The 72,089-nt window shown below is 41.6% G+C and overlaps 1 protein-coding gene across 2 annotated transcripts; it reads right to left on the bottom strand.

The window, feature by feature from the left end:
* Positions 1 to 18,542: 18,542 nt before the first annotated feature.
* Positions 18,543 to 38,608, bottom strand: LOC108918641 (kit ligand-like). Of its 2 annotated transcripts, XM_018726099.1 has the most exons (10): positions 38,349 to 38,608; positions 30,567 to 30,674; positions 28,470 to 28,526; positions 28,163 to 28,315; positions 27,726 to 27,894; positions 27,408 to 27,470; positions 23,415 to 23,512; positions 23,168 to 23,271; positions 22,947 to 23,003; positions 18,543 to 21,630 (listed from the first exon to the last, which is right to left on the bottom strand). In XM_018726099.1, the coding sequence occupies exons 1-9, from the start codon at positions 38,361 to 38,363 to the stop codon at positions 22,973 to 22,975; spliced, it is 798 nt and encodes a 265-aa protein (XP_018581615.1). In that variant the 5' UTR covers positions 38,364 to 38,608; the 3' UTR covers positions 18,543 to 21,630; positions 22,947 to 22,972. The 2 variants fall into 2 exon arrangements, with proteins under 2 accessions (XP_018581615.1, XP_018581616.1); XM_018726100.1 differs by lacking the exon at positions 22,947 to 23,003.
* Between the last annotated feature and the right edge of the window lie 33,481 nt (positions 38,609 to 72,089).

The following is a 72,089-nucleotide window of genomic DNA, read 5'->3' as shown; positions in this document are numbered from 1 at the left end:
TATGAAACTGTTTTAGTGTTTTTGTGTGTGTGTGTGTTTGGCTGCCATTAGCACAACAGAGGCTTGATACTGAAAGTCAATGGAGGGAATAAACTCAAAGCTTTGCCAGTGGGTGGTATACAAAAGCAGCATGGCTTCATTTCCACAGGCGATATCTTTTAGTAACAGATTCCTACACTTATTGCTGCAGTGATCCAATGCATCTAGTTCAGAATAGAAAAAAAGAGATGACAGGCAGAGAAGCACAACCATGGGTATGACCAGGGCTTTGATTTCAATGGGTGCTCATGTGAAATTTCATAAGAGGTGGGTACAGTAGTAAAAACAATACAATAGCAAGAGGACACACACACTGTCTGAAACCGCTTGTCCCAAGCAGGGTCGTGGCAAACCGGAGCCTAACCCAGCGACACAGGGTGCAAGGCAGGAGGGGACACACCCAGGATGGGACACCAGTCTGTTACAAGGCACCCCAAGCAATACTTGAACCCCGGAGCCAGCAGAGAGCAGGCACAGGCCAAACCCGCTGTGCCACTGCACCCCCCATCATAGTAAGAGTATAGGTGCTTAATTTGCTGTTCAGATAAAATCAGATATTTTCAATCAGTTCAATGACATTACACACACATTGATTGAAACCGCTTGTCCCAAATGGGGTCACGGCAAACCAGAGCCTAACCCGGCAGCACAGGGTGCAGGGCTGGAGGGGGATGAGACACGGCCAGGATGGGTCACACCAAGGACAGGATGTCAGTCCACCGCAAGGCACCCAAAGTGGGACTCGAATCCCAGATGAGCCAGAGAGCAAGATCCGGTCAAACCCAGTCAAACTCAATCAAACCTGCTGTGCCACCGCATCCCCCTCCATGAGCTTAGTACAAAACACATAAAAGACCAGTGTCTGCTAACATTCAGCTAGTTAATCACATTTTATGAGCTTATTTCACTTAGTCAGTATAGCTCATTTGAAGTTTCAAGCTAGGCTAGATTAATTTAGGACACTAAAATCAGACAGCGGCGAGCATGGGCTTGAAAACAATTTATATACTTACTTAATAGCAACCAGCTTAATTTAATGTTGCCTATCAGTTACTTGATAGTCTATTGCTACTGCTTACATTGGAGTTGTAGTCAGATAGCAAGTAGAGCTTGTTAACTTCTTAGTGAATAGCTACTAAGTTAACTATGCAATAGCGGAGCAACAACTTACTGTCACATTTCTTTTACGTTCAAAAGTCGAATTCTTGGTTTTGGATCCGATGTCATGGAACGAGCTTCCCCCGTCTCTCAGAGCTGCTGATTGTCTTCAGACACTCCCTGATGACCCTTAGTTTTATGCGCAGCTGCTCAGAACTCATTTTGTTGCCAACAAAAATGGTAGCCTCATACAAACTGCGCTTTGTAAACACATCTGTATCTAAAAACTTTATCTGTAGTGAAATGCACTTTTATACACCCTGAATTCTGTGTCATCTGGCATTATCATAGTTTAACATTTGTCCTAACATTCTTGCTAAACAGAACATTCAGCAAAATGAAATAAATAACCTCAAAAAAAAAAAAAGAAAAAAAACCTTGTACTTTTACTGGCTACCTTCTCTGAGGAATGCTCAGATAGCATACTGACATACCTTTGTAAAATTTTTAAAACTTAGTTCTACAATGAGATGTAGACTGATTCGCAATGGTTCCAAAGGACAAGGAAGTTGGCCTGCTTTGACATTTCAGGTGGCGAAAGTAAGACAGCGAGAGGCATCATTTCTCAGACTGACATAATTTCTCACTGATGGAGTGAAAAAGGAAAGAGATAACTAGTTTTTGAATCCCGCTGTATATGCAAAATAAAGTAAACGTCTACAGTTACTTCCTACTTTTGAATTTTACAATTATGTAATAGAAAAAATAAAATAAATACCACAAAGAATTAAGACAGAATTTCTCTGAAGCGTCCAGAGTTGTACAAAGTAAACCGGAGGCATTAACGCTTCAAATAAATCTCTGGTTTCACAACATTGCAATAAGCCAATAATTGATTCCTGTGGGAGCAACATGGGCTGTATATTTAGTAACATGACCTACAACATAGTGCCATAAAAACTGGTGCAGGATTCTTGTTACTACAGTTGTGGGAAAAGAGGGGAAAGCCCTGTTGAGTTCCAGCAGCTGTGCTGGGGTTGTTCATGCTCTCTCTGAAGTCTCAGAAAAAGGAAACAATAGAAACGAAGATAAAAAATGACAACAGCTACCCTACTGCATATGAATTACATTTTTTGACTTTCTTTCCTTGTGTCTCCAGTGACCCGTGAGCAGTACTGTGCACTCATAGCCCTCCAAGCAAGGTCATGCCGTCAACACGGTCACTCCGTCAGTGAGAAATTAGTTCCTTCTGAGAGATGATCTTTCTCACTCTCTTACTTTCTCCGCCTGAAATGACAGACCACGTCTACATCCTTGTCCCAAAAAATACAAAGACAGCGTTTGTAAATATCTGTCATGTGTTCCATCCAGACGCAAACAATCTGTTTGGGGAAGACAGAAATTCTAGGATGTCTTGTTGAAAGAACACTCCAGATGGGCAAAACTGTATCAAATCAGCCCAAAGCCAGAAAATTCCAAACCAGTTCTACTCATCATACCATTCTACATTCAAATATTCTCATAAACTATTAGTCGTCAAATGGTCTCATTTTAAAAATTTTTGTGACTTTTAAAGTGTACTTTTTGTATTAGTTTCTGAAAACTTTGAGTATACTTATTTTTTAATCACATGTCTTGGCCAGTTGAAGCATGCTTCTTTAGCTACTGCTCAGCTTTACAGATACAATCTTTTACTTTGATTTACTTGACTGTAAACAATAGTTGCATTGATGAGCCAGTGGCAGTAGGTCTCACATCAGCACCTCCTGGGTACCTGTAGTGACAGGTGTATGCCAGTTGCTGGGGTCAGAGGATAGGTCACAGTGCTCCTCCAAAGGCAGCACTCCTGCATGGTGCCATATGATTCGTCACTTGAAAGAAACTGGCAGGGATATAAAGTAGAGGAAGAAGCATCTGCTACTTTTTGCAATAAATCAAGCAATTAGCAGGAAAGCTTTAGCAACAGTGTGTGGTTTTAGAAAGTTGTTCACAATATACTCTGAGTGCTCAGTGGATTCATGCTTGCTTTATTGCTCATCCTGCGGAAAACGGATTAATTAAAAACAAAAGAGTGTTACCCTGGAGCAGTAACCCTGGCCCAGAGTTTTCAGGGGTGAGAGAAAACTATAAGGTGGCACTAATAGGACAGTAATGCACTTTTGTATTGTTTTCTGAGATGTGCATACTATGGGAAAATGCATCTGCTAAATCGACAAATCAAAAAACAAATGTAAAAGTGTTACACTGAGATAAAATCATCGGTGGATTGTAATAGTATACATGTCTATATGGTTTCCGAAAGATTGAATGTATGATTATCTTACATTTCCATTCTAAGACTATTAGTAAACGTTGTGATAAGTAGTAATGCATTCAGTTAAAATATCTGAAAATTGGTAATTACCAGTTATTCACTAACTATTCACCGCTAACTATGAAAATTAAAGATGATCGAATTACATACCCTGATCTCTGTATTTATCTGGAATAATAAAAGGCTCAGAATTAAGCTGTCTTAACTTTGACAACTGAAAGACAAGAGTTGGGCTTCTGTAGCAAATGTGAGATTTTACTGTTGTGCGGCAGGCTAGAACAGATTCTCTGCGAGTTAGTATATAGTCTGCTTTATGCTACCCAAGACAGTTACATTCAGAAATTTCATAATATCACATCTTTATCCAAGATTTTTCTCATATTCTACATTATTCTGCTTTGGAGAGATTTTAAGACATACCTGGGGTCTTCAATGGTTATCATGATCTCCAGTTGCTCTCAACCCAAATCTCCCTCTAGTCATTTGCAAAAATATGTTCCAGAAATTGTTACCTGAAGTATCTTATTTTGGATAGCATGTGGAGCCACAGGTGCTGGGTTTTGGATGGCTTGGCTGCCGTTCCTGCTGGGTGAAACAGATGTAAGCTAGTACTCAACAGAACAATGCAATGCATGTAAACTAACTATTTTTAAATAATCAGCAAAGAATATGAAAGTAAAAGTAATGTTGTATCTACATTAGAAATTCCCTCTGTTAATATGTGGATGACTGAATTGCTTAAATCCCTCCCATATGAAAAACTAACCTTTGCTTTGCATGAAATTCTAATGAATTCTGGAATGTCTGGACCCCTTTCTGGAAGTTATTAGGAAGTAGAATTGAAACTGGGTGTGTTCCCTTTGTTTCTGTGGGTTATCACCAGATGCTCTGGTTCCTTTCACAGTCCAAAGACAGGTGATGTTCATTTCTGATTGTGCCCCGGAATCTGCAGAATGAGTCAAGCTACAAAACATTTTCCTTTCAGAGTTTACTGGAACCGGGAAAAAAGAAAGAAAACAATCCTTTACGTACCAGCCTAAATTTCACATGGGCTTCCCTAAGGATGTAAACAAAACAAAATGACATTCATTCAAACACTCAAATTGTATAAATTCTAAACACTATTTATGCAATAATATTAATTTATTGTTATCATGCTCAGGAGGTGCGGTGGCACGGTGGGTTGGACCAGGTCCTGCTCTCCAGTGGGTCTGGGGTTCAAGTCCCGCTTGGGGTGCCTTGGGAGGGACTGGCGTCCTGTCCTGGGTGTGACCCCCTCGGCCTTATGCCCTGTGTTGCCAGGTAGGCTCCGGTTCCCTGGGACCAGCGGTTCAGAAAATGTGTGTGTGTATGTGTGTTATCATGCTCCATAACACAACCATGCAGTGACATCAGCTAGCACGCTTCTCTCTATTATTTTCCCAAAGGTAAACATACCAACCGTTATAATTTCTTCCAGAACACTCAGACTTATTGTAAGAATATTGATACAACAGTATTAATACAGCAAAATATTTTTTTTCTTAAACATAAGTGCTTCACAAATGAATCAAGTTTTACCACAACTTATAAAACACAGCTAGGACCAGATGTCATTGGTAACTCTGAACTGTGCTTAAGACGTCTTAAATAGTCACTTTTTCAAAATCAATAAAAGTTTAATAATACAGATTAATCCTTCAATGTTTTCACTGATTTGGTAATGGTAAAATCATCAGATAATGCTAAAATAAACTGAAAATTCACAATAAAACATTTATTCTGTTTTCATGAGCAACTCATGCAGTGCAGGGTTTCAGGATTACACTATACTTCAAACACTGGGTGTGAGACAGAATGCAACATGGATATCAATGTATTTTATTATCTTTTATTAACATATGGCAACATTAAAGTATAATTTAAAATGACTGAAAATTAAAAAAAAAAAAAAAACATCTCTATAGCCCTCTGTTCAGTGTTGTGTCCAGGGTACCCAGAATTTGCATGTTTCTCCTTGTGTTTTCACCACACAGACATGCACAGAACAAAGCAATAGAAAACCATTTCCATTCCTCCCTTGCAATGAAAACCACACGGGTGGTTGCTATTAGTCTGGATTGGCACACACATACATATACCTACAGTGCATTCAGAAATTATTCAGATCCTTTCACTTTTTTCACATTTTTCATGTTGCAACCTTATCCTAAATTATTTAAATGCATTTTTTTCCCTCATCAATCTTCACTCAATATCCCATAATCACAAAGTGAAAACAGCATTTTCAAAATTTTTTTCTAGTTTATTCAAAATAAAAAAACTATAATATCACATTGACAAATGTTTTCAGACCCTTTACTTAGTACTTAGTCGAAGCATCTTTGGCAGTGATTACAGTCTTGAGTCTTCTTGGGTATGGCACTGCAAGCTTTGTACACATGGATTTGGGGATTTGCTACCATTATTCTCTGCAGATCCTCTCAAGATCTATCAGGTTGGATGGGGACCATTCATGGACAGCTATTTTCAGGTCTCTCCAGAGATGTTCAATTGGGTTCAAGTCTGGCCTCTGGCTGGGCCACTCAAGGACATTCAGAGATGTCTGTAAGCCATTCTTGTGTTGTCCTTACTTTGTGCTGAGGATCATTGTCCACTGGAAGGTGAACCTTCGACACAGTCTGAAATCCAGAGTGCTCTGGAGCAGGTTTTCATTAAGGATACCTCTGTACTTTGCTCCATTCAGCTTTCCCTTGACTAGTCTCCCAGTCCCCGAAAAAAACCCCACAGCATGATGCTGCCACCACCATGTTTCACCATTGGCATGGTATTGTGGAGGTGACGACCGGTGCCTGGTTTCCTCCAGACATGATGCTTGGAACTGAGGCCAAACAGTTCAGTCTTGGTTTCATCAGACCAGAGAATCTTTAGGTTCCTTTTTGTAACCTCCAGGTAGCCTTTCATGTATCTTACTGAGGAGAGGCTTCTGTCTGGCCACTCTATCACACATTTCAGATCAGTAGAGTGTTGCAGTAGTGGTTGTTCTTCTGAAACTTTGTCCATTTCCACACAGGATGCAAATCAGTCCAAAATAGTCACCTTTCTACCTCTGTGCTGGAGCACTCATGTCAGGTTCCTGTGGTGATATACTCTGTGTGGTTTTCACAAAATGTGGTTTTTGGAGAAAATATGTTTTTATTTTTATTTTCCTGCCTGGTCTTCCATAAAAGCTGTATTTTTTCAGTCTTCCTAATGATGGAGTCATGAATTATAGCATTTACTGTACTGATGGAGACATGTAGATCCATGGATGCATCTTTTATTTTCTTTGCATATTCCCTGATCATCAAAAATGCTCATCTTGGTGTGAATTTGTTAGATATTGACTCACTTTTCTCTCTCATTATTCACATGACTTTGTCTTCAATTTTGTTTAAACTTATCTAACAAGTAGTGGGTGGCTGTCACACCCACAAGCCAAGCAGTCACACCTGACGACAATCAACAAGGCCAGGGATAAAGGCAGTGCCATCCCGGCACAAGGTTTCAAAATCTTGCAACGCCTTGGCTTGCGAATTCAGCAGTTCATCCCTTGCACCCTGTTCCTCGTTCGTGTGTTTATCTGGCTTTTGACCTCTGCTTGCTTTCCCTGGTTCTGAGTACTGTCTTGCCCTCGAAGCGACATTTGCACCCTGATCGACTGACGTCTGTCCCTGACCACCAATTTCATCTGCCTCTGTGGGTTTGTTGCAGCTGGGATGACCTCACCCGCTCTTGGGTCCAAACCACCTACCTCCTGCCTCCTGTCCCCGACTGTAACAGTGGCATAGTGGTTAGCTCTCTTACCTTACTATCAGGAGACCCCATGGTTCATATCACTGGCCCTGGTACATTATCCTGTACTTGTCCTGAAATGCTCCAGTTAGAATTTCTAGCTACATAAAAAGGTAAATAATTGTATATAGCTTACTACAAAAACCTAGCTTTGAAACTTTCCTTGGACAAAGGTGTCAACTAAATAGCTGTAATAACTTTATGCTAACAATATTAAAATTGTATTTTATATAGAACTTTAAAATAAACTAAAAGTGAGTACATTATCTTCAGTTCTGCTCAGTGGCTAGAGCAAGCATAAAATGCTTAACACATTGAAACAGAAATGTTGTTAAATATATTATTTAACTCCATAAAGCTAAAAAATGCACAGTTACATGGTTTGTAAAGAATTTCTTGGACATTTCTGGAGAATGTTTTTCCTCATTGTTCATGGTACGTCTATCTTATCAGGCATGGAATGTTGAAGGGAAATATGGAGTAAAACCCAAAAGGAGTGATTTTCACAAGCAGAATGATTTACACTTGATTTATCCAGTGCTGGCATCGTTCTTTCAACAGGAAACTGGAAAAACTGTGGATGAGTGATATGGTAATTCTGTAAGGTCTTTAAATTATGATGTCTTTAATTTTTTTATTCAACCACTATGACTACAATTAGGCAGGTAACTGTGAAGTATAGATCTTTTTAATATAAAATGTCTTCAACATTGTCTTGATAACTTATTAATTATTTGTAACCTGACTTGAAAACCAACAGAATACTGACATAATGAAAGTCAAATTGTTTGCTTTGTCTCTCCATGACTGTCATGTTACTCTTTATAGAGCTTATGCTTTACCCGTTAAATTGTGTTGAACTATTTAATTATTTGATTAACTGTGATGGAAACAGTTCAGTGTCTGGATTTTTATACTGTATTTACATTAGTGCTAAAATTCTTTCCAATTAGTTTTTTAGTTTTTCTTATTATTTCCTTTTACCTGATATACCCTCAAACTGTGTATTCTCCATATACTCCCAAAAACCTGAAGTTATGATGCAAAAGATGTCTGATTGATTACTAAGGAGTCATTATAACCTTATACAAGGATATACTGTATGTCAGGATTTATTAAATTCCAGTGACAAAATAAAGACTCTCAGGCAGGGCTGGGTGAGATACAATGCAGCTGCTAGGGCAATGATTAAGCACGTGGTGTTGAAACCGAAGTTTGCTAGTTTTAACCCTTATTTTAGCCAGGGTGGTCCAGAGTGCTTTTCTGCAAAGTATGTGACCTGAATTGTTCTGGTGAAATAACTAGAAGTATAAATGTACAATATTTAAAGCTGCACTGGATAAATTTGAGTTGAAAAACAAAATGATAATTTTGAATGATGTGACCTGGGACCAATTACATCTGAGAAACAGAGAGTTTCAAATAATAGTAAAACAAGTTTTTGGAACTAGTGAACTACACCTCGCTTTTAAACGGGTCTTATAAAATCCTTCTGAGTGTGTGTCGAGGTAAATGTACTACAGAAGCATGTCTTTTTATGTGTAACTGTGAAATAGTGAAATTGACATTTCAAGGACTGTAATAGTGCATGGGAAATAGATAGATATTGTAGTCTCCAAATTATGCTCGGAGAAAGGCATGATTATTAATCGTTAATATTGCGCATAGCGCCACGAGTTTGTATGGGGCGAAGAAGGATGCAGAGGCAGCGTTCATTTAGAACAGTTTATTCAAACACCGGCACCAGGGAAATAGGGCTCTCGGTCCGTGGACCCCGTTTCCTTCAAGACCTACGCCTACAGCCAGCCTTCCCAGCCTGCTTAGCGCCCCCAGATTCTCTCCTCTTTCTCTCCTAGGCAGATGCAAACACACCCTTTTATTCCCCGTGCGTCACCAAACACTAACCAATAACAATAAAACACATTTCCCGCTAAAAACAGTAACACGGATCGTTACAATATGCTTTTTACATGAACATGCCACACATGTGTAACATACTCATGTGAAAAGCGTATTAAGCATACACGTAACAAACAGGTTGTCTGAGGCTTTTCTCCACCGTTTCAGGTTGGCGGGTTGATCTGAAACCCAATCTGAAAACTGTCTGAAGTGCCTCCTGGTTTTAATTACCAGCATACTACCTGTCAGCATTTGTAAAACATGCTGTAGTGGCCGGATTATATTCACCTTCACATCATTCATCTGCACTGTTTGCTTAACTTGCTTAATGTGAGAACAGGAATTCAGAAAATAAACATTTCAGTTATTTGTCACATTTGCTCACTGAATGACTGACTGACTGAAGGTAATAGAAGGGCGTGGAATCCAAAAAGACAAGTTCTATGTTCAAAAGAAAATGTTTCAAAAGTGTTCTGCTGCAACACCAGAAGAATATACCAAATATGTTAAATGTTTTCCACTGAACTGTCTCATATTTTCCTTTATTTGAAGTTGCTTTTTAACCCAGCACCTGGTGTTTCCAATCACCATTTGGATTTGAGCTGTCATTTCATTTTCCTGGTGTAGATATATACACACAGTGGTTATTACTGGCTCAGCATGTTGTTCTTGTGGCAGTGCTGTTATTCTCTTTTTCTTTTGTTCTTCTTATGACTTTAAACTTCTTAATTGCTGCATCTTCTGTATGTAGCCAAGAGCCTGTGAAGGGAAGCAGTGTTAAAATCTTCCATCTGCTTTGAGGTTTGTTAATGTTATTGTAATTTCAAGTGGCTATTCAAAAAGTTCTCTTCTGCATCTGGCAAATAAATTGTATTTGTGTACGCTATAATTGTTTCTATGGATTGTTCTTTTTTCTTTGCAACCTCTGTTTGCAATTAACAGAAATGAGTTGTCTGTCCTGAAGAGGGGTGTGGTGGCACAGTGGGTTGGGCCACAGTCCTGCTCTCCGGTGGGTCTGGGGTTCGAGTCCCGTTTGGGGTGTCTTGTGACGGACTGGTATCCCGTCCTGGGTGTGTCCCCTCCCCCTCCGGCCTTATGCCCTGTGTTACCGGGTTAGGCTCCGGTTCCCTGTGACCCCGTATAGGACAAGCAGTTCTGCAAATGTGTGTGTGAGTTGTCTGTCCTTTGTCTATTTAATGCCTAAACAGAAAAGCCAACAGTTTGCATGCTTTAATTTTACTCCTTTGTAAATTTAAAAATAAATTGAGAATTTATTAAACAAAATAGACACAGACTGCACTGACTGCAGCCACTTGTCCCGAGTAGGGTCGCGGCGAACTGGAGCCTAACCCGGCAAAACAGGACGTAGGGCTAGAGGGGGAGGGGACACACTGAGGACGGGACGCCAGTCTGTCACAAGACACCCTAAGTGGGACTTGAACCCCAGCCCCACCAGAGTGCAGGACCCAGCCAAACCTGCTGCGTCACCACACCCCCTTTCAACAAAATAGATCTACGTGTTAAATACTTAAAAATAAAAAATTCTTAATAACTGTGCACTGCAATATGTAAGAATGCACTTGTGGCTGACTTCTGTAGAACTTCCAACATCAAGATCCAACGGTGAAAACAAAAGGAAAACTACACACACACACACACACACACACACACACACACACACACACAGACACAGACACAGACATCATCTGAACCGCTTGTCCCATACGGTGTCACGGGGAGCCGGAGCCTAAACCGGCAACACAGGGCGCAAGGAAAAGGAAAACTAGCATAGTGAAATTAATTAACATTCTACAAGTAAGCACACACACAATGTCTACAACTGCTTGTCCCAAGTGGGGTCATGGCGAGCCGGAGCCTAACCCAGCAACACAGGGCACAGGGCCGGACGGGGAGGTGACACACCCAGGACAGGATGCCGGTCTGTGACAAGGCACCCCAAGCAGGACTCAAACCCCAGACCCACCACGGAGCAGGCGCTGTCCAAACCTGGTGCGCCACTGCACCCCCTACAAATAAGCAGTAAAAGCATTTTTATTCATTATTTTACTTAACATCTTCCTCTAGTTTTAACTTGTACTATGTTGTTCTGTCAGATAAGACAAGTGATGAAAAGCAAGATATTTATATAACGTTTTCCAAGACTAAGACACATTTGACTGCTGTGAGGAAATTTAATAATATACCTGCATTATCCCCAACTTCACATAATCCAAAATTTAATATTAAAAATTGAACTATCATTTAATTGTCTCAAAGAATAATCCACGTCCGATGTTGAAACACTGTCAAAACAAGTAGATCATTACTTGATAGCTCACTGCTCAAACAATATAATCTCTTTCAGTGATAACATGCACCAAATAAATGACAAAGTCCATTGGCTGGTTGCAGAGATACATATATTAAAATTGTCCATGCATCTACGGCACAACCTGGGCCACAGAACAGTTCTGCAAAAGCACCACATGACCCACACAAGTTGAAGGAACAGTGTTTTTTTTCTTGGAGCTCTACTGATCTATGGAACATTATAATGCTGCAATTTTCCAGCTGTTCTATTACCCATTCATCCAGCTCTCTTTGATTTAACCATAATGCAATTTTCATTTATGCTTTGTTAACATAAAGGCCACATAAACATAAGTACGATGTCCCTGTGGAATAGAATTGTGTGACTCAACCATGAAAAGGAAATTCCCCCCTTCTTGTAGAGAGCAGATTTTGGCCATTTGCTTATCCCTTTGGCTTGTGAGTGAAGGAGACAGTTTTTCTTGTTTTAAGAGCGCAGCCCAAATAAACCTGCGAACCCACCTGTAGCTATAAGCCAGATAAGAGAGCCAAACACATGTTAGAGGTTTAAGAGATCAAGGGTTCAAAATACTTCACCTTCCTATGATCTAAGGTAGAGTACATAAAGTACCCAGACACGTCTGTGGGGGTCTCAAATCCTGTCTATATTGCTATCATGAAATGTATTCTAAACTGGGCAGAAGTGACTGTGAAATAGTTAAACTGCTTGTGTTCACTTCCAGGGGGGTGCGGTGGTGCAGTGGTGCAGTGGGTTGGACCGCAGTCCTGCTCTTCGGTGGGTCTGGGGTTCAAGTCCCGCTTGGGGTGCCTTGTGGCGGACTGGCATCCTGTCCTGGGTGTGTCCCCTTCCCCTTACGCCCTGTGTTGCTGGGTAGGCTCCGGTTCCCTGTGACCCCGTATGGGACAAGCGGTTCTGAAAATGTGTGTGTGTGTGTGTGTGTGTGTGTGTGTTCACTTCCGGTGTTTCTGTTGCTCTGGCATGAAGGTACTCTGTTTTCCTTGGACAACAAACATGCCAACTCCCTTGTTGTGTAACTGTCACTTTTGATATAATCTATGTCTGTCACACTTCCACAGAAAACAAACCCAATCTAGACTAACTACACAAAGATGTGAACCAGACAGAAAAGTTGTTAAATATGTCTAGGACAGCAAGTGTTGGATGTTTAAGGTTACCGTCTTCTGAGCCGGACAGTTGCCAAGTTAAAACTCAGAGGGAGCTCTGCTGTTTCAGCTTGAAGCAAAGCTCTGAGCTGAAGTGTTTCTGAATGAATGTATATCTGTAAGTCACTTCTGATAACAACATTGTCTGAGTTTTACAGTATTAATAGATGAAGTCCAACAAAAGTTTCTGGCACCTTTTTTTTTTTTTTTGTTATATTGTACATACTTTTTTTTTTATAACGTTCAAAGCCTCTTTCTGAACTCTCCTACACTCTGAAATAAATGCCTTGAACATGATTTTTTTGACACACAACTTCTTTTTCTGGACAAAACATCTGAAACACCAATCAATAAATTAATATCAAGGATCTCATAAGGAGTAGAGCCACTGTTTGTCTTCAGAACACCTTCAAACCTTCTTAGAATGCTACGTACAAGACCTGAACTGTGTGTAGTGGCATTTTACACTACTCTTCAAGAAGAAAAGCATCGAGTTCCTTGAGGGATGAAAGAGGTGGACAACTACTTTGCACTCTGTGCTCTAGAACTGATTTATGAGGCCATGGTGTTTGACTTAAGGCTGTTGTTTGTGGGGTCATTATCATCCTGGAATATGGGAGCATCATGGAAGAACAATGTTTGCACCTCAGGGTGCACCGCATCCTGTAAAATGGCCTCAGATTCCTTGGCCATTATATGACCATGAAAGCAATCATCATCTCCAGTGAGACAACTGCCACATACCATTGAGGATCTTCCACCATGTTAAACATATGCTGACAGACATTGTGGGTTGAAGGCGTCCTTTGGCTTTCTCCAGACATAACGTCCATCTAGATGTAGTAAATTGGGTGAAAGATGATATCATCCCACTATATTATTTTTTTTCATTTTTCTGGGGCCCTAGTTTTATTATACCAACGTATGTGTATGTTGATTTCGCAATCCAAACTTGAGAGGTCAATCACTGTAGTTGTACTAAGAGTTGCATTCTGCTGCGAAAGTGAGCATTCCCAGTAACAATTTGCTTTTTTTTGCATATCACACAAAATCTCTTCCTCTTAGTACTAAAAGAATGTTGTTATTAGGTTGACTTGTGGCACTGTTTTTTAATGACATACATCTTTCTTCTTGCATAAGTCTGAATTATTGGAACATAATAAGACAGTAGGTTGTGTGGTTTTTAGCTCAATCAGCTTTCAATTCAAAGACACAGGTTCACATCCCACCTCCTGTTGTAGTAGCCTTAATTCTGGTACTTAGCCTCTGTTCCTCCGGTAAGACTATGCAATGTACATTGCTTTGAAGAAAAGCATCTGCTAAATGAGTAAGTGTAAATGTAAAACATACCCAGATATGTAAATGGATAAATAACTGCAAGCAGCTTAGTTTTCAGATATAACTTTCTCAGTTGCTCATATACAAGTAAAATTCAGCTAGATGGGGAAAAAAATGTTTCAGCATGTGTGAGATAAGTAATAATGACAGTATTGTGCTCAGTTTCAACTCTGTTCCATATATCATAACCCATGTGCAAGCAAGGAGAGCAATCATACTATCATTTATATGCAGGGACATTCCCATGAAACACACACACATTTTCAGAACCACTCGTCCCATACGGGGTCACGGGGAACCGGAGCCTACACGGTAACGCAGAGCGTAAGGCCAGAAGGGGAGGGGGACACACCCAGGACGGGACGCCAGTCCGCCGCAAGGCACCCCAAGCGGGACTCGAACCCCAGACCCACCAGAGAGCAGGACTACGGCCCAACCCACTGCGCCACCGCACCCCCCTTCTCCCATGAAACAGAAATGGTAAATTACATTACCCCCTGGCAAAATGTCTAAGTCACAGTTTATACTCTCTACAGAGAATTCTAGTTCCTTGTGCAGTGGTATGCTTCCCTCTAAAAGCGGGAAAAGGTGTATATTAATCTCTATTCATGCGTCTGCGTGCCTCTGCCGTGTGTATTCAGCAGTTGTTAGTGTGTGACACGTACAGCCTTTTAATTAAAATCCTGTTTGGTCTTCTGTCCCTCAAGAACGTGTGTTTGTTGGCTATGTTTAGATCTCCAGGCTGCCAAGTTAAAAAAAAACAAAAAACCTTTTTGCTGTTTAAATCAAAGCTATGAAGGCAGAATCAGTTTGTCTTGGCTACTGGTACGATAAGTTGTCTTTCAATATTTAAGCTGTACAAACAATTTTCTCAAACATTTTTATCACTTCTCCTGCATATCAAATATGATTACCCTCTCTTCCTGACTTCCAGTACTTCCTCTGACACTAAAGGAAAGAACCAGGGCATCATAGCTTCCTACAGTCTGTGGTGTATTTGCGTTTTCTTTTGTCTTCATAAAATTGCAAGCTTCTCTGGTAACCTTTCAGATCTTGCATAGTTTCAGATCTGGCTATTCCTAGGAAACTGTTATCAGTTATTTCTGTCATGGCACTACTCGTGACAGTTAGGAAAGATTCAGTTCAGCATGTTTAGATTTGCAAATGAAATAAAATGAAATATTTAGCAGTGTGCTCTCTGTATCTACTCATGATTTCCATGGGAATCAAAATGCAATTATTTATAATTGCAATTATATGTAATTATCTAGTTCTGTTGTTGCCTTCAGTGACAGGCATCTTCATAAAATTCATTTCTAATTAATTATTAAAGATGTTTAAAAAATCAGAGCAGAAACATCAGAATGAAATATACATTAACCAGTGAAAAAATGTTTTAAATATGACCACACGAAAATCAAATGAGTGAACTAATATGAAGAAGAAGAAAAAAAAACCCGCAACACATTTTAAAAGAAATCATTTTGTGGAGCTCTTTTTTGACTGCTTTCCATTCAGGAGCAAATTCAAAATTGTTCAGAATTTATGCCTCTTCGTAGGTTTTGGTTTTCTTTCAGCAATAAAGTCAAAAAGGAACTGATAAACTATTAAATATAGTGGTATTACCTCATTGGTTCACGGTGTTAATAGCCTATTTGAAAAATATAGCCCAGCTAAACTTCAACAATAACATGAGAATAGGAGTGTCTGAGACTGCAGATTTTTACAGGTTGAAACTTGCATTGTAACAGTGGCACTATCTTGAAACTCTCTACAGCATTTGTCATCTGCTAGATCTTATCTGGATAGGAAAGGTTATCTTAGCAGTCTAACTTTTACATTAATTTTTTTTTTTTTTTTGATTGTAACAAAATGGTTAAAAATAGTCAGATTAAAACTTCTTTTTAATTTGCGTACAGTGGAGGTTCAACAGACTGTTTCTAACTAACTGAATTTTCCTGGATTTGATTTTATCATCTTAAGTCATTGTCATCAAATATGTTATTAGGTCAATATTTTTAAGGCACTGATGGTTTCAAAGTTAAAGCTGTAAGAAATTTCTATGAGGTCTATGGAATAAGACATTTTTATGACGAAATGTGAGGAAAATTTGCCTTATATTTCGCCTGCACAAAATGCTCAGTAAAGTTGTGTATTGAAAACTGTACAGAATTTTGCAGCACCAAGACAGATAGCGATGTACTGAGAAGCTCCAATAATAAGGAGATGGGAGCGTGGGAAGAGCACGGGTGACCGGAAACGGTGTGACACCTCCTCAGTTGTGCAGTCTGGCCATAGTATGGGGGCAGACCCAACTCATCAGAGCACACCAGAGAGCCTGGACTCAGGGGACCCGCTTTCGCAGGACCTCGATGGTGGCATTTTCCATGTCAGTGCACGATATGGGAAGATGGTTCAAATGGTTTTTCACAGGAGTATTACAGAACAGGTAAGTGGCCTAGAGGGCCTCTGGTTACGGTCTCGCGGGACAACCTTCATTGAGTCTCCACTCGACAACCGGGGCTGCGGAGGGGGAGCTGCATTCTCTCTTTGCCACAGAAAAGCACTCTCCGACGGCAAGATGTTGAACAGGACTCCATCGGTCCCGGCTATTAGTAACTTTAAACCACATGACCTGTGACTAATGTCCTTTGCCGGTTCCCACCAAACAGTTTAAATCTGTAAAGAGCTTTGTCACATATTCAGGCAGATAATACCTTTTGTTAATGTGGTTGATCTTCACAGAAAGGGTACCATTGAAACGGAGCTTTCAGAGGCCTCTTGGTCTTCGCGCACGTCCTCCAGTGCCCCACACCCAATTCGCTGACCTGATAAAGCAGAGAGGGAAGACCCAGCACGCAGTGCTCTGCGGCCAGTGCTGCACGGCTCTACATCCTGGCTGCGCCCTGAATGCGAAAGGTAAGCATGGAGCGGGATGGGAACGTTGCAGCGACGGTGTTCTGAGGTGTCTTTGTTTTCCTGAATCTTTTGTGAATCGATATCGGCCCACCGCATCCGCGGGCACAAATGTTAGCCCACTATCCACGTTCAGCTCGGGATGCGAACAATGAAGGAAGGCCTTCTATGCACAACAAAAGTGGAGGGAGCTTTGGGAGGTGGGAAAACAGGGAAACAAAACCATCTGGCTCAAGATAACTGGTAGCGATCCCTCGCTCACATGTGTCCTTACACGGCCACCCAACATCCTTTCCCACAATTGCTCTCCTCATGATACATTTAAATTTATGCATTTGGCTGACGCTGTTGTCCAAAACAACTTAAGTTATTTACCCATACAGCTTGACAGTTATTATCTGAAATAAATATCAAGGCAAATACTTTGATCGAGGGTAGCGTAACAAAAGGTGGAATTGGAACCCGAGTCCTTTCAGACCCAAGGTAGCATATCCGTATTTAACATATCTGTATTCACTATATCATTTTATAACTTTTAGGTTAAAGCAGTGTTGTTTTCCACCATTTAACCTGTTGCATTGGATAAACTAAATTAAATAAAGCTAAATAAGTAAGAAGGAATTCATTTTAGTTTAAAAATTTTCCGTTCCAAAAAATTAAATTAAACCAAATATTTTTATGTTTAATTTCACTTTGTTCGAAGAATTCCCATCAGAGTAGTATTGTTTGCAAACTTCTATAGGCCGGGTGTCCTGAAGAAGTATTTATAGCTCTTAGGAAGGTATGTCTCAGAGGAATGTATCCTGTGTATTTCCGTCCCGTTTTCCACACAGCACAGGCAAACGAAACAATGGGTTCAGGTAGCTAAGCAGCTTTAAAAAATAACTTACTTACTTACTTTTCAGTATGAGTCCAGTGCTCGTTCAAAAACAAGTGATGACAGCATAATAAAAATATGCAGTGATGACCCATTCAGCAGTAAATCCATAAAGCTTCTACTAAACAAGTACTGTTCAGGAAACAGCCCAACCCCACATCCATCTATCTACATGACTATCTTCCTGCCTTGTGAACACTTAAAGATCCAAACAAAAGCAGCAACTGGATATAAATACTTTTATTTATGTATTTTTGCTTGTTTTCACAGCATATATTAATACAAAAATACAGAATGAGATGACACCAAAAAGTTCCACAATGTGACTGTTTTGTGACACCTAGCCCTGATGTTCTGACCACAAGCCTGTGGTGTGGTTCCACTCAAGAGTTTACAGCAGGTAATGCTGGCACAGCCGTGAGCCACTTTACCTTGCACATTGACTGCTTTTGTCTCTGTGAAGAGCAAGGGTCATGGATCCTACACCTGAAAATTAACCAAATTACCTGTGGGATTTCGCGAAACCAAACAGTAGGGATTCACAGGAGTATAAAAATGCATTATATATAATTTTCCTGATAATTAACAAATACCTTGCATCAATGAAAAAAAAAATGCTTTGTATCATCTGAAAATAGCAAAACAGTTTTTCCTACACCCAGCTTCTTTTGGCTTCAGTACTAGGATGAAAATAGTTCCTACATGTATATTAAGTCTTATTAATACAGTATTGAATTTATGGAAAAAGGCTCATTTAAATGACAAGAACAGTATTGAAAGAGATTGAGATAATGACGTCCTGTACAATCTGAAACAGACTTACAGTTAATATAGGCAGTAATATGGTTCTTCTAATAGTTAAACATTGTTTGTATTTGCACATTATGCACATAATTTTGTTTTAGGGCCATATCATGGGACACCAAGAGTCTGTTTAGGCTGAACTTGCAGCAGCTTTATTTACACAGTCACAAAAAAGAAATTTTACTGAAGTCCTTTTAATAATCTGTCTACCTCTCTCTCTGTCCCACACACACAGACACACACACACACACACACATACGCTCAGTCTACGCATTCAAGAAGCCCAAGTGACAAAAATGTGAAACAATGATAATTGATGGATATATGCAGATATTTGTAGGTAAATACTGGTAGTGTTGAATGTTTCACCTTCCACATCAGCACTCAACACTGTGAAATACAGTTTACTGATACAGATCCCACGTGCGACTTACAGAATGTTTTCGAAATCACAAAAACGTCCAATCATCTTGTCCGAGATGCCACTGTCATTTCTGTTTTTGAGACTTCAAAGTTGAACCAGCCGCAAATTGAGTCACGCCCATAAGCAGTCAATTCAAAGCAGGGTCTCAGTACAAAAGAGCCATTCATGTCATTAGATTTAGCCAGAGACCAAACAAAATTAGGCGGAGTGCAAATGCTTCCATGAATCAGGAGCTGAACCTTCCGAGGGTGAATCTCTCTTCACATGTCGGTGCATCTACAGTGGCATGCCTTTGAGGAATCCTTCACTGCTAGCTGGGAGCCGCCGGCTACATGCAGCACATTCCAGCCCACATATCTTAGTGCAATCCATACTCTTCTACAACTTCCTTCTGCAGTAGGTAATGGGTCACAGGATGGCTGAGGCACCTGCAGCCAAACAGCTTTTTCTCAACCTCAACGATGTAAAGACATGGCCTGTAAAGTGACCCCATGTCATAATGTAATGAAAAGCATTTATAAGGCACAGAATCAGTGGATTCACTTGGCAGGGCTGTAACACCATCCGCTGGACGCTATGGGGTGTTCAGTCCAGTTTGTTTCCCAAACAGTATATTATTTTCGTTGCCTTCTTTACACCTCAGCATCATGTGACAAAAAGATGCACATGGTTTAGGGTGATTATTCCAAGCCGAATAAGAAAATGTTGCGCATAACGGATGGGTTTCTGATGAGTTTTACCACCCAAGCAAATCGATGTCGAATTCATCAGCCAAGCAAAACGTGGCCAAAAACAAAGGGATTCGGCAGCTTACAGGAATATTTTCAGAGGTCTTACAGCAACATTTTAAGAATGCTTCGAATTTGATACAACTACTGAGGGAGTTGCTGCACTGTTGATCTCTGAAAAAGCTTCTTACGACCTCTCAGTATTGCCTCCTCCTGCGTGATTCATGTTACTCAGTTCAGAGTCAAACAGTTTAATGTGTTTGTCACTCCCTGTTTTCACTTTCAGCTGCAAAATTCAGACCAGCATGTAATCGGATTTTCCGGAAACGTTAATTTTTCTAGATATCTTACATATAACTTGGGAAACTGGCAAAACACAAGTATAGATTTAGACGGCAGATGGTACAGATTTTGGTACAGGTATTTTTAAAAATTATTCATGTCATTTTTGCTAATGTAGGATCGCAGGATGACCTAATGACAATCAGGTGATGCTGCAGTGTGGATCAGAACAATGGTTCCAGTGTACATGTATGTGTGAAACAGTTTTTCATGCTCTACATGCAATGCAGAACTGTGACAACACAACCAAAAACCAGGTGAAATTAATGGAATTGCTACAAGGTTAAACTTTTTCCATAGTCAAACAGTGAAATTAAGAACATCTTACTTCTGTTCTTTCAATACATTCACTGTGCACAGACTGTCAACTCGGTATGTTATACAGAGCAAACACAGACCTCAGTTGAAAAGCTGGTGTAATTTTAAATAATTAAAACTCTTTTATTCGTGACTTTCTGGAATTGAATATGTGTGCTGAATGCATATTTGCATCCAAACTGGGGTTTTTGCAAGTTCATGCAAATACAAAAGTTATATATCAAATAACAGATTTCTTAGATTCATTAAGAGATGTGGGCTTTGGGCTTAATTATACTGTACATCACATTAAAAACAGATTTTTTGTGATTTTACCTGGTCTGATGTTCAGAAAAATTAAAAACTTTCTGTAATATGGCAGGTTTACAGTAACAAAGCATATTTTCATTCGGAGAAATAAATACAGAAGCTACAGAAGGGTATAAAACGTCAGAAGGAAAATATGGTAGGGATTAGACAATATTTTACATTGCAGGGTGACTTTTCCTGAGACTGCATCAAAACTGTACTTCAGAATTGCCTATGATAAACCCCCTTGTAAGAATATTATTGTGTTTGTGTTATATGGTCAGAAAAAAAATGAAAGATCAGTGGAGGTAGTCAATAGCAACTATTATATATTCCATAAAATGAAGCCGTTACTGACCATTTAGTTCACTGCATTCTCCAAGAACTAAGATCCAAAACCATGTAAACCCTTGCAAGTTGTTATAATCACAGACCAAAAACTTGAACTTGACTGTCCCATGACAAGCTCCTCCAGATCCTTCCAGAGTGCTGACTCGGCTGCAATCCTCACTTTTAGCATTTTTCTCTGATATATGTGATGACCCTTAGGAAATCTTTGACTTTTGGTGCAAACTCCTTGGTGTAAATCCTCTCCTCAAATTGGCATCTCCTTGTCTGACGCAATTCTTCCAAGACTGCCCTCCTCGAATAATTCTTCAAAGATTCTTAGCGAGATTGCTATCTCTGACTCAGTTTGAGTGATTTTTTTGGCCAAAAGTCTGCCGGTGGCTAGAAGGAAACATCCATGCTTTCGTTCATGTTCATGAGTGGCAGCTCTGCGTCTCCATTTGGGGTTCAGTAACACTTGCGAGACACACGAATCAAACTTCAATGAACTGTCCTCCTAATCCATGCCAAAGCTGGAGAGTTGTTTTGAAGCCACAGTGAATGCTTGCGTTAAGACTTATTCCCCCAAAGGGATCTTTAGTACAGTCCCCTAAGAAATAATAAAAGTTAGAAAGTAATTTAATTTATCACAAACAGTTTACATGAAACTTCATCTGCTGTTTGGAAATTAACATCAAAGTCTACTGAAAGTGTGACACATTATCAAGTATCACACATTATCACAGAATCATACAAAAACATTTCTCTGGCAACTTCACTCTATATTATGAGGTTCACATAATACAGTTGTCTTCAACAGAAGTTTTTCAAGACCAGGGTTCTGAACACAAAATGAACACCTAGGTAGTTGAAATATCTCATTATGTAATTCTCGGCTCTGATACAATATTTGTTGGATAACTTTAGTCAATTAAGGTTTATTGGATTGTGAGAAATTACAAATTTATATCACAGCTATTGATGGATAGAAGTAAAAATTCATTTTTGAAAAGACCTGCATTCGTACTACAAAAAGTCAGCGCCATCATTTGATCTTGATTTGTTGAAAATTGTAAAAACAAATGGATACATTAAAATTTAGTTTCTTTAGAATTTCACTAGCATTTCATTAGTTTAAGAAACGAAAACCTTTTTTTATTTTTTTTTCTTTTCTGGGCAAAAACAAAAAAATTAAAGAGACATTTTACTTGTCTTTTCTCTATGACAGGTAATACTTGACTTTCGAACACATGTGGTTCACGTTTAAAACCCTCAATGGATATGCTTGGATTAACATGATATGAGTCATGTGATTTATTCATTTAAAAAGCTCAATAGACAAATTAAGCGTAAAAAAAAATTAACACTCGGCATTCACAAGCACCCAGGATCAGTGCTGAGAAGCACTGCTTCAGGCTATAATTTAAACACCTTGGTTTGCTGAAGTTATTAAAATCACTTTAAAGTCACACTCAGTCCACAGAGGGCCAGTGTGTTCAATCCAATTACTAGTAGTAGGAAAAGAGAGGAGCAGCACAAGAATTTCATTGTATTCGTTAAATACACGTGACAATAAAGCTTGAACATGAACAACATATTAGGCCATATAAATATTTATTATAGGCCACTTCTAAACATTTTAAGAAATATTCCCTCAATGAATTGTGCTTTTGCCAATCATTAACAAAATTTGTATTATTCTTCAGTAACAGTAGAGGAAATATCGTGATTAACTCTATAGACACTGGGGCGCGGTAATTTTGGCTTGGTCAACCGTTAAGACAAATGGGTTGACATAGGGTTCACAGGTTAGCATTACTTTCCTGGAATTTTGAGTTCTACACAATATCACAGTTTCAAACTATATTAACATGCATTTCCATTTATATATGAAGCTGTTTCTCTCTCCAGAAGCATTTTCCTTACCTATTTTTTGAAAAGAAGGGAAAAAGTTACACAATTTCGATGGTGTTCAGCTGACTCCTACAGTGAAAGAAAAAAATTAAAAATAAATGTATTAATAACAAATAAGTGTACAATGCTAAAATTTTCAATTTTCTGCAATAAGTTGATTTTTTTCAATTGCATGACCTATGAAAAATAGAAAAATATTCCATAAGTCAATGGAATATCAACTGCAAATTTACTTTTCCTCTGATCTTTCCATGTCTGTTGGTGGAGGGACCCCTTCTGTTCCAGTGAAGAGCTCAATATTGGTCTCTGGAGATTGCTGTCTTCTGCCACGTTTTATCTATCGCACCAAAGAATGAAACGAAAAGATAAGCTCACAACAGAAGAAAATTCAAAATACTCGGCATTCAAAATGGACTTTAACTTGAAAAAGGAAACGAGCTGACAGATCTCTTAGGATATAAATGTTTTAGCTGTCTGCACCTTCCAGTATAACAAGAACACAACTCCGACCATCAGGATGAGAAGCAAGGATATGAGGCTTTTCCCAACCACTTCAGGCAGGTACTTTACTGCTTCATCTATGGGTAAAGGGAACAAAACAAAAAAAAGATTTAACACATTAACTTCAGCTTTTTCACAGTCCATTCCCAGTCCAATTTCATGAGAAAAGTATGAACTGTTCATGGTTTTTAACTTAAAAAAAAAAAAAAAATCGCATAATATTTGCATGTTTGCATGTTCCCCTTGTGCCTGCGTGGGTTTCCTCCGGGTGCTCTGGTTTCCTCCCACAGTCCAACGACATGCTGTTCAGGTCCCCCCATAGTGTGTGAGTGACAGAGAGTGTGTTCCACTGATGTATGGATGAGTGACCCAGTGTAAGCAGTGTATCTAGCAGTGAATAAGGTGTGTGGGCTGATAACACTACACAGAGTTCACTGGAAGTTGTTTTGGGCAAAAGCGTCTGCTAAATAAATAAATGTAGATGTAAATTAGAACAAAATCAAGAGGTCTTTAAAAATCTTAACATCCACAAAGTGCCAAAACTTTTGTGCACTGGCTGTTAGTCATGCAATAGTGTCCTTAACAAAACAAAAAGTAAAAAGTTTTGCCATAATTATACAGTTTTGCAAAATTTCCTGAAAAAAAGCATGATGCTATGAAAACACGGCATTAACTAAGCCATATGTTTGACATTGATGGTGACTTGGCATCTGTACTTATTACTTAATACTATTTACTCAGTAAGCCGATGGTTTTCTCTGAAGTGACTTGCGGTGTTAAACTACCAAGTTTACACATGTATGCAGCAGTGTGGTTACATGCATACAATAGATACTGTAATTCAAAGCTATAATCAAAATGCTTTTTTAATTACCAGGCGACAGAATAACTGACAGCACGGTGATACATTTAACTCATCGGGATACCTTTAAACAGGTTAGTCAGATTCATTGGCCCTTAATTATAACAAATCTAAGAACAGGTTCTTTACACTGCATTAAGCCAATATCCATTCATTCAATATCAACGACTTGGGACAAATACAAGGGATTAGGCAGGGTACACTGGGGTGCACCATGTCATTATAGGGAACTCTCTCTCGCTTTCTCTCTCTCTCTCACACACACACACACACACACACACACACACACACACACACACACACACACCTCTTGTGACTATAGGAGGAAACTGGAGCACCCAGAGAAATCCCATGTGAACACAGGAAGAACAATCAGACAAAACTGGATTTGAGCCCATTCTTAAACTCACATCCGAGGCACTGACAGGCACCAGTGCTATCTAAATTAAGCCATCACTGCTTCCAGATTTAACACCTAAACATAACCGTGAAATAAACCTTATTAATTTTTAATTGTAGGTTCTTCACTGTTCAAGTTCTACAGTTTCTGTTTCTTGCACATGGAAAGCAATCTGTATCTCAATGGTGAGCTGGTCGTTTTCAGTACAATGTGCTCAAATAGAATGGAATGGTGGTTAATAAAAAGACATATGTATCTTTTATATCTATAAAACAATATATATATATATATATATACACACACACACACACACACATTTTCAGAACCGCTTGTCCCATACAGGGTCACGGGGAACCGGAGCCTACCCGGTAACACAGGGCGCAAGGCCGGAGGGGGAGGGGACACACCCAGGACGGGACGCCAGTCCATCGCAAGGCACCCCAAGCGGGACTCGAACCCCAGACCCACCGGACAGCAGGACCGTGGTCCAACCCACTGCGCCACCGCACCCCCTTATATATATATATATATATATCTGTGGAATGACTCAATTAACATCTGGCAATGAATACAAGCTTCTGAAGAGAATGAATTTTTAGTTTCCCTGATTTTAAATATTTTTTTTATGTAGCTTGAAGTAAAAAAAAAGTCAGTAAAATAATTTTTATTACAAGTAATAGCCAAGATTTTTTTTTTTTTTTTAACAAAACCTTACCTTTAAATAAAGTAATAGCTATAGTTTTGTTTCTTCTTGATTTGTAGATAATAAGGAAAGTGAAATGCTTGCAAAAATTTGACATGTTCATGTGATTTGGGATTGAGTAGAAAGCTGTGGAGATTATTTGCTTTTGTTTTAAATAAATGGTAATGTTGATGTAATTTGAAGTTATATAAATAAATAAATAATGGTACAGTAAAAGTATTACATTGCAAGGAACTCATCCTTTTCCTGCCTCATGCCCACATCTTGCAAGATAGGCTTTGGACCACAGTGTACTGGACAAGAAGTAGATGGATAATGTATAAATCTTTATGCAGCTACTCATGTGATGTATACTCGTTCATATGGCGGAATGTGATAAATTGACTGTATTTCAGAATCATGTGTCTGCATCCAAGTCAAGAGTTACAGGATATTTTTATTTATTATAGCTTTAGTTAGAGGGGAGGGCACGGTGGGTTTGGCCGGGTCCTGCTCTCTGGTGGGTCTGGGGTTCGAGTCCCGCTTGGGGTGCCTTGTGACGGACTGGTGTCCTGTTCCAGGTGTGCCCCCCTCCTCCAGCCCTGCGTCCTGGGTTACTGGGCTAGGCTCCGGTTTGCTGTGTCCCCACTTGGGACAAGTGGTTTCAGACTCTGTGTGTGTGTGTGTGTGGCTTTACCTGAGGTTTATATAGAATCCAGCCCATAAATTAACAGAAGGACTATGTATTATACAGCTTGTACTGAATTCAAATTTAGATTAATTTTGAATTAGATTTTCATGGAGTGGAAAAAGTGACTTTGGCATTACGAATGAATTAAGTTATAAACAGGTTTTCAGTCCCAACTGTGTTTGTATGATATGGAGCCATTGCACCCACAAAATATTACATTTATTCATTCAGCAGGCGCTTTTCTCTAAAGCAACATACATCTCATAGAAGATACAATTTGTGCATTACATTAGCAGAAAGAGACACTTAGATGCAGACGCGTGATTCTCAAGTACAGTTACTTTGTTACTTTCCGCCATATGAACCCACGTACATCACACAAGTAGCTATATAAAAATTAATCCAAAAATCGACAATTCCTAATCACATTCCTATTATTTTTTTTAAACATTTACATTACATTACACATGTAGCTGCATGAAGGTTTATCCGTTGTTCAATACTTATGACCTCAAAGTTATAGAGCATGAACATTTATACATTGCATGAACTTGACAGATTGTGGGAGAAGTGAGACCCGAAGAGGTGAGTTTTAAGACCGTCTTTAAATGTAGACAGAGATTCAGAAGTTCTGAGTGAGAAGGGGAGGTTGTTCCACCACATCGGAGCCAGAACCGAGAACCTTGTGCTTTTGCTTTTGGACCTTTTGTACGTGGGATCACCAAGCGGCAGAGGTAGAGGAGCATATTCATTTAGCTGAAGCTTTTCTCCAAAGTGACTTACACTGTTAAGGTACTTATAACTATTTACCCATTTATACAGCTGGGCACCTTTACTGGAGCAATGTTGGGTGAGTACCTTGCTCAAGGGTACTAGAGCAGTAGGAGATTCAAACCAGCAACCTTCAGATCCAAATGCAGCAGCTCTATGCTATCAGCAAAAACCTCCAATCCTCAGATTATTTATTTATTTGGTTATTTAATTACATTTTGCTTTAATGATCCCTCTGTCAATGTAGCAAATACACACATTATAAGAAAACAAGAATGAAAACAATCTCAAACTTTCCCTGAATTTTCTTAATATGCTTAAACTGACATCCACTGTGGCATCTATGCACTTTAAATGCTATATATTGTTGGCAGAACAAACTATACAGATAGAAACAGAAACACCCGGACCTGCAACCTTTCGACTAAATGGTCAACCACTGTTCCAGTTATCTGCTGGACAACCATTGTTTGATAGATCCTGTGCATATTTCTTGGATTTTGGAAGCTTGGCACCTTGAAATTTGTAAATTTCTAGAAACTTTCATTCTCAATCCGTTAACTTACATGTACTGCAGTCGGGCAAGGAAGTATTACAGTCTGCCATCCTTGGGGTTTTACTGGGTGACACTGAAGAGAAAAAGGTTGTGTATTAATGGGTAACTGCAATGATATTAAGAGAGAGACCAGATATTAATTTGAACATTTCCACGGGTGGTATCTGGGCTCCACTGCTGCTGGTGAGAAACCAGGATCATAATGTGACTAAGTTCAGGTTTTTCACACTTTTACTCTGCTTGCGTATCTTGTTATATTTAATTGCTGCATTTTGTATTTTTAACAGTTTACCGGATAATAAAAAAGATCTTGTGTCATCTGTCCTACCTGCTGTGGTGAATGAAGTTGCTGACGTGGGGCACGAAGGGGGGAGACATTTCTCATTTCCATTTAAGGAAGGTTCTGATTTTAATAGGTCATAAATGTAGTCAAAATAATCCCCTGTCTGCAATTTTTCTTCTGTGTAATGGCATTCAAAAACTTGCATCATCAGCTCCTTGAGAAAGAGAAATGCAGATCAAGAACATGAATCTTTAAAATATTTAATATGTCTTACTTTGATGTGTCACTTGTACCTTTTTTGTCAAAACACATTTTGTTTTTTCTTGGTGAGCTTTGAAAAATGTACTTTATCTTAACTGCTATATAGATTATGACGTCTATGCAATCTTTGTGGGACTGTTCCAGCTGAATAAAGGCTAAATAAATGAAAATAAATTAATACATTTTAAAACAAATCATTTTATAAAACAACATCCACATACCAGGTCATCAATCTTAACCCGCACATCTCGCATCTTTTCAATAAAGATGTTAATATTATCCTTGTTGGTGGAAACATTTCCAAATTTTTTTGCAAGAGCATTTAAGCTTTCTTCCAAATGAAAAACATTAAGATGAACCCAACACGAGCCCCCCTGAAAAAAAAAAAAAAGAGAAAAACAGAAGATTAGACATTTAATTGAAATTAATTCTAATGGCAACTCATTTTTCTTATGTATTTACAGAGCTACATTTGTAAAAGTTTGGTTGTGATCTTCATGCCTTGTTAGAAGAATAAAAACATTTTACCGTTTTTTTAGGGATGTGACGTATGGCAATCTTGTAATCTTTTGGAATGTTCTGTTTCTGGGGGGAAAAACAATCTGGTTAATAAATTTAAAATAATGTGTAATATAATTGCAACTGGTTGCTGTTCTAACATCCACATGTAGCCACACAGTCATCCAGTGAGATGCACTGATTTGAGTTACAAGGATTTGTCTTTATGAGGCATTTCATTTAATACCCCAATTTAGATTTGCGAGGAATTTTTACACGTCTTTACACATTTACAAGGAGTTTACATTTTGCACACCTCCAGACACCTGAGCAATGCACAACATTTACATGCATTCATTTAGCAGAAATTTTTCTTCAAATTGAATTATAGTAATCAAATAATATTTAGTGATAACTAATATTTAGCACATACCTTCAGCTAAAGTGACATAGTGTTAGATCCACTAACAGTCTGCTCTAAGACCCTACAGTCATTCACACATCAGCAAAGTAACACGCACGCACAAACACATACAATTGGCAACAGTAACAGTAATATTAATAGGAATAGTGATTGTAATAACAATATTAATATCAATATCAATACTAATATCAACAGTAGTAGCAAAAGTCATAGCAACAGGAGTAGTAAAAGCAACAGTAACAGCAATAGTAATAGCATCAGTAACTGTTAATGCAAGAGTAGTTAATGCAATAGTAATTGTGTTCATATGGTAATATTTTCGCATAAATAGGTGTCACTTCTGGGGACTGTAGAACACAAACACAAATACCACTGCACCTAATTGTAATTATGTCTTCAAGTTATGAGAGTCCGCGATACGGTTTCTCAGGAACATTGAACTTTGTAAGGCGGGAAAAGACTGTACACGGTAGGACCTGATCTTCTAACAAAGTTTTTGCTTAATAAACGTTTTTGAGAAGTATTTTTTAATTTTTTTTTTTTTTTATATATATGTATAGTTAGCATACCAGTTCAAATTTCTCAAACTGAAGTTTCACCCAAAGTGCCAACAGATAGTGATCGCAAATAGGACATTCTCTGCCTTAGGTTCTTCAAGACCCTTCTTTAGCCATGGTTTTTTTCATCTGTTTTCTTTTTTAAAACGGGTCGTAAATATCCAGTGAGGGGAACTGAGAGTGTACAGTCGGGTACACAGGGCTGTTTGCCAATGGGGTCACTGTGAGCGACTCAGAGGTAGACAGAGATGGTGACAGAGAAAGAAAGCGAGGGGGTAGGGTGGGGAGATGGTCTGTGGTTCCACAACGGTCCCGTTCAAAAACCTCACTTCTGCCGCTCAAGCCCGTGGAGCTGTTTGTATTGCTGACATTTACATGGACATTTTCTCATTTAGTAGACACTTTTCTCCAAAACTGAACACTACACTGAGACTACAGAGGAATAGAGATACACATGTGATTTTTGAAGTATTGTCAATTAGTCCAATTTCTCTGTTTTTTATTTTTCTGGAGTGCATCGCACGAGCAGCTGCATGCAGAATTAGAGTAGAATACAACTATAGAATTTATAACATCAAGTGGCATTCGATTAACCAGCTTTGCAAGTAATTAACCAACTCTCAGTCACAATTATGCTTGTAATTAGTGGACACACTGTATACCAACGGCATGTGACAGCTGGAACAGTAGAGCAGTTCATTGTCTTGATTATATTTCACGGTCTGTTTTTGTCCATTCTGAACCAAAAATACTCCATATGGAAAATGGCTGAGTAACAGTCTGTACATAATGCAAAGGTGATCAAGCTTATACATACATGCATTCATTTAGCTGACACAAAGCAGCTTACAGTGCTAAACTATCCACAATCATTTACCTATTTATGCAGAGGGGTAATTTTACTGGAGCAATTTAGGGTAAGTACCTTGCTCAAGGGTACTGTGTTCAGGGGGGAAGAGTTTGAAACATTCACCTTTGGGTTCAAGGGCAGCAGCTCTAACCATTACACTATGAACCCTCCTAGTATAATACTTGGTATGTCTTTTAAAAAACCAAAGCATCAGCACAAAAGAAATTTGATGCAACCTAATATAGTTTCTTAACTGTTGCTAATGAGCTGTTATTCAGGACAAAAAAAGGTCTTACCAACAGAGAGATTATATTGACGTCATCTGTTACGATATTTTCGATTCCACCTGAAGAGGTAAAAAACGTGCTGTAGAACAACAAATGAACACAAGCAGTTATCCAAATCTGAAAAACAAAGAAGACATGGGTGTGATAAGAAAACTGACAGCTCAGCCAAAAACAAGCTCACATTATTTTACAGTATTTACTGCGAAGAAACACGGCCTTTGTGTCTTTTGTGACTCAACACTTGAGAAATTTCTTGAGTTACAAACAACGTGAAAGAATTGGAATAAAGGAGAAATATGATCAGATTTTGACGTTAGATTTATGACCATAGTTCTTAAAGTGATAATGCTTTCCAAAGTTAAACGTTACTATAAATTGGGTATATCCTGAGTGCACAAGAAGCTGATAAATAATCCATCCATTGTCAACAACTGCTCGTCCCAAATCATAATTATAAAATAGCTCCCTGTAGGTTCTGTCCTAACTATTCTCTGTGAAAGGATCTGCCAAGGACAGGAAATAAACACAGGACAGCTAAGAGTGAAGGAATAAAGGCCAAATGAATAACCTGAGAACATTCAAGGCATATCTTTCTGCGAGATGCAACACATAATTAATCTCCTAGCAGGAAATGTAAGTGTGGCAGGTACAGGGAGGAAGCCAGAGGACTTATGAGACATGCCTTTTAAAAGCCCCTTCGAAACCTTATTTTTAAATTTAATTTTCTCCAACACATTACTGTAAGGCAAAGTTGTCTGAAAGCCTAATACACATTCAAGAATTCCTGCTCTACGGTGCTTTGAACTAAAACCACCAAGGCCAAAGGAGGTCCGCTAACCATTTGCTTGATCCAATAGGATTTAACTTGTCAATTTGTGACATGAGGCCGAAACTTGTCTGAATTTCAGATAAGTGATGCATTTTAAGATTTAATTTAATGATCTGCCAGGTAGCTAATGAACATTCTAGTCTGGAGTTCTACGCTGGATCTCCAGGAAGTCCTAACATGTATGAAGAGTCCCAACCAGTATCCTGCAATTTTAATCAGATATGTGCATTTTGCAACATGTTAATATATTGCAAACATTTCACATAACATAATGACATATGTTTTGGAAAATGCTACAGTCACACAGATTTAAAAAAATTAATATCTTCGTAAACAGAGCTAAAAAAAATGTGATTCAGATATTCTTCGAATACAGATTTTGTTTTAGTCTTCACAATATCCTTGTAATATTTTACTAATTTCTTCCAGATGCCAGATGCACTCTTGTAGATTATTTCCCATGAGTTATTAGCAACACTGCACAAATATTTGATTTAGGTGTGAGACTTTAGTGATTGCAGCATACCATACAGGGTGGCTGCATACAGCGTGGCACAGATTACGTCTCTTTTGACAAAGAAACTGAATCAAACACACTGTCTTAGTTGTTATGCTGCTAGGGAACAGAATGTTAAAATGGTGGAGATGTAAGACAAACTGGGACAATAACATTTTTAGGTGATTAAATTGGATGTTAACACTTCTGAAATCCATGACAGTGGCACTGGAAAATAATGACTCTGTCCTCAAGTTTTAGAATTTAATAGGTAAATTAAAGGTCTTATCTGAAGGAAACATATTTCTCAGTTAGACTATTGTTTGTGCAAAGTTTTGTCTGTGTGTGTGTGTGTGCGTGCGTGCGTGTGTGTGTTTTCCAGCCATTCTGGATTAAAAAAAATATGTTACATGCTCTAAGCTCTTGTATTCACATCTTAACAAACAAATTTTAATAAACACATTTGGTTTACATTTACATTTATTCATTTAGCGGACACTTTTCTCCAAAGCGACGTGCATCTCAGCGAAAATACAATTTGTGCATTACATTAAGAGAAAGAGACATAGCTGCAGACATGTGACTCTTAAGTAAACCCAATTTGTTACTTTCCACTTGATGCAGCGATGTTCATCGCTCAAACAGGCGCATAAAATGCAGGATAGATGGATCCTGATAACCTCTTACAAAACTTTTTTTTTAAAAATTTTTTTAATAATAAGGTACACAAACAAACATTCACATACAATACTGGAGTAGTGGCTGCATAAAAGCCTATCTGGGGATGATCATGAAGTTACGGTGCATGAACATTTACACCGTACATGATTTAACATAATGAATGCATAACACATACTGTATATTTCAGACATCTACCATACTGCATCTAGAAAACTTCCACATAAACTCAGATTTGCGACAGCTCTCCCAAAGCCACACGCAAAGCTGCCGGGCTCCGCCGAACCTCTGCTAGGCCTGAGCCAGTAGCTCACACCTAACAGTTTAAGGGGCTGAGTTAACTAGGATCTGTAATGAAATCTTCCTCTGTACTTCCAAAGAAGCAAAGGGCAACTGGAGTGCTTGTCCGATTGACCCCCTTCCCGCCCCACCTCACAGCAGTTTCCTTTCATTTTTTTCCACACCATGAGTCACGTGGACCCAGAGCCTGCTCCGTGAGAGTGAATCTCCTGGTGCCGAGAGCCAGAAGCATTGGCCGCAGGCACCTGGCAGACCTGCACAAGGCGATTATGCCGAGTCCACTCGGGGAACCTGGGTAACTTGCCCTGCCTTACCTGCGTGCTGCATTACCCTTGCTCACAATCCGCATAACACAAAGCACCCCGACTGCCGTCTGTCCTTCAGAAGAGCACCATCAGCAAAATCACAGGATATTTCCTTGTTTTCAGCCATCCTGAATAAAGGCTTTATGGAACATTTCATAGGTATGCACACAATTTTAAAGAGTGCTTGGGGACCTTTATGTTTACAAGATCACTCAATGCACCATTACGCAGCTACGGTGAAACGGTTAACTCATGTCACAATATACAAAATACTGAGAACAACTGATAAAGATGCCGATATTTAATTATGCGATTTGTGGTGCTTAAAAACAAACCATAGCAGATTGCTGAGTCATTTTATAACTAACTGAACAAAAACACATTGAAAAATAACACTTAATAAGCCCTGACTTACAACTAAAGCTATATCCTTTCCAAGCTGGTGCTGATTTCATTTTTTTTTTCTAAAATCAAAAAAACATGTTCATTTTTTATAACCTTTACACATGATTGGTCACCTTCGACTTCCCTGTGATTGGACTGAGTCACTGGACTGACTGCCATGTGGTCATGCATGTGGTGACTAGTGACTAACCTGCTGCAGGAAACAGGTTCGAGCTATAGTCAAAGGTCGGCAGGGTTGACGTGTTCTGCCAAAGCTTTTAAGGCATCTGTAAAGGAAATATATTGGATATATTTTTGTTTTCCTTCATCTAAAACCATCATGTTTTGCATTGTTTTCACCTGATCCATTGTAGAGTCCCCAGAAAACCCAGCTCCATTGTATCAGTGAAATCTGAGTAAGTTATCAGATAACTCTGAAAAGGAAATGAATAACCAAAGGGGAAAACCCCCATGACTTTCTGCCCTACTATTCTGTCCTAATGTGCTCCATTAAGGAGTATGCAGAAAGGAAGCCTATTACACATAAAAATTTGTAAAGACATTATCCCTGTGGAACTTAAGGCCACTGGAAGTCTGTTCAGTGTCTTTTTAAAGGAACAAATTTCAGAGTAACGTAAATTATGCACATACATAATGTATATATAAGTGTATTAAGTGTATCTTGTGAACTATACACGGTCAGGTAACTGAATCAGTTTCTTTTTAGTGGAGTCTTGAGACCTTGACCTGCATTTGATTTTTCTACTTCCTTTCCATCTCCAGCAGCAAACAGCTTGCACTCCAAGGCCTGTCCAATCAAGCTCAAATGCATGTGGTAATTGTTCCATTAATTACATCAAAATACATTAAAGTTCCACAGCCACCTCTCTTCCTGGCAAACTGTTGCAGAAATGTACAGTAAGTACATTTACCGGCAGAAGTGAAAAAGAAACTGTCACCGTTATTGGAAGAAAATTGACTTTGAAGGCAGACCCATCTGTGGCAAAAACCTGCAATCATACTTTGTTCAATTTACAGGAGACAGGTTATGCACAACATTCTAAGGATTAAAAGGTATCCTGGCAAAATGAAGATCTCTGGCATTTGCAACTGTTATAATTTTCATCTTCACCAGAGTAAAGGCTGTATCTAAAAGCTTAACTTCTCATACAGCGTTTTGTTTTACGTCTTTTGTCCACACGCATGCCCTGTTTGAATCTGCTTTGATTCAGTCTTGACTCACTGCCATAAAAAGAGTTTAAAATACTTTATCGTTCCTCTTGATACAATAATTTACGCAATCATGCATTAACATTTGCCTGTCACAAACAGCAAGGCTGAACAGCGCAGTCCTTTATCAAGAATCAGGAAATACAAAATCTCCTTCTAACACAAAGCGTTGGCACCCTTACAGATTAAAAAAAAAAAAAGAAGAAAGAAAAGAAAGAAAAAACTATTTGCTGATACCTAACCATTCCTTTTCTGCCAGTTTAAAGCATCGCCGACTCCCTTATTCACAATACCCCTGACACCAACCTGATTTATCACACACCTGCCGAGACAGCTGCTTCTTTTACACACTGCAGGCCACATGACACTGCAGTTGAAGAAGCGCTAGGTGGAGATGGGGCACGTCCACTCAGCGCAGGTTCCTGTCGACAAGCTCCAACTGTGGCTTTGCGGACCCTGGATGTCGTAAACTCACATTCCTGATAAGGATAAAAGGAATCCAAAGCTATTTTAGTATAAAATTAAACAACTCAATAATGCCGCTTGATCCCTGAATGACTCCTTAACAGACTGAACGATTGTGCAAAACCGCACTCTGCTGCTTATGGGACATTTTTCCAGTGTAAAATTAAGATTAATATCAGTCACTAAGAGTCTAAGGGCAAAAGGACAGTACCTCGGGGACATTTTTATTAAAAATACTACCACTGGATATTTACCTAATGTAAAAATAAGTAAGGATGACCCACATATTTCTTGCAAAACTGCACGAGTTACAATAACTCAACCCTGACTTCAACTCAGCCTTCATGACTTAAACCTCATTGTTAGAGTGAAAAAATCAGGGTTATTTACAAGGAGAAAGTACACATTTAATGGATCAGTGTGAAATTGCCAGTCTGTGTAAGTAACGTGAACTTTTGCAGTCATTTAGCATCACTGTGTGAGCAAAACAGCAACCACAGCATTTGAGCAGCTCACTAACAGGCCGCATCCAGCACACAGTTCTCACTCAATCCTAAAATCCTCTTACATATAAAGCAGAGCCATGGGGGGTCGGTTAAAGAGTGCATCCTCATGTTCTGCTCCTGTCCACCTCACTTTCTCACACAACTCGAATCAAGAGACTGCGTCCACTACAAATCTACTCAGTATCCTGTTTTGAAGGCATGCAGTTTTGGAATATATGGGCTTTATTCATTGCTGTGATATTTGTGTTTGCTGTTAAGGTGAAACATTCAAATTTGGGACTTTCAAGCGATTTTAGGGAGACAGCTTTTCTCAACCTTTAAACAGATTCATTACATAGAAAATCAAGTTTTATAACAAGCGATTTGCTCATTTGTAAAATATACAGCCCCTGCAAGTTACTTTAATGTAACCGAAATACTTAAAACTATTTTGTCAGTAGCCCGACTGACCACTTAACTAAGAGTACCTTTTGAACTCTTTGTACCTCTTGCATCTCCAGAAAAAACTGGAGGCATGTCAATAACCATCAAGTTGTCTTTACTAGTCTAATAATCAACCTTATCACTCTTATAGTGTCTTAAAGAGTGCACTAAAACTGTACTAATAATCAATAAACTGCACTGCTGATTATTGGCAAAATTTTTTCAAAATTCATATATTACAATTTGGAGACACAAGTGGGGGAGGGGAGGTTTGGGGGAACTGGTGAATAATAAAGCAGTCATTCCGGGGGGGGGGGGGGGGGGGGGTTGGAGGGTGGCACAGCAGCGCAGCGGATTTGGCCTGTGCCTGCTCTCTGGTGGGTCTGGGGTTTGAGTCCTGCTTGGGGTGCCTTGTGATGGACTGGCATCCCGTACTGGGTGTGTCCCCTCTCACTCCAGCCTTGCACCCTGTGCTGTCGGGTTAAGCTCTGGCTTGCCATAACCCTGCTTGGGATGAGTGGTTTCAGGCTCTGTGTATGTGTGTGTATGTGTGTGTGTGTGTGTGTCTGCCTGTGTCTTTCCAAACAGTGAAGTTCGCTCAGGCTGGGTTGAATTACAGGTTTCACACTGTGAAAAGTGAAAGGCATCTTTACATAATGAATTCATAAAGCGTGCGGGCATCTTGCACCTGTGCCGCATTGCTGCCGAACACTACACACACACACACACACACACCAGTGACTGAAACCCATTTCTTTTGCCATGCACTGTCTTGTCCTTAACTGTGAGCCCCTACTACGTCTCTGTCTCTCACTCTCTCTGCATGCAACAAATTCATCTCGAGCATGAACGCATCTCCCGGTATCCATGGACCATAGCATTCCAAGGCCACAAGACGGAACGCATCCCGCATGTCACTTCTGCAAACTGAAGAACCAGGAAGGCTGTCGTCTGTATCTTTGTTGATAGTATCTAAGGTACTGGTTCTGTTTAAAGGGGAGAATTTCCCCCAGCAGGGTTTAGCACATGTCACCTGAAAAAAGATCAGGGAGGGATGACGCAAGTGGATAAATCACTGCGCATATATCAGTGTCAGAGACTAGATAACACGTGTTTTCGATTTCCCAGGAAAGACTGAGGAAGCGCATACGGAGCACAGTGACCACACGCTCGCGTACCCGTACCCGTACCCGTACAAGCGGCCACCGAACATTCTAAACATTCTACCTGCTAGATTTAAAAAGAAAATACCTTGCTGCATTGCCAAGAATTTTGAGGCACGTCTACTTGTTCCGGATCACTAGTTCAACACAGTGCAAACCCAGACAAATTAATTTAATTATCTCGCTACAACAGATGTATTTTGTAGATTCGTTCTACAGTTTGTTTGTCAGTTTGTTACAACACGAAAGAGACTAGAATATATGTGAGCAACGTCCGTTCTCACACAGTGCATTCAGCGAGCGCGCACACGAGGCGGCCCTTAACCACGCTGTCGCGTGCCCCGCAATAAAGAAGAAGCGAACGTGCAGGTGTGTTACAAACTGAACATGTGCGAACTGCACAGTGTGACACGCGGGCTTCTTATTGCTTTGCTCTGCTTTTCTACACATCTGTTATTCGTTTTAAACTAAGGCATTTGTTAACTGTAAAAGAGGAATAAGAAGAAAAAGAAACATTCTGGTCGCCCTTTGGTCCATCTAACACAATACCCGGACACACATCGCCTGAACCGCTTGTCCCACAGCCTAACCCGGCAACAGAGGGCAGAGGAGGAGGGGACACACCCCAGACGGGACGCCAGTCCGTCACAAGGCACCCCCAGCGGGACTCGAACCCAGACCCACTAGAGCAAGACTCGGTGCAACCCGCTGCGCCACCGCGCCCCTAGCGCACACAGTACCTGTTCTTTGTAATACATGATTGTCTACATAAATTGCAGGAGAGCGCGCACACACACACACACACACACACACACACACACTCACTTCGTATGTCAGAAAGCGGCGCTCTCCCAGTTTATGTGCATCAGGAGTTTCGCGGCGCAGTGTTTCCGGCACTATTATTATAATAGCAAGATTAATGAGCTCCGGCGTCTGCATGACGCACAGCAGCAAGTGCGATGATCGTGTGAGGTCCGAGAAGTAAGAAATTCGGTTTTATTGCAAGACTTACTTTTGCCTTCTTCATAAGGAAAGAGAGCGGTTAATCCACTTTACGCAGAACCCTACTTCAGCGAATGTCTTCTGAAGGGAGGAAACGGTCTATCATAGTTGTGCTCACACATATCCAGCGTCCTAAGCAATGCAATCCGAGGGAAAAGGATGCAAAAATGCTTTCTAGAAAGTACTGTGCACAGTCGTCGGCGCGCAGGAATCACCATCTACCACATACTTTTTGCCTGGATGGCGGAGGTGGTGAAATGAAAGTGACGTTTGAACCGCAAGCCTTTTATGTGCGGGACAAGGGCCGCCCACCCGCACCGCCACCGCCGCCGCTCCGGCCGGACCGCGAGCCCGATCGGCAGCACGAGGGAGCGGCGTGCGCGTCGCTGCGCACCTGTATTTGTACCTGTGCTCTCCAGAAAGCGCATCGCACCGTGATTGTTACAAACAAAGAGCCCACGGGTAGCGTCCTGTTTAGCGCTGCCAAGTTCTGTCTTTGGTTGTGGGTTTGAATCCTTGCAGAGTGACAGTGAGCCTACCCTGAGCAGAGCTAGTAAAAGCAAGTTGCGCTGCTGTGTACGGGGGCAAACGACGGTAATGTTGATTACCTAACAGTGTAATTCAACCGGGCAACGGCGTTAGGTGAATAAACCTTAATAATAAATAATGCGAGTGGTTAAGGCACCGCGAGGGAAACTACGGCGCGGGCATCGCAGCGACCGATCGTAGGAATTTCGTAATCCTTTTATTTCATCATGTATGTAAATGTGGTTGTAAACCGCGCCGAGAGAGGACGCGCCTTAATTAAATGTAACTAAGTTTTGTAAGATTTTTCAGTTATTATTTAAATCAATGTTTTATGTCAAGAATAACCTTCATTGTATGGGGAATTAAAAAGTTATGTATTTTTAAGACTTTTCATCGGGTGTCTCCAAACTCAAGCTGCTGCAGTTTAGTCATCACCACTTTCACGAGTTTTAGACAATTTGAATTTCCTCTAAGTTTTCAGAGCACTGGAGATAGAATAGGATGCCTATTTTTCTTATAAATGCAAGCCAGGACAACAGAAAACTGGTGGTTGTGACTCTGACATTCCACACTCAGTTTTATCTTCCCAAGATTTATTCTAGAAAATTTAAGCATAGGTAGTTACATTTCTCCTGGCACACTTCAGAGCATGGGAAAACATCTCACTGCAAGCAAAAACTACAGACAAAAGACATGCCTCCTGCTTCTCCAAGAAGTCCCCTGATTTTCTCAGCTTGAGTTGCTCCCCTCCCACCCCCCCATGGATTTTTGTGGTTGCAGTCAAAGGTGTGGTTAAAAATAATATTATATATGTGCCATTGCGGTCTCTCAGGTACACATTTCGACTAATGTTTCAAATATCATCAACACGTTAGGTTTTTCTGCTCAACACCAGTCAGTATTTGTACGAGAACAATGACTCTCCAGGATGTTAGCATCAGAAGACATGTCCTGGCTCGAGTCGTATAGTAACAGTTCCACGCACAGTTGTCTGATGTGAAACAATACACAGTGAGTGTGACTGCAGTGTGTGCTGGTGTTTTGCTGGAGGTGCGTTTCACGGAAACAGAAAACGGAGAATCATCTCATCCGTTTGCCACAATTCCACATACGACATTATAATTTGGCTTCGTTCAAAGTTAAAATCAGTTATTCAATTCTCCAGACGCATGGTCTCAGTTTGCAAAGTACCGTACTGTACACTGTCCGTAGTGAGCATGTCCAATCATAAAGTGCATCTGATAGTGTAAGCACTACTACTGGTACCTAGATGACCAAAAAGTGAGGTTGGCCTCCATTGTGCACCTTCAAGGAAGTGAGTGTTTACCAGAAACCATTAGCAACCGGAAGAGGGCGGCCAATTAGATCTCGGCCCTGTTCTTCCAGGGAGGAGTGACTTCCTGCTTTTAATATTGCCTGTAACTGTATACCTTGCACAAAAACAGACAAACCATTCTGGTTGTGGCCATTTTGTTGCACAGCTAGGCTTGGTTCACATGATCACTGAAAGCGGTGGCACAGCGAGTAGCGCTGCGGTCTCACAGCGCCCGGGTGGCGTGAGAGGATGTGGGTTTGATCCCTGCACAGTCTGTGGGGAGTTTGCACGTTTTCCCTGTGTCTGTGTGGGTTTCCCCCAGGTGCTCTGGTTTCCTCCCACAGTCCAAAGACACGCTGTTCAGGTTCCCTTGTGTATGAGTGACAGAGAGAGTGTGTTCCACTGATGTATGGATGAGCGACCCAGTGTAAGTAGTGTATCTAGCAGTGTGAATTACCTTGGTGAATAAGGTGTGTGGGCTGATAACACTACATAGTGTTCATTGGGAGTTGCTTTGGAGAAAAAAATCAGTTAAGTAAATAAATGGCAATACCATTTACTTCTTTTAAACTTTGCCCAACTTGAGCATAAATCTTATTCAGCTGTCCTGTTGGTGCAGAGGGGGATCATTGTTACTTTGCTACCCATATAAATAGGCAGCAAGACCTGACTGTGGGGACATGTAAACCCTACAGATGATATTAGGTGCTTTGTTAAGACAAGAGGGTGGTACAGTGGTGCAGCAGGTAATGCTGCTGTGTCAGAACCTCTGGGCTCTTCAGGCATAACCAGGTTTGAATCCAGCTAATTCTGTGTGGAGTTTGCATCTTTTTGCATTTGCAAAAAAAAAATGAGATCGCACTTGAGGTTGATTTTTAAATTTAAATTATTCATAGGATGTGTAGCTGCCCTGCAATGGACTGGCGCCCTATTCAGGGTGTACCATGGCTAGACTTTCATTCAGTCCTTCTCAGATAGGCTCTGGAGCCTAGGGCAGTTGACACATCTGATAAACTTAAGAGACACAAACAGCATTGACCTTTTTTCAACCTTGTTTGTGTACAGCTGCACTGGAATTCCTGGCATTTTCTGAATTTAAGTTTGGATGCCCAAAGGTAGAGAAGATATTTAAAGGTGATTATTGTCCACATTATACATTTTTATTACACCAATTTCAAAACTGGCATCCTATTCAGGGTGTACCATGGCTAGCCTTTCATTCAGTCCTTCTCAGATAGGCTCTGGAGCTCTGCGATCCTAACTGAGTAATGGCCTTTTCAAATCAGGATCAACTCCGTTGTCTGATGGTCTTAGATAAATCTTCTTGAAAATAATGTCTTATTAGTCAATACTCATGCTTACTGGGTGATTGACGATAATTTAGTGGCTTTTATTTAAAAAAAAATTAAAACAAAACATCTTTCTGAGGAAATTCAGCTGAAGTGTTGCCGGGTAGGCTCCGGTTCCCCGTGACCCCGTATGGGACGAGCGGTTCAGAAAATGTTCAGAAATGTTCAAAGCTGAGTTTATGGAAGAGGGCCAAAAGAAAAGTACAAGACGTACTCCCAAAACAATTTAGCTATGAATAAAAGAGACATACAATATCCCTCTGTCTTTCTCTCTTTCTCACACACACACACACACACACACACACACACACAGAAACCAAAAACATAGATAGCTTCTACAGTATAAGCTGCTCCTCTTTGCTCTCTTAACTTACATTTTTCTATGGTGATGTTTGTTTTAATTTTATTTATATGGAAGACTTGAAGAATTCTATAAATGTTCATGCAGGGTTACTAAATTAAGATTATGGCACAGTTTAAACTGCTCTCTCATTCTGTTGTCATACTGGTTAATATATTCCAGAAATTCCATCTTCTTAACACCAAAAAAAAAAACAATTAAAAGTAAAAATTCTGTGGTAGCCTCAGCATTAAATATGTCACAACAAAATGTTAAGATATTATATGTGTCCCATACAATACAGGCAGATTATAAAAAAAAAAAAAAAAATATATATATATATATATATATGGGGGGTGTGGTGGCGCAGTGGGTTGGACCACAGTCCTGCTCTCTGGTGGGTCTGGGGTTCGAGTCCCGCTTGGGGTGCCTTGCGGCGGACTGGCGTCCCGTCCTGGGTGTGTCCCCTTCCCCCTCTGGCCTTACGCCCTGTGTTGCTGGGTGGGCTCCGGTTTCCCGCGACCCCGTATGGGACAAGCGGTTCTGAAGATGTGTGTGTGTGTGTGTGTGTGTGTGTGTGTGTGTGTGTATATATATATATATATATATACATACGGGGTCACGGGGAACCGGAGCCTACCCGGTAACACAGGGCGTAAGGCCGGAGGGGGAGGGGACACACCGAGGACGGGACGCCAGTCCGTCGCAAGGCACCCCAAGCGTGACCCCGTATGGGACAAGCGGTTCTGAAAATGTGTGTGTGTGTGTGTGTGTGTGTATATATATATATATATATATATATACAGTATATACTGTATACATATGTATGTTTGCTGTTGGGGGGTGCAGTGGTGCAGCATGCTTGGCCAGGTCCCACTCTCTGGTGGGTCTGGGGTTTGAGTTCTGCTTGGGGTGCCTTGCGAGGGACTGGAGTCCCTTCCTGGGTGTGTCCTCTCTCCCTCCAGCCTCGCGCCCTGTGTTGCCAGGTTAGGCTCTGGTTTGCCGCTACCCCGCTTGGGACAAGCAGTATCAGATAGTATGCGTGTGTTCTTTCTGTAGCCTTGTTTCATTTCACGGCTGAGAGATTAATTCCTTTTGTTTTGTTTATGTTAAAGTGGTGAGGTGTTTGACATCTGCAAATCTGAGATGCCCTTTAACGTGTTAGCTGTGAAGTTTTTGTGAAAGAGCTTGGATACATTATGGGAACGCAAAGCTCAGGTTGCAGTCAGTCTAGCCCATCAATGCGTACATCATACTGGTTGACGCTCCCATAGAAATCACATTCCAGTATATAGCACATTTGTGTGTTAATCATACCCTTTTCACCAAGTCATGTGATTATGAAGTAATAGTGAATCATAGCTTGACAATTTATTGCACACAATCAAAGCTCAAACAAAACATATTTTCTTCAAGGAAGGTTCAGGTATGTGTATTTATGGGTAACCATTCCAGAGCAAGTAAAGGAATTTAAAACAAAAATTAAAATGCACCGTTTGAAGATTAATCAGTAGGTATCTATCAAGATGCATCAAGTTTCTGCATGTATCCATCATACGCCAGCCTTGTTCCTGGTTTGTTTGCCTTCTAGCCCACAGGTCCTGTCTTGCCAAGGGATACACCACCCTGATGTGAATCAATTGTACTTTAATGTTGATTCACTTTGTCTGCCAATCATGTGTATTACATGTACTCGTATTGCTCTTGGCCTTTGCGCTTTCAACATATTTTGGATCGGCTGCATGTGCAAAGGTAAAGAAAGAGTACATTTTTTCCATGTGGGGTCAACACGGGAATGTTGAGCTGCTAAGTGTCCATTGCAGAAGCCCAGCACCTACAGAGACCTCCAGCATCCCTGCACAGGCTTCACAAAATTCATGAAGTGTTGTTTTCCAGAACATGGAATTATATATATATTTAAGGGTAAAAGCCATTTTTTGTCATCCAAATATTAGGTGTTTTTCTGTTTTTGTGTGATCTATATACAGGACAGTATATTTACTGAGTTATAAATGTAAGTTTCACTGATGTGTAACATAGGTTTGTGTATAATTTTTATGAGTAATATATTGATTTATCAGTAAAGAAGGGTGGAATTCCTGGGGTGCCAGGGTGCTAAGAGCTTGAGCTGAGACCATAAGATGTGTGACATAAACATTTTCAAAGTGAAAATGAATCACACTCAATTTTACATTTGGACCAAAATTATAAGTGACCCTATTATAATAATTATAATTATTATAATAGGGTCACTGCAGTACAATAGCAGCACAGCCATTGCGCTGAATTGCTTGAATAAAAAATCCATCTGCACAAATTGGCTTAACTGTACATCAAACAGGATTTTAAAAAAGCCATAATATATCTATATTTGTCATGCTGAAGCATTTGCTGTGACTTGCATAGTTCTGTTTGTAGGCCCACGTACCAATTACTTATTAATTGTCCACTCGTTAATGTTATGAAGCCCAAGTTAAACTACTGCTCTGCCTTTTAAAAGTTTTAAAAGTTCCAGCTTGTCTGCATGGTTCCCTCTTTAACTTTGCCAAAGGGCAGTTAACCTATCTGATAACCTGAGGAGACACAAACAGGATGGACGTTTTTCAACCTTGTTTGTATACAGCAGCACTGGAATTCCTGGCATTTGAATTTCTATTTAAGTGTGGATACCCAAAGGTACAGAAAAGATTTAAAGGTGATTATTGTCCACATTATGCATTTTTATTACACCAATTTCAAAATAGCCTACAGTTTTAGTAATATTAGGGTAAACTTGGGCTTATTTATTTATTGTATTTTTCTGCTGTGTAAATTATCTGATTTAACTTACAACATTACACCTTTTGTTGTAATCATAGAAGTGGCTATGAGTATACATTAAATTAATACATATGGACCACCACCTGACATCTTACCACCATAATAATGCTGAATTCAGCAAGCTAAACTTGCACATCTTCACACACCTACCTTTTCATATCTTGATGGATGCTATATAACAATTTAATTTTTAATTCAGGGCTAGTTCTTCATAATAGCAGGCTCTTCCTAATTTTAGTTAAAAGGCTGTTTTGTGGAGTAACTCATATTTTCCAAAAACGCATTACAACTGCTCAAAATAAGGAGACTTTTGTACAACCTTACCTGGCTAACATTTAAAAATCTTAATATTTACATTTATTCATTTAGTCAATGCTTTCATACAAAGGGAGTTCAAATTAGCTCTGTTGTATTTAGCCCACACCTTTATTCACCCCAGGTGACTAACAACGGTAGATGCACTACTTATGAGTCACTCATCCATACATCAGTGAAACACTTTGTCACGCACATTATGGATGATTCCCGCATCACCTCTCTACCTGAAAAGCATGTTTTCCAACTGTAAAAGATAACTCACACAGAGAGAAAATGCAAACTCCACACAGACTGAGCGCGGATCGATTCAATGTCGTCTCGTAGCACGCAGGTGCTGCGGAACAGTAGTGCAACTTGCTGTGCATGGCACACTTTTTTAAACATTATGAACAAAGCAAATGTTCATGGCAGAATATCATTCATTTATTTATGCGGCAAGGAAAGGTTTGAAGAACAAATGTCATGAATGAGCTCTTTTTACTACTACTCTTTTTCAATCAGCTGAAACGAAGGGTCTAAATTAACAAGATTTGTTAAACACAATGAGCAACATAAGCTGAAATGTTCAAAGTAGCATTTGTCATATTGCACAAATAATGAACCTGCAAACTCCTTAAACAATGTAAGGTGTTTAAAACTATAAGCAATATAAATAGGACTTCCTAAGCATTATAGTAAGAGAGTCTTGGGAAAAACTTGAGTTGCAGTTAGGACTGGTGGTGATAAAATAAGCAAAAAGTGTCATGATTTTAAGGGAAGAAGCTACAAATCAGTCAAGAACTATGACAGTGTTTCACAATGCACTATATCAGTTACAGTATACTACAGAAGTGAGAACACCCCTGTGCAATATCACTTAAATGTTAAATGACTCAAAATTGTATCACTTTACAGTGATTCTATTACTTCTAAGTTGAAAAGCAGGTATTCAATGCATCCATTTAATATAGTAAATCTAAACCATCTTAGTTTAGATTTGCTATATTAAAAATACAGGCCCCACAGTAGGAGTTCAATGCAACAAGTCAGTACACCTTTCATTATTGAGATTTAAATCTTGTTTTTTTTCAATACTTCATATGTCCACCTTTATTTTTGATGACAGACTCAGTCCTCCTCGGCATGGAGGATACCAGTGTTGCATAAATTTCTGGAGAGGTGTTCTGCCATTCTTTAGAGAATTTTTTTCAGCTGCTCTTTGCTGGAGGGGTTGTGTTGCTCTACCTTTCTTTTCAAAATACCCCAATTGTGTTCTGTTGGATTCAAGTCAGGTGACATACTTGGCCAGGTCAAAGTTTTTGCTTTTTTCTTCTTTAGAAACTCCTGCGTGATTTTGGCAGTGTGCATTGGATCATTATCATGCTAGAATATTCCTGTTCTGCCAAGCTTCTGGAGACTGGGAGTCATCTTGCTAGCCAGTATTTCCACAGGGATTCATGGTGCCATCTATAAATGTCATCTCCCCAACACTTTTTGTACTCATGCAGCCCCATATCATCACACTGCCACCTCCGTGCTTCACTGTCGGGACAGTGCATTTACTGTGGTAATCCTGGCCAGGTTCATGCCAAACATGCTGAACCCCATCTGAGCAGAATAAATTTATCTTGGTCTCATCTGACCAAAGAATGTGCTCCCCATATTCATCAGGCTTCTTATGTTCTTTAGCAAAGTTTAATCTTGCAGTTTTTTGCCGAAAAGCAAGCAAGGGTTTTTTTCTTTGATGTCGTCCATAGAGGTTGACATTATGCAATGTCCTTCGCACTGTCTGAGCTGTCACAGGAACTCTGATTTCCATTGATCACCCCTGTACCAAGTCTGAAACACTTGCCCTTCCGTTTTTCAGAGCTAGATTGTGCAAGTAGCGCACTGTCTATGGCGTCATTTTAGGATGGCCACTGCGGCTCTGATTAGCGGTATTATGGCTTGTTCTATACTTCCTGATTACATTTACATTTATATTTACATTTACATTTATTCATTTAGCAGATGCTTTTGTCCAAAGCGACGTACATCTCAGCAAAAGTACAATTTATGCATTACATTAAGAGAAGGAGACATAGCTGCAGACATGAAAGTCTCAAGCAAACCCAGTTTGTTCCCTACCACTTGCTGCACTGAGGTTCATCGTTCAAGTAGGTGCATAAGACACAGGATAGACAAATCCCAATACCCTCCCACCAATTTTTTTTTTTTTTTTGAATATTATAAGATACACAAATGAGCAAGTACAATGCCAGAGTAATGGCTGTACAAAGGTTGTATCTGGGGATGCTTATGGAGTTACGATGCTTGAACAGTTACACCATAAATGAGCTGGACAGATCTTGGGCAAAGTGGATCTGGAAAAGGTGGGTTTTCAGACCCTCCTTGAAAATAGACAGAGTTTCCACAGTTCTGAGTGACAGGGGAAAGTCATTCCACCACAACGGACCCAGAACCGAGAACCTCAGAGTTTTGCCTTTTGTGCACGGGACCACCAAGCGAGCAGAAGTAGATGAGCGAAGGGGCCTGGCTGGGGTGTACCGGTTGATTAAGTCTTGTAAATAGCTGGGAGCGGTTCTGTTGATGCATTTGTACACAGTAACCAGGGTTTTGAATTTGATTACTGCTGAAACTGTCTTTTGAACTGATTTTTAGTTGGTCACCGATCTTCTTGTATCCTTTTCCACCTTTGTGAAGTTTCGTAATCAGATTTTTCAATTCCTCTGGCAATTCTTTTCCATGTGGAGCCATGAAGCAGATAGACACAGTCCACAGGTCCAACCTTCACGGGTAATTTTATAACCATGTTCATGCAATTAGGATAACTGGAAATCACAGGTGTGCTCAATGTTGTTTCAGTGATCACAGGTTTTCTAACTTGTGAGTCAATGATCCCAAGTGTATTCACTTTTGTTGCACTAAGTTTCTATTCTGGGGCCTGTATTTTCCAAATACAGTCTTTCCAAAGTATTTGTTTTTGATTGTTCATAAGAGGAAATGCTCTACTTGTCAACTTAGAAATAATGCAATTATTGAGAGGTTATATAATTTTGAATCATTTGACATTTAAGTGATATTGCACAGGGGTGTACTTACTTCTGTTGTATACTGTATCACCTCCACTAAAGTTTAAACTATAAACAGAGAATTGGGATTCCATTTTGTTCCACTGCTGTTTATTAAAATTATTAGTCAGTGGAAAGTTGCATAACCGATTGGCCTTGGACTCCCAGAGATTTGTTTTAGTTCCCTTCTGGGTTTCCCAGAAACTTAAAATACTAGCCTTGATTGATTTACTTATTTTGATGTTGCATGTTTCTTACAGCTTTCTTGTATTTTTGTAACTGTATGTAAACTGCCCAAAGCCACCATATTAGGAAAGGCACTACACAGAAAAAGACCCAAATTCATCTGAATTCATCAATGATTTAATAATTCAGGTTCACATATTTTAGTTTTAAATCATAACTTCAGGTATAACTCGCAAAAATACAAAAGTAATTATATTATTCAAAGTAAATAATTTAAAACAGCAAATACTGCAATAATAAGTATTGGTAAAGATCTGTGAAAAAAACTATTTTTTCTGTTCTATGTATGGAAAACATTAAATCTGCAATCCCTCAAGCACAAAGTCAGACCAGTAACTGCTGAATTATGTGCTTATTGGCTACACATACAATCTTTGGGCTTGAGGTCATTCCCATAGGCCTCTATGCCTTGATTAAGGGGACAAACAATAACTATGATGCCAGTGTCGCACGATTCTTAGGAGCAGGTAGTAATTCGCAATAATCTAAAATATCTTCTGTGAGGGAAAGGCTGGATGGTCTAAGTGGATTTTTATAAGAATGTATTGTGTTCAACACTAGTCTAGTACCCCCCAGGTCTTATCCTGTTGCCTCCTGCATATCGACTTTCAAATAGCCAGCCCAGTAACAGCAGTCCCACAGGCGTCCAACATGTCCAATTAGGAACCTAATAGGATTGAACTAGCAGATTCTTTAGGCAGTCTCTCCAGTACTAATGTTAGCAACCTAAATGTGAGCTGTACTGTGTGCTTAAACTGCAAGCTGACTGTAAATTTTATGTTTTGCCTGGGAAAATTAGAGTTTGAAAAAAGTCCATTTCTTTAACAAGGTGTCCTATATGTTTTATGAGGTATCTCACAATAAATTATGTGTAGGGAGAATCTAAAATAAATGACCGAAATATTAATGGATAATGCAAAGGCAGATCATTCCCCCACACGATAGAATTTGATTTCATGACAACGGTTAATAAATTGGTTTCCAGCAACTATGAATTTAATCAAGGCTGCATTGCCCCAGAACCCAAACAGGGATGCAGATGGTATATTGTGGCACATGTTTAAGATAAAACATCAATCCTTTGCGGTGCGCTCACAAACTAAATAGAGTTAAAGTCATCAATCAACCTTAGCGTGAGCCTTGCGGTTGGAAGATACCCACAGCAGCCACAGGAGAATATGTGAGCACCGCAAGCGCTGAGCTTCAGTCACACTTAAATTGATAGTCTTGATGACCGGGAGTTTCCTTTCCTGCAACAGTAAAATTATATAACAGATCATTTTCAAGGAGTCAAGCAGATGGAACAAAACTAGTAGAAAGTGTCAGAAAATCTTGATAATTTGTCTGAATTCCACACATAACCAACCAATGGTTGATGAGACAACAGGCCAGCCCGCACACTTGAAGCTCTATTTAGACATAATGACAGTAATTCCTTTTTGTTTTTGGTTCAATTAATTGCTTTGTGCTGGATCAAGAGCCATTGAAACATATCTTGGCAGACTAAACTATGAGCACTTGGTTCATTAATCTGCAAGTATTTGTCTGGTTCCTGTTGGGCAAAGAAGACAGAAGCTTTACAGTGAAGAAATTCCTGCTGGCACTTGTTACGAACCTCTGGTCCCTGGGGCTGCTGGCAGCCGGCTCCCTCAGCGACTCCCAGGGACAAGCCTGCAGCATAAGGCTGAGTGTTGCCTGTGCTCTAAAAGGATTTAATATGCCCATCGTCTGGGCCTTTGGATTTAGTCTGGCTCAATTAAGGAGCCAGGCAAAAGCAGTGCTTCACTTGTTGCCTTCTTGTACTTAAAACCCCTTTATCCAGCTTTACATCCAGCCACATTGTATTGCATTTGTTTAACAGCAGGGCGACAGGTTTGTTGATATTCGTGGCCCCTCAGACAGGTCAGTCTGACTCTGCACAGATTGCAGCACATACGAAAGATCCAATTAGGGCTGCTTCACCAACAATCTGCTTCACTGTCGCTCTTCAGTGCAGCAACTTTATCAGGCATAGATGTTCAGGCTCCCAAGCACATTAACGCTGACCCCAAATAACATCAGATCACACTCAAAGCCATTAAAGACGTTACTGGATGTAGTGTTACTGCTCACCCACAATTTGCAGGTGAGCACATGTTTTGACAGATGAACCCAAAAACCTTGTCACATTTGAAACTCACAATATAAGACAGGAATCTGTGCTTCTATATATCATAAAGGTTTTGATTTAGTGGCTTGTTTGTAACTTTCAGCAATGGTTGCTTTATAGTCATACCAAGGTGGACAGAGTTCGGCATAAAAATATTTTCTTTTGTTTTATGATGTCTTTTGCTTCACCCCAGTAGACCATTAGTTTAAGGGTTCACTTATGGCAGCAATCCATCAGGATAATATATCTCACATGACCCTTGAACCTATCCGCATAATGGTGAAAGTATGCTTTGACGTTCACTGGCGCATTCAGTGACTTTTTGCCAAAGTATGTTTTTTGCATGAATGCACAATCAGACAAATCAATGTAAACACTGCAACAGAAAATATTCTATGCAAATTTCTCACCTGAGTTTTGGCAACGATTCATCTTGATATCATCATAAGATTTTATCAAGTCCTCGATACTTTCATACTATGTAAAGAAAGAATGCAAACAACCAAAGAGGTGTATAAGCAGTAGAGAAGTGACACAAACAAAGAAAGAAGCAAATACGTAAACGTAACAATAAATGTCATGACCCACGGGGATAATACCCCTCTTGGCCAGAGGAGGCGCCACTTAGTGCTGCTAGCCCAGACCTCTTTGTCAGCTTCCTCAAACCATTCCTGAACAATTTTTGCAGTGTGGCAGGGCCACAGCCGCCAGGGAATACCATTGCCATGAAGGAGTGTACGTGGCTGCAACAATCTATAGGTAGGTGTACGTATCAAAGTAACATCCACATGAATGCTAGGACCCAAGGTTTCCCAGCAAAACATTGGCCAGAGCGTCACACTGCCTCCACTGGCTTGCCTTCTTCCCATAGTGCATCCTGCTGCTATCTCTTCCCTTCTTCTGGCCATCCACATGATCTAAAAGAAAACGTGATTCATCAGACCAGGCCACCTTCTTCCATTGCTTCATGGTCCAGTTCTGATGCTCACGTGCCCATTGTTGGTGCTTCGGCGGTGGACAGGAGTCAGCATGGGCACTCTGACTGGTCTGTGCTGCAATGCACTGTGTGTTCTGACACCTGTCTATCATGGCCAGCAGTAAGGTTTTCAGCAATTTGTGCTACAGTAGCTCTTCTGTGGAATCAGACCAGACAGGCTAGTCTTCACTCCCCATGTGAATACTATCTGCATGCTATCCTTTTCCATGAGAGAACCATGGACTCAGACTTTGAGGTGCTGATCCTCATCCCAACCACTTCACACTTGGCTGCAAACCGTTCCAGTGCATGTTGGAGGCAACCTTGTGATGGTGCCAAAAGGATATCATCATCTGCAAAAAGCAGAGACGTCACCTTCCGACTTCCACACAGAATGCCTTCCTGGCCTCGACTGCGCCTTGATATCCTGTCCATGAAAAACACAAACAGGAGTGGAGACAAGGCACAACCTTGGCAGAGTCCAACACCCACAATGAACAGGCTTGACTTAATGCCGAGTATGTGGACACAGCTTTCGACCTAATGGCCAGCAGTAGTGGCCCTGGTACCCCATACTTCCTAAGCACCTCCCACAGAATTTCCCAGGGAACATGGTCATAGGCCTTCTCCAAGTCCACAAAACACATGTAGACTGGATTAGCGAACTCCCATGCGCCTTCAATTATCTGTGAGAGAGTAAAAAGCTGGTCCACTGTTCCACGGCCAAGGTGGAATCTACATTGTTCCTCTTCAATCTGAGGTTCAGCTATCAGCCGGAGCCTCCTCTCCAGCATCCCGGCATAGACTTTCCCAGGGAGGCTGAGAAGCGTGATACCCCGATAGTTGGCACACACTGTCCGGTTCCCTTTCTTAAAAATAGGATCGTGTTAGTCTGGATCTTCACTCTAGACCTGTTCGCCTTGGGAGACCCTACCAGGAGCATACTGCTCCCGACAACATAGCTCTGGAGATCCCTAGATCACGCAAGCCCTTCCGTCACGCCAAGGCCCCGATCCAGGAAGGGATCACAATCTGGCCCTTGTCAAAGTCGCTCAGATCCTTACACTTGCCGATTTTTTAAGGCAGCGCTGAAACTGTAGCTTTTAAGGGCTTCTGAGGCTTGATATAGTCCTAGCATCAGATTTTTTTTTATTCTTCCTGCAGACTTTGATACCATTACCTTCAGCATGTTTTAAAAAATTTTGAACTGTTCAATGATCTCTTTTCTCTGACTACACAACAGACTATATGACATTTAAATGCAAGGTGCACTTTTACTTATGTTAAATATAATATCTACTCAATCGATGAACCTCGGTGCAGCAAGTGGTAGGTAATGAACTAGGTTTGGTTGAGACTTTCATGTCTGCATGTCTCCTTCTCTTAATATAATGCATAAATTGTACTTTTGCTGAGATGTACGTCGCTTTGGACAAAAGTGTCCTTGCAGGAAAGTTCACACACAGCAGCTCCACATGACACACAACAGACATGACAGAATTCAACAAGGTACAGTTATACAAAGGCTATTGATAAATAACATGATACATAATCAAAAATGGCAAAATCAATATCTACAAGCTACATATATACTAGAATTAAAGTGAGAATGATTAAACCAGTACAATGACTCTTAGTCGACTCGCTGCATTGTCAAGAAGAATTTCTGGGATAGGAGCAGGCAGCCACACCAGACAATTTACCCCGACTATCTGTTATATAAAATTTCTAATGACAGGAGTATGGATTATTAAACAGTGAGCTGAATTACAGGATTAATTATAATGACTTCATACAAAATCAGTTCTTAACCCGATCTAGTTTAATCTTGCGAAAAACAACAAAATGCACTCAAAAAAACCCCTGCAAAAACACATCTATGTAACATTCAGATTCTACTTTGTTATGGCACAGCGACTTTTGTTCTCCCTTTGCCTTTTTTTAACTTTGCCATGAACATGATTATCCAGAAGTGTGTCAGGCTGACCTGTTAGGCTGCCCAGAACCTGCATACTGTTCTCCCAGGCAAGGGCATTTACCATCCCTGAAGAATGGCCAGCTCTCATCATCACCACTCAGTTTAAATTTGCATCTTCAAAAACTGCATCCAAAGACATTAGTGGTTGCAGAATCCTGTGTTTTAATTAACATGCAGTGTGTGTTAATGGCAGAGCTTGTTAAAAAATAAATAAATGCATAAATATAATTTTAATGCTTAATGTGCAGACAGGTGCCCTCCCCCCAAAAAACAATCAAGGCAGAGATGGCACATAAAACAGAGTTGATTTACATGAGGTCCAAAGGGTGCACTAAAGGGTCAGAGGGGTTGGCTGTTAAGGAGAAGTGAAAAGGTGCAACATAATTATACCTTGCAATATTATTTCTGTAATTTCAGTAAATATTCCCCAAATGGATGAATTCAACTTACTGTTAAATACAAAAAGAAAACTGAAGAAATTACATTACATTTACTTATTTAGCAGATGCTTTTCTCCAAAGCGACTTCCAATGAACTAAGAAAAAGTGCAAAGTTTTCTTTTTTCCAAAAACTAATAAATAGTTACTGCTTTGTTTAACAGCTGCTCTTTCGGCAGATGCCAAGCCAAATTATCTGGGGAAGGTAACTATGTCCATTTAATGCCTTTCATTTGCAAGGACCAAAGTTGCTCAGTTAATGACTTCTTTCGCTATAAGAGTTGTGTCGTGGCCTGGAGATAGGCCTCATTTGTTGAAGGTGCTGGTAGTGTGCATCAGGTCTTTATAGCATGCATATCTGTGGGAATAGGGTATGTACATGTGGTTGAATACTATAGGTCAAAGCTATGCAATCCATTCAGAACACTCATAAAAAATATTTAAGACCACACAGGTCATCAAACACATAAACAGGCCGCCGTGACTAATTTATCACTGCTCTTTATACAATTTGAAGGCTTCGTCAGTAAAGAATGGCCTTAAAACCGAAGGACAAAGCAAATAAAAAGAGCATAACTAGTTAAACTGGTTTTCATTTACAACATTGAATTGTTCCATATTACAGGAGCAATATACTGTTGTCTGCAATTCCCAAGCTGCAGAGATCATAAAATTCTATGAGGAGCTAACAGTCTCTTACACTAACATATGAAGCAAATAAGGGAAAAGGGTAGAAGGCCACAAAGAAGAGAAAACAAATAGAGGTGGTAAAAAGCAAAAAAGACAGGTTTCTGTCTTTCCCTGCCTGAGCATTGCTAATGCACAATTATCCAGAGCAATATCTAGAGCAGTCAGGGGGTCATTTGGAGACTCCCACTCTGAGTATTTTCAGATGCTCAATCAGACCAATAGTGTTGTCTATATCTTTGTAAAGAAGGAAGATCAGGTATTTAGAGTATATGGTTACTCATGCACTATTACTGTGTAGAACAGGATACCTACCTGTGTGGTAGGGTGAGCCAACCTTGCACACACAGTATATCTTTAAATAAGCATTGAAGAGGCTCAGAATATAGACAGCAAAATGACTCCAACCAGGGCCATTGGCTGCCATGGTACTTTAACCCTGGATTTAATCAATCCCTAGAAAGTGGATTAAGAGTTAAGTAACTGTGGTCTTAGGGCACCAGCCACTTTTATAGGCATTGCTGGGAAACAATAAGGTCTTCGAATAGCAAGTCATGAACAGATGTGGGTAGAGTAGTTAGAAACAGTGAGGTAGTGTTACTGGAAAAAAAAGTAACTACAGTAAAAGTACGTGTCAAAAAATTTACTTGAATGAACGTTTTTAAAAAAAATGGTTGTTATGATTCCGTCCGGGAAGTGGGTCATCAGACCCAAGTGCAGCGCAGAGGCACACAGGATGAGGGGATGAATCAAGAATCATGGTCAGGAAATGTCATCGAGGAGCAGACGTTGTTACGAGGAGAATCTGAAAACCTTGAGTTGAAGATCAGGCGATGGGTCAAGGGAGACGAAGAGGGTGAGGAGAGTCAGGAGAAGAAGGGTCAAGGAACAGGAAGAAGGACAGGGAGGTCAGGGAAGAGGTAAGCAAACAATCCGATAAGCAAGAGTGAAGAGTAAGGCTGAACGAGGTTTCGCATCTTCCTGTGGTCTGAGCTGTCCTTTTATGTTCCCGGACCCTAGTCAGCCGCAGGTGTTGCTCATTGCCGAGGTGGAGGGCGTGACAGTACCCCCCCATGAGCGGCCCTTGCCGCTCTGCGACGACCTGGTGGGCGCCCTCGGGGCCGAGGCGCGGGACGATCAGGGTGGTTCTGGTGGAACACCGTGATTAGCTCGGGGTCCAGGATGTCCCCGAGCGGCCACCCATCACTGTTCCTCTGGCCCATAGCCCTCCCAGTCGACCAAGTACTGCAGGACGCCACCGCACTGACGGGAGTCTAGCAGGGCCCGCACTCTGTAGGTGGGGCCGTCCTTGTCCAGCAAGGGCAGCAGAGGTGGTGAGTCCAGCGGTGGCTGATGTAAGGACGTGATGCAGGTTCGAAGGAAGGACACGTGGAACGTCGGGTGGACCCTCAGGTGCGGGGACTACTGGAGACGATAAGAGACCGGAGTGATGCAGTGGAGGACCTCGTACAGCCCGATGTACCAAGGGCTGAGCTTTTTGGAGAAGTAAGCCCCCCGGAGGTCTCTGGTGGACAACCGGATGCTCTGCCCGGCCACAAAGGAGAGCGGACACCTCCGGTGATCAGCCTGTCATTTTGTCAGGGTCTAGCTATGTCGGAGGTGCTGCTGTACAATCCGCCAGACCGCGACGCTGGTCTGGTACAAAGTGTCCACCACCGGTACATCACTGGAGGCAGGTTGCCATGGGAATAAGGGGGGCTGGTAGCCTAAGATGCACTGAAAGGCAGAGCAGCCAGTGGAGCCATGAGGCAGGGTGTTATGAGCATATCGACCTATGACAAATACCTTACCCACTGCTGGGGCTGCTCCATGCAGTAGCTGCGCAGGAACCAGCTGACATCCTGTTGGACCCTGTCCACTTGTCCATTCAATTATGGATGGTACCCCAACGTCAAGCTGATGGACACTCCGAGTTTCTGCCAAAAAGCCTTCCACAGACGCGAGGTGAACTGGGGTCCCCGGTCTGACACTATGTTCTCTGGTAGGCCAGAGAGTCGAAACACATGGAGGAACAAGAGTTCAGCAGTTTCCAGTGCAGTCGGGAGCTTGGGTAGGGGCACCAGACGGCAGGCTTTGGAGAAATGATGTACAACAGTCATTATGACACTCTTACCTTCAGAGGCGGGAAGGTCCACAAGGAAATCCAAGGCAATGTGGGACCATGGGCGGTTGGGCACCGGTAGGGGTTCCAGGAGCCCCACCAGCTTCTGGGTGGGGGCTTGACCTGAGCACACACCCTGCAAGCCCGGACGTAGTCCTGCATGTCTTCAGGCAGCGACAGCCACCAAAATCAGTTCTGGAGGAGGGCCTGGGTCTTACTATACCCTGGGTGGGTGGAGGCGGGATGATCGTGAGCTCACTGCAGGATTGTTGCCGCAGTCCAGGAGGGATGTACTGTTTGTCTGCAGGTTTTCCTGGTGGTTCGGGTTCGGCGGCCTGAGCAAGGGCGAGGTCTTGGCAGAAATCCCATTGTACTGGGGTCACGAAGCAGGTCTGGGGCAGGATGTATGCTGGGTCTCACTCGAGGGGTTCCCGTTCATACATGCATGAGATGGCGTCTGCCTTGGTGTTCTTCCTGCCAGGACGATAGGTAACTGTGAAATTAAAGCGGGTGAAAAAGAGGGCCCACCTGGCTTGTTGGGAGTTAAGGCATCTCGCCGTCTGCAGGTACTCCAAGTTCTTGTTATCCGTGAGGACGACGAAAAGGTGCCTAGCCCCCTCTAGCCAGTGCCTCCATTCCTTCAACACCAGTTTCACGGCTAGCAGCTCTCGATTTCCGATGTCGTAGTTCCTCTCGGCCTGTGACAACTTTTTAGGGAAAAAGGCACAAGGGTACATTTAGGTGGGTCTCCCTGGCCCCTACTCCTGTTTTGGAGGCATCTACCTCCACTACAAATGAAGTCTTGGGATCTGGGTGCTGGAGGATGGGTGCGGTTGTGAACCTCTCCTTTAGGGTATCGAACGCATGTTGTGCCTCCTCCATCCAGGGAAGTTGGGCTTTCTCGGAGGAGGTCAGGGCTGTCAAAGGGGCGGCTAGAGTACTGAACGCTCGGATGAATCTGTGGTAAAAATTTGCGAAGCCCAGGAATCGCTGGAGAGCCTTTACTGTGGATGGTCATGGCCATTGGAGAACCGCCTTTATCTTGTCTGGGTCCATAGCCAGTCCTTCCTTGCTTAGGATGAACTCCAAGAATGAGACCTGCCTCTGGTGGAACTGGCACTTTTCCCCTTTGCCAAAGAGACAATTCTGCAGCAACCACCGAAGGACCTGTCTGACAAGGGCCACATGCTCTTCCAGCAATGAGGAGTAGATAAGAATGTTGTCTAAATAGATCAGAACGCCATGATTAATGACGTCCCCAAGGACGTGATTAACAAAGGCCTGGAAAACACTGGGTGTGTTAGCAAGACCAAAAGGCATGACCAGATATTCATAGTGGCCGAGGGAGGTGCTAAAGGCGGCCTTCCATTCATCTTCCTCACGTATCCTTACCAGGTCCAGCTTGGTGTACCATTGTGAGCGGTGGACATGTTCCAAGGCAGAGGTAATGAGTGGCAAGGGGTGCGGGTACTTGACCGTGACGTGGTTCAAACCACGATAATCAATGCAGGGACGGAGCCCCCCGTCCTTCTTCTCCACGAAGAAGAACCCTGCAGCAGCTGGTGAGATGGACGGACGGATGATCCCTGCTGCGATGGCCTCTGAGATGTACTGTTGCATGGCATGTTGCTCAGGTAGGGAGAGTGGATAGACCCCGGGGAGGTGTAGCTCCCAGAAGGAGGTTGATGGAGCAGTCCCACGGCCGATGTGGTGGAAGCACAGTTGCCTGTTCCTTAGAGAACACTTCAGCCAGGTCTTGATATTCAGGGGGTATGTCCACCTGCGGAGGAGAAACAGCACCCTCCACAGATGAGGCCATGCAGGGGAGCTGCAAACAGGACCCCCCGCAACGTGGTCCCCACAAAACCAGTTCTCCCGTGCTCCACATAAAAACCGGGTCATGCTTGCAGAGCCATGGAAAACTGAGGATTATGGGGGTCTAGGGAGCAGTGATCAGGTAAAACTGTGCCCTTTCTCTATGGCATGCCCCTACCCCCAGATGGAGGGGTACTGTCTGTGTGTCAACAAACCCCCGTCCCAATGGTTGCCCGCCCAGGGCACTAACCCGCAGCCGAGTAGCACACTGGAGGGTGGGTACCTGGTGCGTCTTCGCGAACGTGGCATTCATGAAACACCCAGCCACCCAGGAGTCCACCAAAGCCTGAGCTTCCACGGAGTACTCGCCCCAGGAGAGAATCACGGGCACAGTGAAACTCGTACTTTGGAGTGACCCACTCACCTGGGGCTTGGGACGGACCAGGCAGTGAACACGGAGATGACCTGGGGTCCCACAGCATAAACAGAGGCGGTCACAGATTCGGTGCTATCGTCTGGCAGGGTGAGATGACCCTGCCTGAGCGGCAGGAGCTCGGTCTCCTGTGGAGGCTTGATGTGTAGTTTGACGGCTGGCCTTGTGTCGGACTCCCCTTCTCGGGCAAGGTTGTCAAGCACGACTGCGGTCTTGATGAATCAGTCCAGAGTCCACTACTTGCCCCAGAACACAAGCTCTTTTCTTAACCTGGGGTGCAGTCCGCGCCGAAAGCAGGCGAGCTGGGGGGGTCGTGCCCCAACCGCTGTGTGCTGCCAGGGTCAGGAATTCCCATGCACACTCAGCAGCAGAACGGTCTCCTTGTTTCAGGTCTAAAAGGTGTTCTTCGACTACCTGGTCTTTGCGTGGCATGCCAAACACCTCCTTAAAGGGGGCTTTGAAGTTCTCATATGTGCTATTGGACCAAGTCCCCCTTGTGGCAGTGGCCCAGTCAGGTGCCCGACCCGTCAGGAAGGAGATCAGGTAGGTTATACGGCTCTGGTCTGTCTGATACACATGGGGCATGCTGGCGAATACAAGCTCACACTGCAGAAAAATCTGGCGCATGGAGACGGGGTGCCATCAAACCTTGAAGGGGCTACCAGGTGACGGTTGTGATCATGAGGTGGCGCTGGCTGGTTTGCAGCAGCAATGGCTGGTTCTTCCGGGATCAGAGCAACCAGTGCACTCTGCCCCTCTCTCTGCAGTGTGCTTCTGATGCCCTAAAACGCGCCGATCAGGTGTTGGAGGGCTTGCGTATGCACTCCCAGATCAGCCTTCTGCGCAGCGAGAACATGTCGGTCGTGTCCCTGCTCTGCTGGGTCTGTGTTCAACACTGAACCTTCTGTCATGATTTCGTCCGGGAAGTGGGTCATCAGACCCAAGTGCAGCGCAGAGACACTCAGGATGAGGGGATGAATCAAGAATCATGGTCAGGAAATGTCATTGAGGAGCAGACGTTGTTACGAGGAGAATCTGAAAACCTTGAGTCGAAGATCAGGCGATGGGTCAAAGGAGATGAAGAGGGTGAGGAGAGTCAGGAGAAGGAGGGTCGAGGAACAGGAAGAAGGACAGAGAGGTCAGGGAAGAGGTAAGCAAACAATCCGATAAGCAAGAGTGAAGAGTAAGGCTGAACGAGGTTTCGCATCTTCCTGCAGTCCGAGCTGTCCTTTTATGTTCCCGGACCCTAGTCAGCCGCAGGTGTTGCTCATTGCCGAGTTAGAGGGCATGACAATGGTATGAGGTCTGAGACCTACTCAAATACAGTACATCTAGTGACTATGCAGCTCCTTTGGAATTTTATCTAATGGAAAAATATATCTACCTTGTCTACCAAAATATTAATTCTTTAGTGTCAAAAAATGTAGGTATTGTTCAAATCAGTTTTAAACTTATACAACCATAGACCACTAGGCATTATTTCTCATTCAGTCACCATAAAGAACTACTAGTCCAATGAGGAGTTGCAATGATCTGGAGTTTATCCCAGAAGCATAGTGCAAAAAGTAGACGAGAAAAAAATAACACTCTTCAAATAATTAAGAAATGAAAACAGTCAGTTCAGATGGTCAAAATCAAAAGAAAAGCTAGTTGCATCCTGAACTTGCCTGACTCACATAGTTCAGCTTGTCAGTTATTGTTTTACCAGTGAATGGTATATTTACAATGTTCAAATGAGATAGTAGCAAGCATAGACTTGAATATAAACTATTGTCTGACTTAGCTATTTAAGTGATACAGTCATACCCCAAGATTCGCCGATTTGGGTTTTACAATTTTACAAGGAATTTTAGCTTTACAAGGAGTTTTAGTTATGATCCCTGTTTCAGCTTAACAGGCATTTCCAGAAAATTATGGGAACTAAATTTGGATTTCACTCCTAACAACTGAGCAGCACAACATATTTACAGTTACAGCATTTTTACCAGACTATCCAAAGCAACATACAGTGGTTATGTAATATTTAGCTGACACCTTAATCCAACATGAGTGAAAATCTTAAATACACTTCAGCAAACTCCCCACATTCATTAACTCATCTCATACACACACTGGCTGTAACTGCTTGTCCCAAGCGGGATTGTGATGAACTGGAGCCTAACCCGGCAACATAAGGCACAATGCTGGAGGAGGAGAGGACACACCCAGGACAGGATGCCAGGTTGTCACAAGGCACCCCAAGCAGGACTCGAACCCCAGACCCAGCAGAGAGCAGGACCTGGCCCAACCCACTGCACCACCATGCCCCCCTCATTAACTCATCTATAAATCAAAATACAAGGCAATTTATTTTTTGTAAAGCAAACTACACATTCTCACACTACAGGCTGTTTAGAGTTATATGATCACTTGAAAAACCTGTTTGAACTGTGGGAGAAAAGCGGAGCATCGAGGAAAAAAAATCTGCACAAACTCAAGGAGAACATGCACACACTACACAAATGTGGCACAGCTGGTAGTTCTGCTGCTTCAAAACACCTGGGCTCCCTGGGCAGAGGTTTGAATCCAACTCAGTCTGTGGAGTTCCATGTCTGCACGGGTTTCCTCCAGGTGCTCCAGTTTCTTCCTGCAGTTCATAGATGTGCCTTTCAGGTGTGCTGGTGGAACTAAATTGCCCATACAGTGTGTGTGTGTTGCTATACTGAGATGAACTTGCATCCCATCAAGGGTTTACCCCTCCTAGTTCAGTGCCCAGTGGTTCTGGGATAGGCTCCAAACTGCTGCAGCACTGACAAGGACAAGTGGTTAGCAAAAATGAGTGAGTAAAATACATTACATGGCCAAAAGTATGTGGATACATGATCACACACCCATATGTGCTTGTACATATCATTTCATTTCAAAACCATGAGCATTAATGCTGGGTTGGTCCTCCTTTTTGCTGCCATAACCGCCTCCACTCTCCTGGGAAGCCTTTCCACTAGATTTTGAAACATGGAAACGCGGATTTTGTTCCCACACAGACACAAGCGCATCAGTGAAGTTAGGTATTGATACTGGGATATGGCGCCTGGCTCGCAGTCAATGCTACTTTTCACCCCAAAGGTGTTTGATGGAAGAATATGCTACTCTAGAATGTCACTGTATGCTGTAACATTAAGATTTCCCAAACCATTATTCCTCCATCATCAAACTTTACTGTTGGCACTATGTATGCTGACAAGTTAATTGGTTCTCCTGGCATCTGCCAAACCCAGATTCACCCGTCAGATTGCCAGATGGTGAAGCATGAATCATCACTCCAAAAAACAAATTTCTGCTGCTCCAGAGTCTGATGGCGACATGTTTTTTCACCGTCCCAGTCTAAGTTTAGCATTGTACATCATGGTCATAGGTTTGTGTGTAGCTGCTTGGCCGTATAAACCCAGTTCTTGAAGCTCACAGCAAACATTTCTCATACTTATCTTGCTTTCAGTGGCAGTTTGTACCTCAGTAGCGTTTTAGAAGTGTTTTGGGAAAAACAGGCTGAGTGTCTGACCTCAAAGAAGAGAATACGGCTCGACTCTGGTTTGGTTCTTGCCGGAGTTGTTACATTATGCCCAGAAGGGCCTATTTTGTTTATTTTGGTTTCTAATAAAAGCCTTTTTGGTTTCCAAAGCACTGCACTGTCTCTGACCTCAGTTCCACCTTGTGCCTGCCTCTATCCAACAACTGGTCACAAAATATAAAGACTGTGTAGGAGCTGTACTGCCAGTATTTCTTTTAGGTTTGATAACCCAGACACAAAGAGGCTGCTCATTCTAATAGGATGAGGCAGGGTCCCATTTGGAGGAACAAAACTAAAGAAGAGAGGGGAAAATGGCAGCTTTACTGTAAAAGTAGAAAAATATGTTCACAGTATTCAAAAGTTACATTAAACTACAATGTGTCAAGTTTCACAGAATTATTCATTAAATATTTATATATTGAGGGGTGTGGTGGCGCAGTGGGTTGGACCGCAGTCCTGCTCTCCGGTGGGTCTGGGGTTCGAGTCCCGCTTGGGGTGCCTTGCGACGGACTGGCGTCCCGTCCTGGGTGTGTCCCCTCCCCCTCCAGCCTTGTGCCCTGAGTTGCCGGGTTAGGCTCCGGTTCCCCGTGACCCCGTATGGGACAAGCGGTTCTGAAAATGTGTGTGTGTGTGTGTGTGTATTTATATATTATCATAAATTAACACTTGTCATAACACTGAATCAACACAGGATGACCCTCAACACCACTTTTACTGTTCTCTGTCCGGGGGAAAACGAAGAGCCAGTTGTGCCCAATGAAATGAAGTCCATAGGAGACATTAAGATTCAAAGTAATGGTGATTTGATCATTTTTACGGAGAAAGCAGAGCCGACCACCTGATGAGTAACATAAGTGGCTGGTTAGGGCCTCATGGCCACCAGGGGGCCCCCTAACAAATTAGTAGCCTTGCAACTGAGCTGCTGAATACAGGGCAGCTGGTAGTGCAGTGGTTGGGGCTGCTGCCTTTGGACCCAGGTTTGAGTCTCACTTCCAGCTGTAGTACACTTGAGCAAAGTACTTACCCAAAATTGTCCCAGTAAAATATGGGTAAAATGCAATTAACTCTAAGTATTTGGGTGCCTAGAGGCAGACTAATGTCCTGTCCAGGGTGTCTCCCCTCCCCCTTCAGCTTTGTGCCCTGTGTTGCCGGGTAGGTTCGGGCTCACCGCGACCCCACTTGGGATAAGGAGTTTTGGCAATTGCAAAAAAAAAAAAACACCAAAAAAAAAAAAAAAAATTAAATGCCAATCTGTTGTGGGTTTATGTTCTGCCATATGAAACTAAGATTTAAAATTTTACATTTCAAGTGAAAGAATGGAGTTTAATGTTTATGCTTGTTTGTGATTTTATTTAATACTTAATTTAGTTGAAGAAAATTAATACATAAGAAATTTAAAATTAATACATAAGAAAGAAACACACACACACACATTTTCTGAACTGCTTGTCCAATACGGGGTTGCAGGGAACCGGAGCCTAACCCAGCAACTCAGGGCATAGGGGACACACCCAGGGCGGGATGCCAGTCCGTCGCAAGGCACCCCAAGTGGGACTCGAACCCCAGACCCACTGGAGAGCAGGACCCGGTCCAACCCACTGCATCACCGCACCCCCCGGTTTAGAACGAAACATAATATTCCTAATAAAATAAGATTATTTCCTATCTGGGGGTGCGGTGGCGCAGTGGGTTGGACCACAGTTCTGCTCTCCGGTGGGTCTGTGGTTTGAGTCCCGCTTGGGGTGCCTTGCGACGGACTGGCGTCCTGTCCTGGGTGTGTCCCCTCCCCCTCCGGCCTTACGCCCTGTGTTGCCGGGTAGGCTCCGGTTCCCCCGCGACCCCCGTATGGGACAAGCGGTTCTGAAAATGTGTGTGTGTGTGTGTGTGTGTGTGTGTGTATTTCCTATCTAAGACTGTCACATTTTACTCCAACTAAAAACCAAAACAAATCGACATTGCAATTAAAATCAAGAAAAAAACACAGATTTTTCCTTTGTAGCATTCTTTCTTTCTCTTCTCCTGACAGATACATTCATTTCTGTGATATGATTGTATGGCAGAACATAAACCCACAACAGAAACATGAAGACAATAATGACAAAATATCACAATACATTTGACATTTGGGGAGGAAGGACCAACACCCATCTGTACCTAATCATTCACCTTATTTAACCCCTGTTCCTAACAGTAGTGAGAGCAGCACCTGGGACCAGAGAGAGCAAGCAAGAATGGCCATGAGAGAAGAAACAAACCATCAACACAACCCCAGCTCATGCATTTGTGTAGCTCTGACACCAGCATGTTCCCCAACCCCTCCTGAGCACATTTGAACACTTACCCTGCCTGTCAAGGGGTCCCTGTTACAGTGGTGCCAAAACTTGAAATTGTTTGCCCTTCACGCCATCACAAACTTTCAGTGGGGATTAAATCAGGAAACTGGGATGGCCACTGAAAAAGCTTGATTCTATGCTAGACAACAATTTTGCATGGACTTGGAGGTTTTCATTGTATTATTATCCTGTCGGAAGATCCAAATACAACCGAGTCTCAGCCTCTGGACAGAAGCAAAAAGATTTTGATCAAAAATCTCCTGATATATCATGGAGCCTATGATACCATGTATTCTAACAAGATTCCCAGGGCCTTTGATAGAAAAATAGCCCCACAACATCAGAGATCCACCACCATTCCTCACCGTGGGGTTTAGGTTCTTTTCTGCATGACCTTGACTGCATGAAATTTTAAGCCAAACCCAACTCTGGTCTTTAATAAAAAAGCTCTATTTTTATTTCATCTGACCACAGTTCCAATCAAAATTCTACTAATTTTTAGCAAACTCCAGGCATTTACATTTGTGGTTTGACATCAGCGGACGCTTTCTTCCTGCCAAATAGTTTGTTGACATAAAGGCGGTGTCCAACTGTAGATTTGGAGGTTTGGTAACTCCAGGATGCAATAAATTGCTGCAGTTGTCTGGCTGTGATCTTTAGAGAAAGTTTTGTTTCTCAAACCATCCTCCTCAATGTGGGTAGAGGCAAAATAGGCTTAAGTCCTCTGCCAGGCAGGTTCATCACAGCTCTAGATGTTTCATGCTTAATTATTTAATTAACTAACGAATCAATATTAACTAATTCGTGTAGGGTGGCACAGCGAGTAGCGTTGCTGTCTCACAGTACCTGGGCGGTGCGAGAGGATATGGGTTTGATTCCCCCCTCAGTCTGTGTGGAGTTTGCATGTTCTCCGTGTGGCTGCGCAGGTTTCATCTTACAGTTTAAAGACATGCAGTTCAGGTGGATTGGTGACTCTAAAATTCTGAAATAAGGCATAGTGTGTGAGTGACAGAGAGAGTGTGCTTCACTGATGCATGGATGAGTGACTCACTATAAGCAGTGTATTTAGCAGTGTAAGTCACCTTGGTGAATAAGGTATGGGCTAAATACAACTACATGGTGTTCACTGAAAGTTGCTTTGGGGAAAAGCATCTGTGAAATAAATAAATATAATAGTGGAAATTGGGATTTTCAGTTGGGCAGCTATTTTTACAGCCATTGCCTGATTTATGAAGGTCACCAACCTGTTGTCTCATTTCATCAGATTATTCACTTGTCTTACCTATGTTGCAATAAAGAGGTTTGGCCTGTTACTTCATGTTTACACCCCAGTGAAAGAGGAAGTCATAAATCACACACACACACATTTTCAGAACCACTCATCCCATACAGGGTCACAAGCCTACCCGGTAACACAGGGCATAAGGCCGGAAGGGGAGGGGGACACACCCAGGACAGGACGCCAGACCGCCGCAAGGCACCCCAAGCAGGACTCGAACCCCAGACCCACCGGAGAGCAGGACTGCAGCCCAACCCACTGCACCACCGCACCCCCTAGTTGTAAATCATCACTTATGAATTCCAAAGAACTTATTTGTGCTTTTCAGAGGTAAAATATGAAAACGTGGATATTTCATTTGGACCAAATGCTTGAGTGAACCGGCAACCCCCATTTTTTTTTACATCTGTATCCTCGTGTACGATTCTGCTCATTTTGACTTGCTTTTAAAAGAAAGTAACACGCTCTCTTATATGGATCTATATTGAAGGAAGACATAGCAGGGTACTGCTTCACACTGCAGAGTAAAACATCTTCAGCCCCTTTGTTTTTGTTGGCTGAAGTACCAGATTGTCTTTTCAAGAAATTGTTGTTGTTCAGAGGGGGTGCAGTGGCGCAGTGGGTTGGACCACAGTCCTGCTCTCCGGTGGGTCTGGGGTTCAAGTCCCGCTTGGGGTGCCTTGCGACGGACTGGCGTCCCGTCCTGGGTGTGCCCCCTCCAGCCTTACGCCCTAAGTTGCCGGGTTGGGCTCCGGTTCCCCGTGACCCCGTATGGGACAAGCAGTTCTGAAAATGTGTGTGTGTGTTGTTGTTCAACTGCAAATGGGTAAAACAAAAGCACACTCTTTGCTAAAAACACATGTTTTACAAACTTATGGTATTCAAAATGGTACTGCTGTTGTAAACCAATGCTTGATTGTGTATCGACAAGAAATTCTTCAGAGGCTAATTTTTCATGGTTTCATTAAACAGGTATCTGTCAGTTGCAAGTTCATTTCCAGAAACTCCATTCCATTTGTCAGAGACATTTTGGAGGGGTAGGAAAACATCACAGCCTGTGCACACTTTGAATTCTCTTAACTTTGAAGCTGCATTTACGATCTTACTAATATAGTTTGGCTTGCTTATAAAACAAGTACAATTTCTGTTAGTGAAAGATGCGAAACAGCTGCAATGTTAACATTGCAATCTATTGATCCGGCTTCATGACTGAAACAAGTAACTGATAAAATCAGTATTATGATCTGTTTTATATGTTTGTTTGTGTGTGTGTGTGTGTGTGTATGTGTGTGTGTGTGTGTGTGTGTATGTAAATGTATAAATGTAACATACCCAAAACCCAAAGTGCCAGTTTTGGAAAAACAGAAATATTCCCTAACCCATCAGGGAAGGAAGGTTTAGTACATTTTAAGATTAATCTTGTGACATCCTTAGAACAAAAGGAGTACACTTATTTAATTGGAGTCAAAGTTTTGTCCTGCTGAGTGAAATAAGTGTGAGGAGTGGGGCAAGATGCAGACTGCAGGTAGTGAGATGCAATTTAGGACCTCAGAACAGAGTCTCCCACAGAGGAGTAAGGAGCTCTTGTATGAGTCACTGATTGTGGTTGAACCCAGGAGTTTTTTTTTTTTTTCTGAACAGATGCAAATAAATGACTAAATAAATGGTTTAAATCATTAATGCAAACAATTCACTGACACTGAAATAACCTATGAAAATTCATGATTGTGTGATTTATTTCAGGTCTCATTTCAGTTCAAGGCACATCCCAGGAGCCATCCATCATCAGGTCTAATATAGGTCCGTAGTGACTGCCAAAGTGCCTATGATGATTGACACTCTTCTGTCCCAAGGGAGTCTGTCAGCTAACTACCTGCGTAAAATCTCGCTGTTCACCACATGAGACAGTGGCTCTTGCTGAACAGAGCTGGAATGAGAGCCCCATGAGTGCCATGGGAAATGGGTTTCGCCTGTGACATTTATACGCACCATTAGTTTAGCGTAATTTGATCAAATTTAATAGTTTGCAGTTTTGCAATGATCAGAATCGCGTGAATCTATAACTGCAAGATCTCCTTCACAGAAGAGGTGATGGAACTCAAAATATCATCAAATCATTATGAGCTGAATTATCTAACAAAAATCTAGGCTATTCCTCCAGGTGGTCACCTGAAGGCTAGAGACTTCCAATGCTTCTGTCCTTTATATTTAACAAAGGGCACCCTTCCAGGGGCAGAGTCCTGGAATGCCAATAAGCAAGGGTACCAGATTTCCCAAGAATTCCTAGGATGGAAATCAAGATGCCAGCTGTCTGGAGACCCAGTGTAGTGGTTAACCTTGCAGAGAGAACAAATGACACAGATCATTCCAGAGTACGTGGAAATCAATCATTTGGTAATTCCATGCCTTTTATGGTGTTACAGATAGTATGAGAGCAAGGGAGTATTTATGAAAATGTTACCATTTTCAACTAGCAAGTAAAACCATAAAGACAGAAAAACTGGCATTATACCTACTGGAGAAGTTCACAAGATATTTTCCCAGAGTTCTCTACATCCTGCTATTAAGAAGAATTCCACCCAGAAATGAAATTAGGTTAACTCTGTTCATTGCCAGACTACTTCCCAAAGAACTGAAGGAAAATTCTATTATGTGTCCCTTGAACAGAGAGTTGGCCATTGTCTTAAATTCTCTTCATTATATTATCAAAAACTATGTTCAAGGGCAAGTCTTGTTAAGAATCCTTATTCATTATACAACCATAATTTCACATGCATCAGCAGATTGAAATGTACTTTTGCTATGAGTTATATTTCTATTGTTCAGTGACAGAGACATCACAGTGACTACACTTTTCAGGGATTTAGGACACCGCTGAATTCAGATGAATTCCAATACATTTACATTCACTTATTTAGCAGACGCTTTTCTCCAAAGCAACTTCCAATTAACACTCTATAGTGTTATCAGCCCGCACACCTTATTTACCAAGGTGACTTACACTGCTAGATACACTACTTACAATGGGTCACTCATCCATTCATCAGTGGAACACACTCTCTCTCTGTCACTCACACACTATGGGGGAACCTGAACAGCATGTCTTTGGACTGTGGGAGAAAACCCACGCAGAAACGCATGTCCTCTCGCACCACCCAGATGCACTTTATGATTGGACATGCTCACTACGGATAGTATACAGTACGGTACTTTGCAAACTCAGACCAAAGATAAATAATATAATATGGTTCTAACCCTTTCAGGGGTTGGCCACCTACAGTAATTAAACTGGCCTTTTTCCAGAGTGTAAAAGGGAATCTTGAGAAATTATATTACAGTTTGGCAGCATGACCCTACATATGCTTACATCTAAATGTTTAATGCACTAAGTATGGTTTGTACAGCATTTCTTCTGTATCACAGACATCATGTCAAAGCTCTATAAGGTTCATAAAGGAGTCCCAGAAATTTACTAACAAGTCAATGCAAATTGTTTGGACTGTTTGACTTGTAAATCTCCAAACACACACACACACACTTTCTGAACCGCTTGTCCTATACGCAGTCGGAGCCCAACCCGGCAGCTCAGGGCATAAGGCTGGAGGGGGAGGGGACGCACCCAGGACAAGACGCCAGTCCATAGCAAGGCACCCCAAGTGGGACTCGAACCCCAGACCCACCAGAGAGCAGGACCCGGTCCAACCCATTGCACCGCCGCGCCCCCCAAATCTCCAAACATTTGAATTGATATCTTCATAATAATCCAAATAATGAGAAAAATAAATATATTGAATAATATGTACTTAACAGGGATGGAAACATTGCAGTGTATAAGTTAAAGAGACAATAAATGTTTTGTCGTTTAAAAATTAGTACATGAGCTTCTCCAGTTAAATGTAGTAATATCCTGTAAAGTTACTACGCATCCCAAATGCATTGACACAGTCGACCTATTGGATTCTCATCGCACAATGTGAAACAGGTTTTTGATCTTTTTTTTTCACAGGGTGTTTCCCAACATTGATCTCCACCCAAATGTACTTTCAAGTGTCTTTTGTTGGTCACTGCGGACATGGATTCCCAGAGGTTCTGTTTGGATATAGAAGGGAAGTGTTTTCTAAAAAAATTATTAAAGAATTTGAATAAATGGCCAAATAATCAGGAGTTTCTGAACAGAGGATAACCGATTTCAACTCCGTGAGTAGTGGTGCTATTGTGTTACTGATGGCCTTGACTACGAGCAAGATACAGATTGGTTGTTAGAATGATAATTGAATGATAAAGTATGGTAATAATTCATGCTGTATTATGGAACTGTTATAACATTTCCACTCTTTAATGTGTTGGAACCATTCCAGATTCCAAATTCCTTATGTATGTTTGTTATTTATAAGTTACTGCAAAAGGGGGTGTGGTAGCGTGGTGGGTTTGTCCTGTTCCCCGTAGCGTAGCGGGTCTGAGTTTCAAGCCCTGCTTGGGGTGCCCTGTGGCAAACTGGCGTCCTGTCCGGGGTGTGTCCCCTCCGCCTTCGGCCTTGTGCCCTGTGTTGCCGGGTAGGATCTGACCCACCGCGACCCCACTTGGGACAAGCAGTTGTAGATGTTGGTTGCTAGTTACTGCAAGGCAGCAGGTAGCGTTTTGTCATTTTTGGCCTTTTTCTGTTTAAAATGTAATTAATTTAAAGGTTGGCAGAAACTGTTACATTATTAACAAATAGTAATGAAGCTGCTCAGGCTCCAGATACTTTTCAGATGTCTTCTGAAGACACACTATCCCCGTTGTTGTTCTACATAGGCCTCAATCCCCTCAGACAGATAATCACAAAGAGTGGACATGGGTATAAATTCATAAATAAAGTTACCATCAGTCTAACAATGAGGTAGACATCGACTCACTGATCCACCTTCCAAGGATCTACAGCCAGGACATAGGGATGTCCTTTGGCCTGGAGAAGTGTGGACACATGACAGTAAAAAGAGGTAAGGAAATCAAGACTTAAGGGATTGAACTACCAGAAGGCAACATAGCAGACATACAAGATAGCTACAAATACGTGGGGATCTCACAGTCACATGGGAACTTTGACAAAGAGGAAAGAAAGAAAGAAACAGCAAAATACCTCCAGAGAGTGAGACAGGTCCTGAAGAGCCAGCTCAATGGGACAAACAAGATCCAAGCAATCAACACTTGCACCCTGCCGGTCATCAGGTACCCTGCTGCTATAGTGACTTGGCTAGCACAGGAAATAGAAGCTGCTGATATCAGGACCAGAAAACTCCTCACGATGCATGGAGGATTTCAGCAGTCCAGTCCCGAAGTCCAGTACTCAGAGACTGTACACCAGTCAGAAGGAAGAGGGCCGGGGCTTAGTGAATGTAAAGGTCACTGTCCTGGATGAAACACAGAACATCCAGAAATACATCAGAGTAGTGGCTCTTGAGGGTGACCTCCTAAGAGAATGTTTCAGATAGCATGAGACAGGACAGGTTGTCAAGGAACCAACAGAAGTGCCATGGTAGAACAAGCCCCTCCATAGAATGTACCAGTGGTAGACAGCAGAGGTGACTGACATCCAGAAATCCTACCAGTGGCTGGAAAGGGCTGCACTAAAGGACAATACTGAAGCACTAATCAAAATAGAAAAGGAGCAGGCTCTAAGCACCAGATCAGTAGAAGCAAGAGTCTACCATACCAGGCAGGTCCCAAGGTGCAGACTCTGCAAAGCAGCCTCAGATGCAATCCAGTATCTAGTGGCAGGGTGCAAGATGCAGGTGGGAACAGCATACATTGAACGGCAGAACAAAGTGGCTGGGATAGGGTACAGGAACATCTGCACCAAGTATGGGTTGGAGACACCACAGAAGGCTGTTGAGAATGACAGGGCTAACATCTTGTGGGACTTCCAGATCCATACTGACAAGCAAGTATTGGCAAACCAACTGGACATCATGGTGGTGTATAAAGAGGAGAAGATGGCAGTGGTGGTAGATGTAACAGTCCTGAATGACAGCAACATCAACAAGAAGGAG

Source organism: Scleropages formosus, chromosome 21, assembly GCF_900964775.1.
Source record: "Scleropages formosus chromosome 21, fSclFor1.1, whole genome shotgun sequence".
NCBI classification, from domain to species: Eukaryota; Metazoa; Chordata; class Actinopteri; order Osteoglossiformes; family Osteoglossidae; genus Scleropages; species Scleropages formosus.
This window is presented reverse-complemented; position numbering and strand designations above follow the sequence as displayed.

Bases quoted from the DNA above. Each gene is read 5' to 3' on its own strand.
- LOC108918641 (XM_018726099.1), bottom strand. The intron at 28,316-28,469 runs GTAAAATGTTTT...TTTTTTTTTCAG, and splicing joins GTCACATCCCTAAAAAAACG to GGGGGCTCGTGTTGGGTTCA. The intron at 23,272-23,414 runs GTGCAGACAGCT...TTGGTGCGATAG, and splicing joins TGTTCTTGTTATACTGGAAG to ATAAAACGTGGCAGAAGACA.